The sequence below is a fragment of the Nicotiana tabacum genome, chromosome 24 (assembly GCF_000715075.1).
Source record: "Nicotiana tabacum cultivar K326 chromosome 24, ASM71507v2, whole genome shotgun sequence".
Classification (NCBI taxonomy): Eukaryota; Viridiplantae; Streptophyta; class Magnoliopsida; order Solanales; family Solanaceae; genus Nicotiana; species Nicotiana tabacum.
This window is the reverse complement of record NC_134103.1, coordinates 104,559,354-104,631,442: the sequence shown is the minus strand read 5'-3', so window position 1 is coordinate 104,631,442 and position 72,089 is coordinate 104,559,354. Positions and strand designations below refer to the sequence as shown.

Sequence of the window (72,089 nt, the reverse complement as noted above, 5' to 3'; positions counted from 1 at the left end):
GAACATGTGGGACACTGTCGAAAAAGGGCTTCGACCAATTCTTGATGCTTTTGCTGAACAAGACAAAACATTAGATTTACAAGACGTTTTGCAAAGGTTCACTTTTGATTCTATCACCAAGTTGTTACTTGATCATGATCCGAGAAGCTTGTCCATTGACTTACCTTATTTGCCATATGAAAAGGCATTTGGCGATGCTCTTGATGCTCTTTTACACCGACATATAACGCCAGAAAATTGTTGGAAATTGCAAAAATGGCTTCAAATTGGTAAAGAGAAGAAGCTCACTCAAGCATGGGAGTCTTTTGATCAGTTCATATATCCTTGCATTTCACAAAAGCTAGAGGAGTTGATGAAGAAAACCATCAAAGATGAGGAAAGTTTTACATTTTTAACTGCCTATATTAGAATGTACAATCTATGGAACAAAGGAGATTTGGGTACTTTACAAAAATTTCTCAGGGACACTTTCTTGAATTTAATGTTTGCTGGGAGAGACACAACAGGTGCAGCTCTCACTTGGTTTTTCTGGCTCTTGGCTAAAAATCCCTTAGTCGAGACAAAGATTAGAGAAGAGATTCAGCAACAACTGCATCTGAAAAAAGATGAAAACCTCAAGTTTTTCAACAAAGAAGAAACACGAAAATTGGTCTATCTACATGCTGCCTTTTGTGAAACTCTTAGGTTCTTTCCATCAGTTTCCTTAGAGCACAAAGTCCCACTTGAACATGACATCCTTCCTAGCGGTCACCGTGTTACTCCAAAAACGAGAATGATTATACCATTCTATTCAATGGGGAGAATGGAGACTATATGGGGGAAAGATTGCTTAGAATTCAAACCTGAGAGATGGATCTCAGAACGAGGAGGGATTAAACATGAGCCATCTTTCAAATTTCCAGCGTTTAATGCGGGTCCAAGAACTTGTATAGGAAAAGAAATGGCATTTGTTCAGATGAAAATAGTGGCAGCCATCATCCTATACAATTATGATATCCAATTAGTGGAAGCTCAAAATAGCTCTCCCACTACTTCTATTATCATGCAAATGAAACATGGTCTGATGGTTAGGGTCGTCAAGAGGGCATAGCACATATATGCATGTGTTGGAATACTTATGAAGATGTGTTTTGCTTGATGGAATCAATCAACCACTTCAGTTGAATCATATTTTAGCTCTTTTAGAAAATCCAAATAATGTTGTTTTCTTTCTTTAATGATCTTCTTTGAGGTTTTTTTTTTATCCAGCAATATGATTGAAGTTTGTTTAGCCTAAAATATGCCCACGTTTAAGCTACAAGAACGGCAGAGGAGTACCAATCTTTTGTTTTAGTCAAACGTCTCAAGGTATAAAATCTTGTCTTGATTTTATAGTCATCTAGTTTTGGAAAGATGACCAATTAACTTGCTAAATTTATATACAGATTGAATTCTTTGACGCAGAGAAAGCAATATCTTCTTCTTCTTTTTCTGTGGTCCATATGATATTTACAGTTCCTAAAATTAGACTTATCACGAGCTAAACTCTACAAACTAGGATGTCTCGTGAAAACATTTTTTAAACTGAATTTATATGCTTAAGGAATTATTATTCCTTCTTTTTTGGTATTCATTAGGCAGGTGGGATTTGGGAAAGCTAAATTGAAGAGGATATATATTTATGTTACACTTTAATACCTCTCTACTCTTAAAGGGCAAAAAACTTGAAGTAGACAAAGTTATGAAACTTGCTTTATCATGGACTTCTGCCTACATTGTATAATTTCTTAATTTTTTAAATGATTTATGTGAAGGCAGTCAGGTGATTTTGAAAGTAACCTCTAGTGATGTACTTCTTTTATATAATTTTAGATATGTATATTTTATTAAAGAGAAACTTCTCTTTTATTTTTTAGGACTCTTTTTGGGCTGTGAGGAGTACAAGTTCGTGACACTTTAATTTAGTCGATTTATTTTTAAAAAAATGGTAAAATTTGCCTGTCTACTATTTGAAAAGACATAGCTGTCCCTAACGTTATAAAAATGGTCCAAAATTGTCCCTCGTCCGTTAATCATCTTCAAGAAAAATATGGATTTGTGGGTGCTGAGATTAAAATTGCAGAGGGACAATAGAGTTTGACGCAAGGGAGTTATTGTTTTATGTGGAAATTACGTTTTTGTTTTTATTTTAGAGAAATCGAAGATGAATAAATGGGTTATGGTGAGTTGCTGAAAAATGGTGGAGGTGCTGATGATTCTGAATAGGGTAAGAAGACGAATAAAGGGGAAGAGAACTATTTGGGCACTACTAAAAAAAAGGGAAAAATCGACCGTCAAAACAGATCGATGTTGGTCGGTAATTGGCAAAAATCGACCGAAAATCGGCCGATTCGTGGCGGTCGGTAATCGTAAGGTCGGTAGAGCTAACCGACTAACTTTGGTCGGTATTTTCTGACCTATTTCGGTCGGTCAATTAAATTCCAAAAAAGAAAAAATTGCCAAAAAAAACCGACGGTATTTTAATTATGTAATTAAAATCTTCACCATCTGAAAATTGAGTCGGGGTCTGTACTATGGTAGGATACTATTCTACCACTAGATCATTGGTGCATTTATTTTAAGACAATCTTTTATTTTATTTATATTCTTTAATTGCATTTTTGTGCGAAAATAACTCACCGATGTTCGATTTTATTCAAAAATAAAATTACCGACCGAATTCGATTGGTTATCGTGATTTGATCATCATTAGGTGGTGAGAAAGCACGCCTTATGACGAAGGGGGGGTATTACGCCCGATCAAGACAACAATCTGCCCTCTAATAGAGGGTGCTATGGAAGAAATTAGGCACTGAACTAAGGTTTAGTAGTGCTTAAAATGACCATAAGAATTAAGCGACCGATTTCGGTCCGTTTTTCTAATATTAATTTTAATTTATTTTAAATAAAAAACTGACCAAAGTTGGTCGGTTTATTGAAAATTTTAGTTTCGCGGGACGCAAAAATAGTTTTCCGCATTTTTGCGCCAAAGAAAACTGACCAGAGTTGGTCGGTTTTGTAAAAAAAAGAATTTTTTTTAAAAAAAACCGACCGTCTTCAGTCGGTTTTTCGGCCAACCAAAATCGGCCGGTCAATCGTGGTCGGTTTTTCCGAATTTCTAGTAGTGGGGGAAAGGGTGGCAGCCACATGAGATGGTATTAGCCATGATGGAGGAGATTATGTTAGGGATATAATAGATATGCCTTAGATCCAGTCTCATATTTGATGATTTGAACATATTTTTATGAACGTTATTTGATATAAAAATATATGGCATCTGATATTCTTTTATCATTATTATTATTAATTGTTTGATTAACTTGATAAGGTCCTTGATTAAATTTTGAGACTTGACATTGTGAAGGAGATCATGATAATGAGAGTGGAGTTTCTTAAAATTTAATCTAAATTTGTTCTTGATCAAAGAATTATTAATTTGGATATTAGTAATCTGGTTAAATCAATATTTATGTGATCGTCTTTATTGGATAAAGATTAGTTGATCTCATTAACTAAATCACATAGATAGATGCATATAGAGATATGATCATTGAACCGACGTATTGGATAATTCCTAATGGTTAGAAATACCATAAATTGTCAATAGGATATTCTTTTGAAAAATGTGATGTAAGAGTTTCCTTTGACCTGAGACCGTTATAGTAATTAACAAGTCATTTATTGTGCTTTGATACTAGACACATATGGCCCTAGGGCGATAATAGAAAGGATATTGGGTACGATTAAATACTTGTAGAATTAGTGATTGATCAAGATGGAATCTGTCAACTCTTGCTAATGAGTTTAAGCTCCATGTTGTCATGAATTATAAACGACCAAATTAAGACATTGGCCAGGGCAATTAAATGAAAGAAGAAAAGAGTTTCTTATATTTGACATGAACACATAGTTGATCGCCTATTAGGATTTGACAGTTAAACCATATCCTAAGTGTCACGACCCAAAATCCATTAAAGGTCGTGATGGCGCCGGACACCGCTGTCAGGCAAGCCAAAAATAAATATTGATTTGGTTCTCATTTTAATATTTTTGAAATCATATTTCCTTCAATTAAATAGTAAAATATGAAATTTATAGAGTAATTAATAATATTTTTAACAATTCAATACAGAGCAACCCATAATCACCCCAAACCTCAGTGTTACAAGTGCATGAGCATCAACTAGGAACGTAAAAATAAAATATAACATCTGTCCGGAATACAAAATTGGACAGGAGAAATATAAATACTCTAAAGGAGACTCTACCGGATGTAGGTCGTAATATGGAATGCAGCTCACGTAAGTCCCCGCATGCATACATGCCTATGCTCTCACAAGACCGCTAGTCACATATGCACCTACATAAAAATATGCAGCAAGTGTAGTATGAGTACGTAATCAACGTGTACCTAGTAAGTATCTAGCCTAACCCCGGAGGAGTAGTGACGAGGGATCGACATCGACACTTACTAGTGGTCCAATAATATCATGTACAATGAAGATGTAAGTAAATATGAGGTAGAGTAAATAAATGAGATAAACAAGAATAAATCACGTGGTACAAATACCCCTTTTTACGAGGAACTCGGGATCTTCATTAGAAATTCTCTCCTTAACGGGAGAATATATATATATATATATATATATATATATATATATATATATATATATATATATATATATATATATATATATATATATATATATATGTGGATCTCATCAGATAAGTTGTCATAACTCAAATAGGGAAAACTCACAAATACATTGGCTTCTCGCTAAAGATTACGCATGATTCCATGAGGATATGATATAGGAAATGCCGAGGCGTACGACCCAATCCAACATAAAATTTAAACTGTGCATTGAAAAGGGTCGAACGGCGCGAACCATAGATGCATCTATTAAACTGCCGAGGCGAACGACCTGCTCCCATGAGAGTGTGGTACATAAATCCTGCCGAGGCGAATGGCCCAATTCCATTAGAATAAGAAGTACATAATCCTGCCGAGGCGAACAGCTCGATCCCATTAGAATAAGAAGCTTTGACGGGTCCTTGAACCCACTCACGAATAAACGTGTGAGTCATAATTTCTTTTACAAAAGAAAAACTTTCAACGAAACATGTATTTCACGGAAGCATTTCGTAAGAGGAGTAAAATTATTCGGTGACAAATTATGAACTCGTGGAGTCTCTACAATAGCAAGTCTAGTCTTGTAACGACCCGGTCGGTCGTTTTGAGAATTTAAGTCTCGTCCAGCGGCATAAGGCCCTGAGCAGCTTCATATTATGTGCTTTGACTTGCGTGCGTGGTTGAATTCAATTATCGCGTGATTCAAAGTGATTTGGGATACTTAGTCCCTAAATAAGAACTTAAGTCTTAGAATTTGGATCGTAGTCGGAACTGTATGAAGACGGGTCCGGAATAGAATTTTATCGACTCTGTTAGCTCCATTGAGTGATTTTAAGCTTAGGAGCGCGTCCAGAATGTGTTTTGGACGTCTGTAGTAGATTTAGGCTTGAATTGGCGAAAGTTAGATTTTCGGTGATTTTGGCCGATAGTGGAAATTTTGATATCGAGCTTGGAATGGATTTCCGAAAGTGGCTGTAGGTTCGTAGCGTCATTTGTGACATGTGTGAAATATTTGAGGTCATTCGGACGTGGTTTGATAGGTTTCGGCATCGGTTGTAGGAATTTAAAGTTTCAAGTTCTTTAAGTTTGAATTGGAAGGTGATTAGTGATTTTAGCATTAGTTGATGTGATTTTGAGGGCTCGACTAAGTTTGTATGGTGTTTTAGGAATGGTTAGTATGTTTGGTTGAGGTCCCGGGGGGGGGGGGGGGGGGGGGGGGAGGATGAGTTTCGAGTGCTTAACGGATCAAAAGTTGGATTTGTGTTGCTGCCGAAGTCTTCAGGCATCTGTCATTTTCGCACCTGCGGTGGAGAGACCGCAGGTACGTGATCGCACATGCGGGGAGGCAAGCGCAAAAGCGGAAAAATGGAAGAGTGCCAGGGTTCGCACGTGCGAGGTGAATTTCGCATCTGCGATGCCCGCAGATGCGTTAGGGTCACGCAGGCGCGGAGGATATCGCAGAAGCGGACAATAGTCCGCAGGCGCACACTCGCAGGTGCGGCCCTTTTTCCGCAGAAGCGGACCCAGCCCTCTTAAGTCATTTCTGCACCTGCGAAGGAAATTCCGCAGGTGTGGCATCGCAGGTGCGACCCAAGATCCGCAGATATGGAATAACTGGGCAGAAAAGGGGCAGATTCGAGGGTTTGAAGTTCACTTCACAAATTTGATTGAGAGCTCGGTAGAAGGTGGAATTTGGAGATATTTTCGGAGGAAGTTTTTGGGTAATGATTCTTAACTCCCTTATGGTTATATTCCACTAATCTATGCTAGAATTCATCGTTTAAATTCGTATTTGGGGTGAAAAATTGAGAAAAGTTCTTAGGCGAAATTTTGGGGTTTTGATCGAGATTTTGGTGTCGGATTTTAGTAAATTCGATATGGTTATACTCGTGAGTGAATGAGCTTTCATATTTTATGACTTTTACCTGATTTCAAGACGTGCGCCCGTGTCGACTTTATAGGCCGAATTTCGGATTTTTTGTTAAAGTATTGATTTAATTAATTAGATGAGTCTATTATTCGACTTAATCAAAGATTTTACCTCTTCTTCGTGGTGCTATATTTTTCATAACTGCTTATCTTTAATTGAAATCATTATTTTCTCATCCTATAATTGTTTAGTCTTAATTGGAGTTATGATTATCTTCCGCTGCTTATCCTTACTTGAATTGTTGAATTTTTCTCGTAATTGCTCAACCTCAAAAGGAGTTTAGATAACCTATATCTTAGTTGACTTGCCATTATTTGGAACTATTTGACTCGTGTTGGCTTCTTATTGTTGACTTGAATATTGTGGAGTTGTTGCTACATTTTTGTTTTGTTTTCCCTTTTTAAGTTGTTCTCCTTGTGCCTAGCATTCTTTACTGTGGTTATTCCTTGTGAATGAGTTCTATTGTTTTTGTGATTTAAATTCTTGAGTTGATTTGCTCGTCGTACCTTGCATTTCTGTCATTGTTGCTTTTGTACTCGTTGTAGTGATGTACGAGGTTTCTGTCGTATTATAGTTGTTATCTCTGTTGTTTGCGCTGCATATATGAATTGGGACTACAGACGTATTCCGGAAGATCCCCAGCACTACATATTTAAATTGGGACTACAGATGTATTCCAGGAGATCCCCCAGCACTGCATATTTATTTTGGGACCACAGACGTATTCCGGTAGATCCCTCAGTATTGCATATTTAAATTGGGACTACGGATGTATTCCGGGAGATCTCCCAGCACTGCATATTTAAATTGGGACTACGGACGTATTCCGGGAGATCTCTCTATCTTGCATAATTAATTCGGGACGACGGAACGGTTTCCCAGTAGATTTCCCCTGTGGTTATATCTGTATTCGAAGCTGCTAATCTTTTATGCTTAGGTGTCACAGGGTGACTTATACTCGAAGGATATTACTTGAAGAGTTTATATTTGAAAAGTATTTATCTTGAAGGAACTATGTTTGAAGATATTTATTTGAAAGGGTTATACTTGAAAAGTATTTATCATGAAAGAACTATGTTTGAAGGCTAATTATTTGAAAAGTTTATATTTGAAAGGTTTTATCTTGAAAGAACTATGTTTGAAAGATATTTATTTGAAGGAAGTATATTTCAAAAATAATTTCTTATTGGAAAGGATTATATTCTAAAGACCCCAATTTAAAAACTTACGGGTGAAAGTTTACACTTGAAGGATTTGACTAATTTATTGGGGTTGTTGGCTGAGACCTGATGTGAAAACTATTGCAGCTGCTGAGTTACTACTTGCCTTTACTGTATTGTGATTTATGGATTTGGGTTGTGTTTTCGTTCATTCTTCTATGTCTTATTCTGGTATTCCGCTGTTACTTCCTGTTTTTCCTTCCTTATTGAAGTTGCTATGTCGTTAGCCATATCGCGGGGTCCTTAGATAGATGTCATGTTCTGTCATCCCTATACTTATGCTTGTTGAATTTATTAGACCAGTGGGTGTCTTGACTAGTCCTCGTCACTACTTCACCGAGGTTAGTCTTGATATTTACTGGGAACCGCTGTGGTGTGCTCATGCTACTCTTCTGCATATTTTTTTGTGCAGATCCAGGTAATTGTTCGTTAGCTATCTGTGTGGACTGTTGTTGCGGAGACTCAAGGTAAACATGCCGCTGCGTTCGCAGGCTTCGGAGTCACCTTCAACTTTTCATTTTGCACTGTTTATTCTTATTTCTAGACAGTTGTATTTAGAAGTTTTCTAGTAAACACTCTTTAGAGCTTATGACTTGTACTACCAGTTTTGGGAACTATAAGAGATTCTATTTAAATAATGCTGTTGTTTTAATTATTGTTAGGCTTACCTAGTCCTTAAGACTAGGTGCCATCACGATACCCAAACGGAGGGGAAATTGGGTCGTGACAAGTCTCAAGTACCCAAAGGAATTTAATAGGCGAGAGACTGCTCCAATTGTACAGCTATAGCATGATGTGAATCTAAACCTACCCGGACAATAACATGAATGTAGCTACGTATGGGCTCTCATCACCTTGCGCGTACATAGCCCCCACAACAAGTAGCACGCATCAATATACAACACCTAGGGGTAATTTCCCCCTCACAGAGTTAGACATGAGACTTACCTCACTCCAAAGTTCCATAACCGGCTCCAAATCTTTTCCAACAACTCGAACCGATTCCCATCGCTCCAAAACTATTCAATAAATGTGCAAATCCATAAATATATTCTCTAATACTCATTATAATTCAATTTACAACAATTTAACACTATGCTCGAAAAGTCGATAAAATCATCCACGGGCCCACGGGCCCTGATGCCAAAAAGTTTCGAAGATAAACACTACCCATAGCATTACGAACCAAAATACCTAAGGTATTTCCAATTCCATGTCCAATTTCGTGGTCAAAATCCAAATATACTAATTCTAGATTTTTCTTCAAAATCCCAAATTTCTACTAATTTCCATGTTTAAATCCATATAAAAACTATGTACTTAACTTACAATGGATGGGAATAACTTACCTTGGAATAGATGATGAAACCCCCCACTTGAAGCTCTCCAAAATCGCCTAACCAAGTGATAAATGGGAGAAAAATGGGCCAAATCCCGTTTCTAAAGAAACCTCACTGCCCAGCTCGAATTCCGCTTTTGTGGTGAGGCAGCCTCTTCTGCGGCTCCAAGCCTCGCATCTGCGAGGAATCACGCTTATGTGGCCTATGTTGTGCATCTGCTGTAATGACCCAACCGGTCATTTTAACTTTTAGAAACTCGTTCTCTAAAATAAAACTCTCCGAACATGCTTTTATTAATTTATGACTAGCGGGGATGGTTGGTTCAGGATTTGGAAGTGTGTGGGTTGAAATCGGAACACTTGGTTCCTTAAATTAGCCTTAAAAGGCCAAGTTTGACTTCGGTCAATATTTTGCGAAAACGACCGCAGAATCGGGATTTGATGTTTCCAATAGGTTCTATGATAATTTTGGACTTGAGCGTATGTTCGAATTGGGTTTTGGATAACCCGGGAGCGTTTTGGCGCTTAATAGTGAAAATCAACTATTTGAAGGTTTAAAGTTCTTTAAATTTGGTTTGGAGTAGGTTTTTGAGAAATTGAAGTCCGTTAGGAATTCCGAGTTTGGGAATAGATCCGTATAATGATTTAAGACTTGCACGCAAAATTTTGTATCATTTCAGATAGTTTAAGTACGTTTCGGCGTATTGGAAGTAAACTGAAGAACTTGAAGTTCTTACGTTTGATTCAATTTGGTTTGGGGTGTGATTCTTAGATTTGATGTTGTTTTACAGGTTCCGAGAGTTCGAGCAAGTTTTTTTTATGATTTCAAACCTGTTGGTATGTTCGGGCGGGGTCCCGGGGACCCCGAGTGTCAACCGGACGAGGATCGGACCAAGTTGGAAGTTGGGAGCCAAAACTGAAGCTCCCAGCTACTGTCAGAATCGCACCTGCGCTTGGCCAGCCGTAGGTGCAACATTTGCAGATGCGACAGAAGCTCACAGGCGCGGCACTCGTATATGCGAGATTTTGAGCGCAGAAGCGAAAATGGGAAGGGGCAATCCACCGCAGATGCGGACGATTTGCGCACCTGCGAACGCGCAGGTGTGAAGCTTTGTGCGCAAATGGGAGAATTGGCCGGGCAAGTGAAACTCACACCTGCGAGGATTTTTCTGCAGGTCCGGAGCTGCAGGTGCGTTCCAATTTCCGCAGGTGCGAAAGACCTGTTTGGCAGAAAACTTAAAAGAACGGGAATTCACCATTTTTGCCCATTTTTCTTCCATGTTTGGGCGATTTCAGAGCTTTTTGAGAGGAGATTTCAACTAGCAATTTGGAGGTAAGTTAATTCTACACCCCTTGAGTTAAATACATAGATTATAAGTAGATTATAACTAGTAAATCTTAGAAATCAAAGGTTTAGATGAAAAACTTATATTTTTATAAAAATAAAATTTTAACCACGAAAATAGTTATGGAATTGGGTAGAAATTATATATTTGAGTTCTTGAGATTATGGGTAACGTTTTCATCTAAAAATTTCCAGAATCCGGGCATGTGGGCCTGGGGTGAATTTTAGGAATTTTATCATTTTGGATAGGGTAATTTATTTAATAGATGAATTTCAAATTATTGAACATATATTAATCATTTTATATAACTTTTGGATAGTTTCGGATTTTTCGGCATTGAAACGAGAATTTTACGCGACGCGATAATTGGAAAGTGGACTTTGAGGCGAGGTAAGTCTCTTGTCTAATCTTGTGAGGGGGAAATTACCCCATAGGGATTAAATTGAATAATTATTGATAATTGTGGGGGCTACGTATGCACGAGGTGATGAGAGTCCGTGCGTAGCTACTATTAATGCTAAAGTCCGGGTAGTTTATGACTCAAAGCATGAATTACTTGTGTAAATTGTATTCTTTGTTTAATATATATATATATATATATATATATATATATATATATATATATATATATATATATATATATATATATATATTGTGAATTGTTAGATCAAAATATTAAAGGATGGAAAATTTATATGTTTGATTTTCTGTTTAAATTAATTAATTGTTAAAAGAAATTATTCTTCCTCCTGAATTTATCTCATAATAAATATACTCTCCTTCCGGATGTACATAAAAAAATGTCCTCATTTCTTGTGGAGTGGGCCGAACGCCTCGGCAGGATAGATGCATCTATGGATTGCGCCGCACGTCCCTCGGCAGTGTACACGACACTCTGGATCGGGCCGTACGTCCTCGGCAGAAATCGTGCTTAATATTAATAATAATTACACGATACTTTAATAGCTTATTTCAGCTTGCGAAACTAATTGATAAATTGGAAAATCCTTGGAATTTAATGAGTCATTATTCTTGCTTGTTAAATAATTAATTGTTATTCCTGAAAATGATATTTAATTGATAAATTGAAATTTTTTCGAATTTAAGGAATTTAATTAATATACTGAGAATTGTTGCGTTTGAAGAATTTTGATTATTTCCGTTGATTAAATAAACTATTGTAAATTCTTTAAATCATGTTGATTTATATATCCTAGTTGTATTTCAATTATTATTATTGCCCCATAGTGAGTGTCAAAGTCGGTCATCTCATCTCTACCACTTCGAGATTAGGCTTGATACTTACTGGGTACACGTTGTTTATGTACTCATACTACACTTGCTGCACTTTTTGTGCAGGAACTGAGGCAAGTACTAGTGGGGGACCTATCTTCTTACACCGACGTTATCCAGAGACATAGTGGTGAGCTATTTCTCTGATCCGTTCTGCAGCTACTAGTGTCTCTCTTTGTATTTTAATTCTGTCTATTTTTATTTCGGACAGCATTTGAGGTTTTGTATAATCTACTAGATGCTCATACACTTGTGACAGCAGGTCTTGGCACACACATTGGTATAGTTTGGGTTTTATTATATTTTCTTGGTTTTAAATTTTATCAATGTATGCTTAATTTATTGGTTGGCTTGCCTAGCTGTAGTGTTGGGCGCCATCACGACTTATAGGTGAAATTGGGTCATGACAACATGGTATCAGAGCACTAGGTTCACTTAGGTCTCACAAGTTATGAGCAGGCCTAATAGAGTCTTACGGATCGGTACGGAGACGTCAGTACTTATCTTCAAGAGGCTATAGGGTGTTAGGAAATTACCTTTCTTCATATTCCATCATGCAATTAATGTAGTACTAAATATACTTCTCTTATTCTTTCACAGATGGTGAGAACGCACTCGAATGAATTTCAAGACCAGGGAAGAGCTAATCCCCCAGTTGCTAGAGGCCAAGGCAGAGGCCGAGGGAGGGCTCCAGCCCGTGGTAGAGGGTGAGGACGTCCCAGGACTGTTCCAGTTATGCCGCTAGTGGGTCCAGCAGAGAATCCTATTATTGAGGAGCAAGGTGAGGTGCCTGTGGCAGAGCCAGCTCCAGTGGATTTTATATCTGCACCGGGATTTCAGGATGTCATGGGTCGTATGCTGCGGTTCATGGAAAATATGACTCAGGCCGGTTTATTTCCGGCAGACCCAGCCACATCTCAGGCGGGCGGGGGAGCACAGACCCCTACCATGCAGGCTCATGGATAGGAAGCTGTTGTATATCAGACCCAGGGTGCACTACCCGTGGGTGGAGTCCAGCCAGTGGCAGCAGCTACACCTGAGCCCAGGCCAGCTGTAGTCGATGATCTTCAAAAACTATTGGATAGATGGACTAGACTACATCCTCCTGTCTTTGGGGGTGAGCAACATGAGGATCCCCAGGATTTCATTGATCGGTTCAAGGATAGACTGTACAGCATGAGGATATTGGAGTCTCATGGGGTAGACTTTGCTACTTTTCAGCTATAGGGCAGAGCCCGTAGATGGTGGCAGTCTTATGCTCTTGGCAGACCAGCAGATTCTCCTCCCATGACTTGGGAAAGGTTCACCCGTATCTTCCTGGAAAGGTATATTCCACCCTCCCAGAGGAAAGAGTTGTGGTTTCAGTTTGAGCAGCTCCAACAGGGTCAGATGTCAGTGACTGATTATGAGGCGAGGTTTTCTTAATTATCTTGCCATGCATTTATGATACTCCCTACTGAGGCGGAGAGAGTTCAGAGGTTTGTAGCCGGTTTACATAATGGTATTCAGGCTACTTTGGCTCGAGAGGTTGAGATGGGTACTTCTTATGAGCGAGTTGTGGTGATAGCCCGGAGGATTGAGGGTGTGAGTCAGCGGAGCCGAGAGCAGATTATGAGAGATAAGCGGTTTAGGTACTCTGGAGAGTTCAGAGGTGCTCCGTCTGGGGGCAGAGGTCAATTCGTGAGGGGGCAGTCCAACAGACCCCTGTTTCCAACACCACCACCTCTTCGAGGTGCTCCAGTGTGACCTTATCTCAGTACTATTCAGGGTCCTCTCAGTAGGTATTCAGTTCCCCAGGGCCAGACACTTAGTCAGCAGCCCATCGTACCAAAAAGTTATTACGAGTGCGGGGATCCCAGTCACATGCGGAGGTTTTGCCCTAGGCTTCGGGGTAGACCAATACAGCAGGGAGCAGCCTATGCTTATCGGACCAGTTGTTCCACCAGTAGTCCGACCACCAAGAGGTGGAGGACAGGTGGGTAGAGGTCGTCCTAGAGGTGGGGGTCAGCTAGACGGAGGCCAGCCAGTTGGCGCTCCAACTCGGTTCTATGATTTTCCGGCTAGACCAGATGTAGAGGCCTCAGATGCTGTGATTATAGGTATTATATCTATTTGCGGCAAAGATGCCTCAGTATTATTTGATCCAGGATCCACGTATTCATATGTGTCGTCTCTATTTGCTTCATTCATGGGTATTTCTTGTGAGTCCTTGAGTACTCATGTTTATGTGTCCACTCCTGTAGGCGATTCTGTTATTGTGAACCGGATCTACCGGTCCTGTATTATTACATTATATGATTATGAAACTAGATCAGATCTCTTATTGCTCGAGATGATCGATTTTGAAATTATTCTGGGTATGGACTGGTTATCTCCATATCATGCTATTCTAGATTGTCATGCCAAAACTGTTACCTTGGCTATTCCATCTTTGCCTAGGCTGGAGTGGAAGGGTTCGTTGGTTAGTTCATTTAATTGGGTTATTAACACATGGTTGAGAAGGGTTGTTTGGCTTATCTAGCCTATGTTCGGGATACTACTGCAGAGACTCCGGCTATTGATTCAGTGCCAGTAGTTCAGGAGTTCTCCGATGTATTTCCTTCAGATCTTCCAGGTATGCCACCTGATCGTGATATTGATTTTTGTATTGACTTGGCTCTAGATACCCAACCTATATCTATCCCACCTTATCGCATGGCTCCGAAAGAATTGAAAGAATTAAAAGAACAACTTGAAGAGTTACTAACCAAAGGGTTCATCAGACCGAGTGTATCGCCTTGGGGTGCACCGATATTATTTGTGAAAAATAAGGATGGAACAATGCGGATGTGTATTGATTATCGCCAATTGAACAAAGTCACTATTAAGAACAAGTATACGTTGTCACGTATTGATGACCTATTTGACCAGTTGCAGGGTGCTAGGGTGTTCTCTAAGATCGACCTGAGGTCGGGGTATCATCAGTTAAAGATTCAATATTCGGATGTTCCGAAAACTGCTTTCCGTACTAGATATGGTCATTATGAGTTTCTGGTAATGTCTTTCAGTTTAACTAATGCCTCGGAAGCGTTCATAGATCTGATGAACAGGGTATTCAGGCCATATATTGATTCGTTTGTCATTGTCTTCATTGATGACATTTTGATCTACTCGCGCAGCAAGGAGGAACATGAGCAGCATATGAGAGTAGTGCTCCAGACATTGCGGGAACAAAAGCTATATGCTAAGTTCTCTAAATGTGAGTTTTGGCTAGAGTCTGTAGCATTTTTGGGACATATTGTATCAGGTGAAGGTATTAAAGTTGATCCCAAAAATATTGATGCAGTTCAGAATTGGCATCGTCCCACTTCGGTGACTGAGATTAGGAGTTTTCTGGGTTTAACAGGTTATTATCGTCGGTTTGTGGAGGGCTTATTATCTATTGCAGCACCTTTGACCTAATTAACCCAGAAGGGTGCTCCGTTCCGATGGTCTGATGATTGTGAGGTGAGCTTTCAGAAGCTCAAAACAGCATTGACTACAATACCGGTGTTAGTGTTGCCTTCCGATTTGGGGATGTATACAGTGTACTGCGACGCTTCACACATTGGTTTGGGTTGTGTATTGATGCAGGAGGGGCAAGTTATTGCATATGCTTCACGTCATTTGAAACCCCATGAGCAGAATTATCCGTTACATGATTTGGAGTTAGCTGCGATTGTTCACGCCCTTAAGATTTGGAGGCATTATCTTTATGGGGTGTCCTGTGAAGTTTATACTGATCATCACAGTTTGCAGCATTTGTTAAATCAGAGGGACCTAAAGTTGTGGCAGCGCAGATGGCTGGAATTACTAAAAGATTATAATATTTCTATCCTATATCATCCAGGTAAAGGAAATGTAGTTGCATATGCCTTGAGTAGAAAGGCGTAGAGCATGGGTAGTTTGGCTTTCATTTCAGTAGAAGAAAGGCCATTAGCTTTGGATATCCAGTCCTTGGCCAACAAACTTGTGCGGTTAGATATTTCAGAGCCTAGCCGAGTTCTTGCATGTGTCGTAGCTCAGTCTTCACTATTTGAGCAGATTAAGGCTCGCCAGTATGATGATCCTCGAGTTGGTTCCAAGGAAGTTACTATTGGTGCAGATGGTGTTCTGCAACTCTAGGATCGTCTGTGTGTTCCTAATGTGGATGAATTGAGGAAAAGGATCCTGGAGGAGGAACACAGTTCTCGGTATTCTATTCATCCAGGTGCTACGAAGATGTATCGTGACTTGAGGCGGCATTATTGGTGGCGATGAATGAAAAAGGACATAGTTGAGTATGTAGCTAGGTGTCTAAATTGTCAGCAAGTTAAATATGAGCACTAGAGGTCAGGTGGCCTACTTCAGCAGATGACTATACCAGAGTGGAAATGGGAACGAATTACTATGGACTTTGTAGTTGGGTTGCCGCGGACCTTGAGGAAGTTTGATGCAGTTTGGGTGATTGTTGACAGGTTGACCAAGTTGGCACATTTTATTCATGTTGTGACTATGTATACTTCAGAGAGGTTGGCCCAGATTTATATTCAGGAGATAGTTCGGTTGCACGGTGTGCCAATTTCCATCATATCAGATAGAGGCCCTACGTTTACTTCACATTTCTGGAGAGCAGTGCAGAGTGAGTTAGGGACCCGTGTAGAGCTCAACATAGCCTTTCATCCGCAGACCGACGGGCAATCAGAGCGGACAGTTCAGATTTTGGAGGATATGCTCAGGGCATGTGTGATTGACTTTGGAGGTCAGTGGGATTGTTTCCTGCCTTTGGCCGAATTTGCATATAATAACAGTTACCAATCCAGCATCGAGATGGCTCCATTTGAGGCTTTATATGGTCGTCGATGCCGTTCACCTATCGAATGGTTTGAGCCCGGTGAGGCTAAGTTATATGGTATTGATTTGGTAAAGGATGCCTTGGAAAAGGTAAAGTTGATTCAGAAGCGACATCGTATAGCATAGTCCAGACAAAAGAGTTACACGGATCAGAAAGCACGTGATTTATCCTTTATGGTAGGTGAAAACGTTCTCTTGAAGGTTTCGCCGATGAAGGGGATTATGAGATTCGGAAAGAAGGGCAAGTTGAGCCCAAGGTTTATAGGCCCATTTGAGGTGTTGAGACGAGTTGGGGAGGTTGCTTATGAGCTTGCATTTCCTCCCAGTCTATCGTGAGTTCATCCGGTTTTCCATGCATCTATGCTCCGAAAGTATCATGTTGACCTATCACATGTGTTAGACTTTAGCACAGTTCAGCTAGATCAGAGTTTGGGTTATGAAGAAGAGTCATTTGCCATTGTTGATAAACAAGTTCTCCAGTTGAGGTCCAAGAGGATTTCTACAGTAAAGGTCCAGTGGAGGGGCCGACCAGTCGAGGAAGAGACTTGGGAGGCCGAGGAGGACATGCGAAGCAAATATCCACACTTATTTAACACTCCAGGTATTATACTAAACCCGTTTGAGGACGAACGTTTGTTTAAGAGGTGGACGATGTAATGACCGAACCGGTCATTTTAACTTTTAGAAACCCGTTCCCTAAAATAAAACTCCCCAAACATGATTTTATTAATTTATGACTTGCGGGGATGGTTAGTTCGGGATTTGGAACTGTGTGGTTAGAAATCGGAACACTTGGTTCCTTAAGTTAGCCTTAAAAGGCCAAGTTTGACTTCAGTCAACATTTTGGGAAAACGACCCCAGAATCGGGATTTGACGGTTCCAATAGGTTCGTATGATGATTTCGGACTTGGACGTATGTTCGAATCGGGTTTTGGAGAACCCGGGAGCGTTTTGGCGCTTAATAGTGAAAATCAACTATTTGAAGGTTTAAAGTTCTTTAAATTTGGTTTGGAGTAGGTTTTTGAGAAATTGAAGTCCGTTTGGAATTCCGAGTTTGGTAATAGTTCCGTATAATGATTTAAGACTTGCACACAAAATTTTGTATCATTCCGGGTAGTTTAAGTACGTTTCGGCGTATTGGAAGTAAATTGAAGAACTTGAAGTTCTTAAGTATGATTCAATTTGGTTTGGGGTGTGATTCTTAGATTTGATATTGTTTTACATGTTCCGAGAGTTCGAGCAAGTTCGTTTTATGATTTCAAACCTATTGGTATGTTCGGGCGGGGTCCCGGGGACCCCGAGTGTCAATCGGACTAGGCTCGGACCAAGTGGGAAGTTGGGAGCCAAAACTGAAGCTCCCAGCTACTGTCAGAATCGCACCTGCACTTGGCCAGTCGCAGTTGCGACATTCGCATATGCGATAGAAGCTCGATGGCGCGGCACTCGCATATGCGAGATTTTGAGCGCAGAAGCGGAAATGGGAAGGGGCAATCCACCGCAAATGCGGACGATTTGCGCACCTGCGAACGCGCAGGTGCGAAGCTTTGTGCGCAAATGCGAGAATTGGCCAAGCAAGTGAAACTCGCACCTGCGAGGATTTTTCCGCAGGTGCGGAGCCGCAGGTGCGTTCCAATTTCCGCAGGAGCAAAAGACCTGTTTGGCAGAAAGCTTAAAAGAACGAGAATTCACCATTTTTGCCCATTTTTCTTCCATGTTTGGGCTATTTTAGAGCTTTTTGAGAGGAGATTTCAACTAGCAATTTGGAGGTAAGTTAATTCTACACCCCTTGAGTTAAATACATATATTATAAGTAGATTATAACTAGTAAATCTTAGAAATCAAAGGTTTAGGTGAAAACCCTAGATTTTTATAAAAATGAGATTTAACCACGAAAATAGTTATGGAATTGGGTAGAAATTATATATTTGAGTTCTTGAGATTATGGGTAACGTTTCCATCCGAATATTTCCAGAATCCGGGCACGTGGCCCCGGGTGAATTTTAGGAATTTTACCATTTTAGATAGAGTAATTTATTTAATAGATGAATTTCGAATTATTGAACATATATTAATCATTTTATATAACTTTTGGATAGTTTCGGAGTTTTCGGCATTGAATCGAGAATTTTACACGACGCGAAAATCGGAAAGTGGACTTTGAGGCGAGGTAAGTCTCTTGTCTAATCATGTGAGGAGGAAATTACTCCATAGGGATTAAATTGAATAATTATTGATAATTGCGGGGGCTACGTACACACGAGGTGATGAGAGTCCGTGCGTAGCTACTATTAATGCTAAAGTTCGGGTAGTTTAGGACTCAAAGCATGAATTACTTGTGTAAATTTTATTCCTTGTTTAATTAATATTATTTGATATATTTATAAATATATATATTGTGAATTGTTAGATCAAAATATTAAAGGATGGAAAATTTATATGTTTGATTTTCTGTTTAAATTAATTAATTGTTAAAAGAAATTATTCTACCTCCCAAATTTATCTCATAATAAATATACTCTCCTTCCGGAGGTACATAAAAAAAAATATCCTCGTTTCTTGTGGAGCGAGCCGAATGCTTCGGCAGGATAGATGCATCCATGGATCGCGCCGCACGTCCCTCGGCAGTATACACGACACTCTGGATCGGGTCGTACGTCCTCGGCATAAATCGTGCTTAATAATAATTATAATTATAATTATACGATACTTTAATAGCTTATTTCAGCTTGCGAAGCTAATTGATAAATTGAAAATTCCTTGGAATTTAATGATTCATTATTCTTGCTTGTTAAATAATTAATTTTTATTCCTGAAAATGATATTTAATTGATAAATTGGAAATTTTTCGAATTTAAGGAATTTAATTAATATACTGAGAATTGTTGCATTTGAAGAATTTTGATTATTTCCGTTGATTAAATAAATTATTAAAAATTCTGTAAATCATGTTGATTTATATATCCTAGTTGTATTTCAATTATTATTATTGCCCCATAGTGAGTGTCAAAGTCGGTCATCTCGTCTCTACCACTTCGAGATTAGGCTTGATACTTACTGGGTACACGTTGTTTACGTACTCATACTACACTTGCTGCACTTTTTGTGCAGGAACTGAGGCAAGTACTAGTGGGGGACCTATCGTCTTACACCCACGTTATCTAGGGACATAGTGGTGAGTTGTTTCTCTTATCCGTTCTGCAGCTACTAGTGTCTCTCTTTGTATTTTAATACTGTCTATTTTTATTTCGGACAGCATTTGAGGTTTTGTATAATCTACTAGATGCTCATACACTTGTGACACTAGGTCTTGGCACACACATTGGTAGAGTTTGGGTTTTATTATCTTTTCTTGGTTTTAAATTTTATCAGTGTATGCTCAATTTATTGGTTGGCTTGCCTAGCTGTAGTATTGGGCGCCATCACGACTTATAGGTGAAATTGGGTCGTGACATCTGCGGCCACGCTTCTTCGGCCCTTCTTGCGTAGGTGCGGTTCCACTTCTGCCGTAACTTGGCCGCACCTTCGGTCCTAGCCTTCCCCCTCCAGTTCCGCTTATGCGCCCTTTTGGCCGCTTCTGCGGCTCCGCACCTGCGACAAAAACCTCGCAGGTGCGGTTACACAAGAAAATAGATGTTTCAACTCTCCTATCATGTCCAACTCGATCTGTTAACTATCCAGAATTCACCCGAGGCACTCGGGACCTCAACCAAATATACCAACATGTCCAAAAACACATTACGAACTTAGTCGAGGTCTCAAATCACGCCAAACAACATCTAGTAGTGGGGGAAAGGGTGGCAGCCACATGAGATGGTATTAACCACGGTGGAGGATATTATATTAGGGATATAGTAGATATGTCTTAGATCTAGTCTCATATTTGATGATTTGAACATATTTTTGTGAACGTTATTTGATATAAAAATATATGGCATCTGATATTCTTTTATCATAGTTATTATTAATTGTTTGATTAACTTGATAAGATCCTTGATTAAATTTTGAGACTTGACATTGTGAAGGAGATCATGATAATGAGAGTGGAGTTTCTTAAAATTTAATCTAAATTTGTTCTTGATCCAAGGATTATTAATTTGGACATTAGTAATCTGGTTAGATCAATATTTATGTGATCGTCTTTATTGGATAAAGATTAGTTGATCTCATTAACAAAATCACATAGATAGATGCATATAGATATATGATCATTGAACCGATACACCGGATAATTCATAATGGTTAGAAATACCATAAATTGACAATATGATATTCTTTTGAAAAATGTGATGTAAGAGTTTCCTTTGACCTGAGACCGTCATAATAATTAACAAGTTATTTATTGTGCTTTGATATTAGACACATATGGCCCTAGGGCGATAATAGAAAGGTTATTGGGTACGATTAAATACTTGTAGAATTAGTGATTGATCAAGATGGAATCTGTCAACTCTTGCTAATGAGTTTAAGCTCCATGTTGTCATGAATTATAAACGACCAAATTAAGACCTTTGCCAGGGCAATTAAATGAAAGAAGAAAAGAGTTTCTTATATTTGACTTGAACACATAGTTGATCGCCTATTAGGATTTAACAGTTAAACCATATCCTAGGTGTCACAACCCAAAATCCATTAAAGGTCGTGATGGCGCCGAACACCGCTGTCAGGCAAGCCAAAAATAAATATTGATTTGGTTCTCATTTTAATATTTTTGAAATCATATTTCCTTCAATTAAATAGTAAAATATGGAATTTACAGAGTAATTTATAATATTTTTAACAATTCAATACAGAGCAACCCATAATCATCCAAAACCCTAGTGTCACAAGTGCATGAGCATCAACTAGGAACATAAAAATAAAATACAGCATCTGCCTGGAATACAAAATTGGACAGGAGAAATATAACTACTCTAAAGGAGACTCTGCCAGCTGCGGGTCGTAATATGGAATGCAGCTCACGTAAGTCCCCGCATGCATACACGCCTCTGCTTTCACAAGACCGCTAGTCACATATGTACCTGCACAAAAATGTGCAGCAAGTGTAGTATGAGTACGTAATCAACGTGTACCCAGTAAGTATCTAGCCCAACACCGGAGGAGTAGTGAGGAGGGGTCGATATCGACACTTACTAGTGGTCCAATAATATCATGTACAGTGAAGAGGTAAGTAAATATGAGGCAGAGTAAATAAATGAGATAAACAAGAATAAATCACGTGGTACAAATACCCCTTTTTACGAGGAACTCAGGCTCTCCATTAGAAATTCCCTTTCAATGAAGTATATATATATATATATATATATATATATATATAGATAGATAGATAGATAGATAGATAGATAGATATGTCATAACTCAAATCGGGAAAACTCACAAATACACTGGCTTCTCGCCAAATATTACGCACGATTCCATGAGGATATGATATAGGAAATGCCGAGGAGTACGACCCAATCAAACATAAAATTTACACTATGCATTGAAGAGGGTCGAACGGCGCGAACCATATATGCATCTATTAAACTGCCGAGGCGAACGACCCGGTCCCATGAGAGTGTGGTACATAAATCTTGCCGAGGAGAACGGCTCGATTCCATTAGAATAAGAAGTACATAATCCTGCCAAGGCGAACTGCTCGATCTCATTAGAATAAGAATCTTTGACGGGTCCTTGAACCCACTCACGAATAAATGTGTGAGTCGTAATTTCTTTTACAAAAAACAAACTTTCAACGAAACATGTATTTCACAGAAGCATTTCGTAAGAGGAGTAAAATTATTCGGTGACAAATCATGAACTCGTGGAGTCTCTACAATATCAAGTCTATTCTCAAGTAGTAATGTAAAACAAAGGAATTTAATAGGCGAGAGACTGCTCAAATAGTACAGCTATAGTATGATGTGAATCTAAACCTACCCGGACAATAACATGAATGTAGCTACGTACGGGATCTCGTCACCTCACGCGTACGTAGCCCCCACAACAAGTAGCACATGTCAATATACAACACCCAGGGGTAATTTTCCTCTCACAGAGTTAGACAGTAGACTTACCTCACTCTGAAGTTACATAACCGGCTCCAAATCTTTTCCAACAACTCGAACCGATGCCCATCGCTCCAAAACTATTCAATAAATGTGTGAATCCATAAATATATTCTCTAATACTCATTATAATTCAATTTACAATAATTTTCAACTACGCTCGAAAAGTCGATAAAATCATCCTCGGGCCCACGTGCCCGGATGCCGAAACTTTTCGAAGATAAACACTACCCATAGCATTACGAACCAAAATACATAAGTTATTTTCAATTCCATGTCCAATTTTGTGGTCAAAATCCAAATATACTAATTCTAGGTTTTTCTTCAAAATCCCAAATTTCTACTAATTTCCATGTTTAAAGCCATATAAAAACCATGTACTTAACTTACAATGGATGGGAATAACTTACCTTGACATAGATGATGAAACCCCCCACTTGAAGCTCTCCAAAATCACCCAACCAAGTGACAAATGGGAGAAAAGTGGGCCAAATCCCGTTTCTAAAGAAACCTCACTGCCCAGCTCGAATTCCGCTTCTGCGGTAAGGCAACCTCTTCTGCGGCTCCAAGCCTCGCATCTGCGAAGAATCACGCTTCTGCGGCCCATGTTGCACATCTGCGGCCACGCTTCTTCGGCCCTACTTACGTAGGTGCGGTTCCGCTTCTGCCGAAACTTGGCCGCACCTTTGGTCCCAGCCTTCCCCCTCCAGTTCCGCTTATGCGCCCTTTTGGCTGCTTCTGCGGCTCCGCACCTGCGGCCAAAACCTCACAGGTGCGGTTACACCAGAAAACAGATGCTTCAGCTCTCCTTTCAAGTCCAACTCGATCCACTAACCATCCGGAATTCACCCGAGGCCCTCGGGACCTCAACCAAATATACCAACATGTCCCAAAATACATTACGAACTTAGTCCAGGTCTCAAATCACGCCAAACAACATCGAAACTATGGATCACTCTCCAATTCAAACTTAATGAACTTTGAAATTCCAAACTTCTACAATCGATGCCGAAACCTATCAAATCACGTCCGATTGACCTCAAATTTTGCACACAATTCTTAATTGACATTATGGACCTACACCAACTTCCGGAATCAGAATCCAACCCTGATATAAAAAATTCCACTCCCTGTCATCTTCGCAGAAAAAACCTTCAACTTCCGAAATTAGAATTTTCTTTCCAAATCAACTCTGAACTTCCGAAATTAAATTCCGACCACACGTACAAATGATAATACTTGAAGTGAAGCTGCTCAGGGCATCAAATCGTTGAACGACGCGCTAGATCTCAAAACGACCGGTCAGGTCATTACATTCTCTCCCACTTAAATACACGTTCGTCCTCGAACATGCTAAGAACTATTCTGGAGTTGTCCAAAATTACTGTTTAGCACCACGTACACCTAAACGTGTTACCACAACCCAGTTGATCACATTAGCTTGAGTCAGTATGAAGATCCTCCCTTTTATTTAGTCAAATAAGCCTTAAAGCCAAATTCCAACATCTGAAATTCTCTACCAAACCTGTTTCCAACATACAACCCATATCGATCACTACACGATGCACCAATACTGAATTGCATACCTCTACTGAATTCACACCATGCACCGAGTAAGTCACATGACCAAAGTAATATTATCCGATAACAATAGCAGAAATTCCACGAATGATGCCCACAACATAGATCAAGACACATATAAGTCATGTTCAAACTCTCGCAATGCTGCTACGATGGAAGAGATGTGTAAACATTCATGACCAACTGCCGAGTCAACAAATCAGTGAGCTTTTTCTCTTGACAAGAAGCATTACCTCATTATGAACCAAATAACGATATTTGCTCTTTAGTATGCTTCATGTAATTCTGATCGCATTAATCCCAGGTCCAATAATCTAGTCTCACCCAGTATATACTGCTTAGGCAATAAGCCACCTCAGATACTGCCAAAAATCTCATATGATGCCACAATGGGCCCACAAGCTATTAACTTAGAATGTGATACATAAGGACAACGAACTCTGGAAAATACTCAACCCACTTAACTAATTTAAACAACCGAAAAGATGTTATGAACCTTCCTCAAAAAATGAGAAGCAAAACACACAATAATAGATATGGGAAATTGTGCCCAACATCACACAGTTGTGGCGTGCAACCCGATCAACCATGATACCATTGCGGCATGCAACCCGATTCAAAAAATATACATGTAGAGGAATGCCACCCGATCCACACATAATATACCCGTGGCGGCGTGCCACCCGATCCATACATAATAATTTATAAGGAAGTACTTATCGAGATAAAATGTTCATACCTGCGAAATACCCGAATATCAACCACTAGCACGCGAAGTGCATAATACAAATCCTGGGGAGACGGATAGCGTCATAAGCTATGAAACCTAAGCACAACTGAGGTGCAATAAATGACTCATATCTTGAGAGCCTTCCTGCTCTCACAACACCACAAATTATACGGGATCTCAATATGAGTGCAAATAATCAAACCATGTCACAACCCACCTGGCATAATATAGATTACATGGAATAGCTGACGACAGAAGAAACATCCAAGGCCCGAAGACCCCTCCGAAAACAACGTTATGCTGAAATGAACACATCCGGCCTGATATAGAGCCCGCATTCACATTTAGATCCATCTATGGACATCAAGTCGATTCTAATCGTACCGCACTGGGATAATAACCTTACAAGGATCCACAATAACCCCTTTTCCCATGACGCACAAGGACATTCGTCAAATCCGGAACAAACTTCCACATTCCACAACCAAATGAACTGAGCGCCCTCCAGGCACAAATTCCCACTTACGCAATAGTACCACAATGTCCATACGTGGCTTACTCTAAACATCTGAATCCTTCCTTGCTCATCCAAGCTCGTGACTTTCCTGTCAACACCGAACTGCAATCTTGATCCTCAACTTTCTAATTTCATACCGCTCATTGCACCCATCTTACCAATACGCGAGAGCATTCATCATAACTCCTGGACTACTAATAGGATACAAAACTTCATCATGTAGAAACCTTTCACTTTACTCGTCTCAGGAGAACCATATCCATTTACATAACAAAGCCATTTGAATTAAATACCTCCCAAATCAACCAAGTGGTGGTGGCGCTCAAGCCCAAGTGTACAACCACAACTATAGGTATAACTTCAAGCTAAAGAAACTGATCACTGCCACAATCATGTTGATTCAACCATTACCAACATACCTTGTTTCTTCCAATTTATTCTCTACTTGCCTTAGAAATAATAATAATAATAATAATAATAATAATAGCTCCATTCAAACGTAACGAACCAAAATCCTCACCCGTCTTGAGTGACCCCATTTCACAAGACCACATTGTCTCAAAACCCACCAACCATATCATAGCCCCCTTGAGCGAACAATAGCATCGCCAACGGGTACATCTGTTCTGCAAGACCTTTCGCGAATCTGAAGCTACTTCTTACCTTCCCCCAATATTGTACTGCATACCCAATGATAACATAGAACATTCCAAGTCTCTTTCATACTCCACTACAACAACTCGATACTTAACTATACTATTGACTCGAAATCCTTAGACATCGTACTTTAACTTCGAATCCCCTAGGACCATTGTTGAGAGCCACCCACTCTGACTTCGTCCCGAATATAATCAACTCCAAGGCTCTGTTAGCACATGAACGCCTTCTCAAAGAAGCACCATGTTGAATCGCCTTTTCTTGTACATCACATCTACACGAAGTATAAATCTTGAGTCTTCCCAAATCTTGAACATATATTGATAAGGCCAATTATAGCACACATTCCTCAAATGCTTTTCTCAAATAATCATTGATGTTCTCTTTCCTTAGCCGTAATAACCCACCAATATGCCGATAACCAGAAACCTCCCAAGTAAACAGCCATGCAATCCAATCGTATGCGGTGAGGCTATCCTCCTTAGCTTGAAGCTACAATTACATAGCCCTGGAGCCCACCAAGATTCCTTCTTCCTCATTGACATAATTTAAAGGTGCGATAATACCTTCCAATCTAAAGTCATGTTGTATCCTTCTTCATACCAAGCAACTCCTTTTCCGTCGTATCCAACCTTCCTCTGTATAGTGGCTAATATTTCCAAATTAATCCCGTAGACTTAGTCATTGTTCACCATGAACCCTAAATCACCCTAAACGTTTCTTAAGGCATGTAGTTATCCTACCACATAACCCATATGATACTCTGCCACTCTCCCACTTTGGTCAAATCCTTCTCCTTTAAGCAATACTCGACTTCTGTTTTCTTACACTTGGCCTTCTAGAAGTTTAACCACCGCAAGACACCTCCCACATGTCCTTCCTCATCCTTCGCTGCCCAGTTGTTGCGCTAAATAAAAATCCATCTCTGTAGCACCTGAACCAACATATCGCCGCCAATTCTATACCTCTCCGAAGATAATCTTACTTGATCCATCAACATTAGGATCACCGATTTGATCCTAAACCACAACACACTGCGAACTATGACAGCCGCTTTCCTGGCACCATTCACAATACCCTACCCCAAAGGCAATTTGAAGAAGGCTATAACACCGGCGAACTTAACACATTCAATCAAGGAAGACGACACCACTTCATGGATGGAGATTCCACCACATTCGCAAATACCAAGTCTCGTTACTCCATCAACCCAAACCTGAACATTCTTAGTTCGATTGCCTTTCCTCCGTTGGACATAAAATACTGAATCTCTGAATCATACACTGAGTAAAACCTCCTTTCAAGTTATTCACTACCTTGACGCAAAGGCAAGCACCCTACCATTACACAAATACTGTGAGATAGCAACACACGAATCATCATAGCAATCAATGCCAAATATCAAAACCTTAGATAATACTGATACTGAGCTGAAACGACAGAACGACCTTCCGCAAGGCGACGGTAATAGCCCAATCAATTACGCCGGCAGAAATATCTTGCACCACCTCTGTAGTGCCATGACAATTCTTTGTTTCACAATCTATAACAAGTGCTTCACGTTGCACAAGATTGAATAGGAAAGAAATAAAGGTACAAGCCTCAAAAGAATCAATTCGCACGATGAGGAATCAAGAAGGGAAGTGCTCCTAACAACCTTGTAGTCGTCTCCGTACCGATCCGCAAGACTCTACTAGACTCGCTAATGACTTGTGAGACCTAAGTGAACCTAGCGCTATGATACCATGTTGTCACGACCCAAAATCCATTAAAGGTCGTGATGGCGCCGGACACCGTTGTCAGGCAAGCCAAAACTAAATATTGATTTGGTTCTCATGTAAATATTTTTTAAATCATATTTCCTTCAATTAAATAGTAAAAGATGGAATTTACAAAGTATTTAATAATATTTTTAACAATTAGAATACAGAGCAACCCATAATCACCCCAAAACCTGGTGTCACAAGTGCATGAGCATCAACTAGGAATGTAAAAATAAAATACAACATCTGTCCAGAACACAAAATTGGACAGAAAAAATATAAATACTCTGAAAGAGACTCTGCCAGATGCGGGTCATAATATGGAATGCAGCTCACGTAAGTCCCTGCATGCATACACGCCTTTGCTCTCACAAGACTGCTAGTCACATATGTACCTGCACAAAAATGTGCAGCAAGTGTAGTATGAGTACGTAATCAACGTGTACCCAGTAAGTATCTAGCCTAAACCCGGAGGAGTAGTGAAAAGGGGTCGTGACGAGGGGTCGATATCGACACTTACTAGTGGTCCAATAATATCATGTACAGTAAAGAGGTAAGTAAATATAAGGCCTAGTAAATAAATGAGATAAACAAGAATAAATCACGTGGTACAAATACCCCTCTTTACTAGGAACTCAGGCTCTCCATTAGAAATTCCCTTCTTACTGGAGCATATATATATAGATATAGTGGATCTCATCATATAGGTTGTCATAACTCAAATCGGAAAAACTAACAGATACACTGGCTTCTCACCAAAGATTACGCACGATTCGATAAGGATATGATATAGGAAATTTCGAGGCGTACGACCCGATCCAACATAAAATTTAAATTGTGCACTGCTGAGGGTCGAACGATGCGAACCATAGATGCATCTATTAAACTGCCGAGGCGAACGACCCGCTCCCATGAGAGTGTGGTACATAAATCCTGCCGAGGCAAACGGGCCGATCCCATTAGAATAAGAAGCTTTGACGGGTCCTTGACCCCACTCATGAATAAACGTGTGAGTCATAATTTCTTTTACAAAAACAACACTTTCAACGAAACATATATATCACAGAAGCATTTCGTAAGAGGAGTATAATTATTCGGTGACAAATCATGAACTCATGAAGTCTCTACAATAGCAAGTCTAGTATCAAGTAGTAATGTAAAATAGAGCAATTTAATAGGCGAGAGACTGCTCAATAGTGCAGCTATAGCATGATGTGAACCTAAGCCTACCCGGACAACAGCATGAATGTAGCTACATACAAGATCTCTTCACCTCGCGCGTACGTAGCCTCCACAACAAGTAGCACACGTCAATATGCAGCACCTAGGGGTAATTTCCCCCTCACAGAGTTAGACAGGAGACTTACCTCACTCTAAAGTTCCATAACCGGCGCCTATGCAACTCTTCTCTCATTCTCCCCAGCTAGTCTTTCTTTGTAGTACTTAAGGAGACCTTCTGGCTCTTGCAAAGTTGCGAGTTTATTACATTATATACCCGAAGGAATTGTCGATGTTCTTACTCGCCTACAAATATCCTTAGTTACATACCTCCGTGCCCTTGTGCTTGTAAGGTCACTTCTGAACTCAAATTTTGATTATTTCCTTAGTGGCACTCTCTCTTATTTCCGTAACACTTATACGGTACCTTTAATTACCCTAACTCCTATCTAAAAAAATTTCAACGATTGCGATCTCGTATAAAAGAGACCAAATTCCCTATGATGCGGTTCACTACGTTTATCTTGCATGATCTGCTGATTTGTCTATAACCTCTTGTCTAGCCATAACTAGGCTCTTCCTGAATCAACTACAAACTACTCGTTGGTCCAATCTCATATCTATATTCTGTGTAACCCCTCTTGGGTTATCTCTTTTGTCTTAACTTACCTTCTTATGTATCAAGTGTTCATTCCCACTTATTTATCAAAATCATCGGGTGCGGAACCCTTACTGCTTCTCCCTGGCGTCATGCTTGCATAATGTTCTGGAGTCATATCATATATGTAGGATCTGAATAAATGCAATCTCATTCCTTTCACCTTTTTACCGCATTCTTTATTTACTATTCCAAAGTTACCTTTTCATCTTTGGCGTCTTTTCACATCTTTACTGCCATCTTACCCGCCTTGCGGTAACCCTTCTATACCAAGGATAACTAAAGTTCTTACGCACAAGGGTGACACCTAGTATAACTGGCACACTTAGTCCTTTAAGCTTAACTTTGCTCACGGTGCTCGCTTTAGGGAAGCATCTTCCTGAATGACCTTTAAAGGTTATTATTCTGTTGTCCATTCTATTATCGCCAGAACGTGATATATAAAATTCTCATGATGTAGGCTATTGTCAAATCATATATTTTGGTTTACTCTCATTCATAGGCTGAGCATGCAGATCATTTACATACTCTACTCAGAGTTCTACAAGCAAAGGAAGTTGTATGCAAAATTCTCTAAATGTGAATTCTGCTTGAATTTTGTAGCCTTCCTTGGTCATATTATTTCAGGTGAGGGTATCCGAGTTGATACACATAAGATTGAGGCAGCGAAGACTTGGCCTAGACCCACGACACCGACGGAGGTTCGTAGCTTCCTAGGTTTGGCAGGTTATTACGGGAGATTTGTAGAGGGTTTTTCTTCTCTTTCAGTAGTTTAGGGGCAAATGTCATGCATGACCTACACTTATTTCATATTTATTTCTTAGACGTATGCTTAGGGGTGTTCGATAGGTAGAACTCGGGCACTCGTCACAGTCCATCAGTTTGGGTCGTGACAAAAGTGGTATCAGAGCACCTTTATCACGACCCAAACCGTAGGACCGCGATGGGCACCCGCTGCCTAACTCAACCGAGTACCAACGTAACGTAACCTTCTTATCCTACTATCATGGATAAATGGACCAGGAAGACCGTCACGAGATAACTAGAATTAAACATAAGAGAATACTCAACATGGGATGAACCAACATGATATAGAAGCTTATGAATGCGACATACGGGCCTATAAGGCCGACACAATCATTTGTATACTCAAAACATAGGCCGACCAGGCCATGCAAGTATCCATATACATGACATCTATCTACAAGTCTCTCCGAGTACATAAATGTCATAAAGTTTGAGATATGGCCCCGCCATACCAATCAATACATGTCCAAATCATACTGACTAGATAGACAACTCCGGAGCAAGTGGAGTGCACCAACACCTTCCGCTAAGTTGATAGCCTACTAGGAGGACTCTCAACCTGTCTATTGGGAGGGCATGAAATGCAGTGTCCCCAGGTAAAAGGGACGTCAGTACAAATAAAGTACCGAGTATGTAAGGCATGACAATAGTATATAAAAGACATGAAAGAAATATGGAGTAAAGAACTCAACCTGTAATTCTGAATAGCTTTGTGAATCATGAAAAATTAATAATGTCATGCATTTGCGTATAAATTCCATACCATGCATAAATATATGCGTACATAACGTTATCAAGCTTCTGAGGGCATCCTATCATATCATCTCAGCCTCTGTGGGCAAAATCATCAACGTATAACAGTTGATCAGGTGGTGGTGCGTATATAACGCCATAACCTTTTACCATATCCCATATACATATAATATACGTGTATATAACGCCATCTGGTCATGGGTCAATGTACATATATAAATGAATGCAATGCGTAATGGAGTAAGTCAGTAAGATTTCTCGGAATGTCATAAGATCAATATGTCTTCGGATAAACTTTAGCAACTTACGTATTTTCTTAATACCCATGAACAGAAGATATAATAATAGGACACGTGGGGAATCAAGAACATAGGCACCCCTAGTACTTCTATGAATAGAATAATTTATGAAAGTTCTGCGTTTGCGCATTTCGTTTGTATTATATGGATCATGTCAAAAGGAAAGAATGGATAGCTTTAACATACATGTATGATCTATTCCTTATTACTCAACCAAGCTCAACACAACTTCTTGCATCTACAACAAGTGAAATGATATTGATGTTAACATATAATGTCGTACCATCGTATTTGGCTAGTCGTATGGCTTAAGGAAAATCGGGAAGAAACTCCCCTATTTTTAATACATCCCAAAGACCACTAAGGGTCATCAACACCCCAACAACAACAACTATAACCTATATTAGAAACAACAACAATATAATCCAATATAAGTTTTTCCGATTATCTTAACAATCATATTGAGCGAAAAACTCATTTTTACTCATAACAAGATATAAATTGAATCCAAATCTTATTACATAAATTAGTTTACAACCTTCAGAACATCATACTTATATATACTATATTATTTCTAGTTCAAAACATCCACAAAATTCCTTCCAAAACAGGCCCATACGTCTAGCACCTTAATTGTTATCTTCAATCACTTGTTTTTCATCTTTTCTTCTTCAATAAACTTAATTAACACCAAGAAAAACTTAACAAAAGCAGCCACAACATTATCAAATTATTTCTCACAATTTCCAGCCACCACAAACCATATATTTATCCACAAAATAGTCCAACCAAAAATACAACCATATCCCATGTTATTTCAAGTGATATCTTATGGTTTTTCACTCAAACAACACAACCAACACATGATAATTTCCATAAGGTCGGTGTTCGTCTCAAGTGGGTCCCAACCGAGCTACTTGCGCAATCTCGCAAAAACGTAGATATGTCTCTACTCTAATATAGTATCGAAGAACGTTTTAATGCGTTAGAAACTAGACTCAAAGACCTTCAAGTTTGTATATAATATGTCCCAAAAAGACATTATAAAGCTTACGAAATGTATTTCTCAAAAGCTTCATTACAAGGCAAATCCTTAGTCGGTTTTTTCGCAACTTAAATCCGATTTTTTCTAAACTTTATATATCATATCCAAACATCATATATAGTCGTATCATGAATTGAAACTCATTTAAATCATAATTAACAAGTCTCATATTCATCTTAACTTACTTATGACTTCGGTAAACCTTTCTTATCCTTGTACAAGGATTCCGTCCTTTTTGAGCTTACATTAGATAATCTTATAATGACAGTGACGTCTGAAGTACGGGGTGTAATAACATGTCCCCTTAGAAACATTTGTCCCCCAATGATAACTCTTAAAGGCTTGCAAAAATGGGACGTAACATCATTAAATCACTTTATATACTTTCAAAGAGGATCTCATTTTCAAGCTTACATCAATTGACTTACGATGTACGTTCACGTACAAAACCATAGGGTGTAACAAGAAGGATCCCGAGATCCTGACGTCTCCTTATCCTGGAGTGATCTATTGTTTCTACCACAATAGGTCCCTCTGTTAGCGATGAACTTGTTTGCTGCCCGAAAGTTTCTGCCACGGCCTTAGGTCCGCTCATAGGGCAAAAACCGGCCCCTCAAAGTCCGTATATCCGCGTCGTAGTCATCCTTCAATTTTTCTCTGGTCTTCTCCCATCCTTTGGCTGATAATGTAGAAACTACTTGATCATCTTCGATCCTTATCTTTGACTCATATCGATTGTGTACATTTGCCTAAGTTGTTGCTTGAAACTCAAGCAGGCTCTCCTTCAGCTTCCGGGAAGCATCTGAACTTCTTGGATTTAATCCTTTGGTGAATGCTTCAGCTGCCCATTCATCCGGGACAGCCGGGAGCAACATTCTTTCTTTCTGGAAACGAGTAACAAGCTTTCGTAATAATTTAGATTCTTCCTGCGCGATCCTGAATATGTCAGCCTTCCAAGCTTGTACTTTTCTGGCCCCATCATGAGTCTTAATGAAGGAATCCGCAAGCATCTTGAAGGAATCTATGGAATGCTTGGGTAATAATGAATACCACGTTTGAGCTTCCCTCGTGAGAGTTTCTTCATATTTCTTTAGCAACACAGATTCAATTTCGTGGCGAGCTAAATCATTTCTTTTCACCGTCATTGCATATGTAGTAATATGCTCTTATGGGTCTGAAGTTCCATCATACTTTGGAATTTCAGGCATTTTGAACCATTTTGGGATTAGTTTTGGAGCCGCACTCGGCTTGTACGGTAATTGACTATACTTCTTCGAGTCTGGGCCTTTCAATACTGGTGGCGCACACGGGATTTGATCCATGTTGGCTTTTACTTCCCTTATGAACCAAAAAAGTTCATCCTTGAATAGATCGTTCTTATTGTTGAGACCGGATCTACTCCCCACAGCCCTATCGGAGCCAACTTCACCCCTGGGAGTGTTATTATCGACTCTCTGCGTTATCTGGTCTACGGGAACAATGGGAGAAATTGGATCTCTTCTGTTTACATTATTCGAAGGACCTGATAGTGCATGCTTCAGTTCCGTCATAACCTGATCATGCCGCGTGAGATGGCCTAGAATGATTGCATGTTGCTCTTGTAGGTCCCTTACCACATACGCTACATGCTCCTCATCATCATCATCGGTAGTTGTCTCCCAAACCTATCGAGGGTACTGTCTGTCATGCACCGACATGTCGTCATTCCCCTCACTACGGGTTTCATTGATTGAATCCTCGAAATGAGGCTGATCCCCTCAAATTTCAGGGTTGCGTGTGTCGTTAACAGTGTTATCTCTCATTTTTGTGATTTTTTTCTAAGACAAAGTAATCAAAACACGTTAGTAAAAATGGCAAAGATCAATTTAATTGCATGACTGTCTAGGCCCCACGGTGGAGGCCAAACTGTATACCCATAAAACGGTACAGTTGATAATTTCGGGATATTTTTTCCGGGCACAATGATGATGAGATCAAAAAGCAAGAAGGTACAATTGTATAAAGCTTTGTATAGAATAGAGTATAAATTGAGCCAGAAAGTTTGTGTCCTTTACAATGATGACTGAGCTCACTATTGTAACGACCCGACTGGTCGTTTTGAGTATTAAAACCCCGTTCCCCCATTTACTGTTCAATTTATACTTTATAGCTGTTATGTAACATGTCGAGGTAGTCAGTTCGGGCCCGGTGAGGTTTCAGAATGAATTGAGACACTTAGTCTCAAGGATGAAAACTTAAGTTGAAAATTGTTGACTTATGTGTAAGTGACCCCCGGAATATATTTTGATGGTTCCAATAGCTCTGTATGGTGATTTTGGACTTAGGAGCGTGTCCGGAAAAGATTTTGGAAGTCCGTAGTTAAATTAGGCTTGAAATGGCTAAAATAGATATTTAAGCTTGGTAGTTTGACCAAGGAGTTGACTTTTTGATATCGAGATCGGAATCTGATTCTAAAAATTTGAATAGGTCAGTTATATCATTTATGACTTATGTGCAAAATTTGAGGTCAATGAGACTTGATTTGATAGGTTTCGGTATCAAATGTAGAAGTTGAAAATTCTTAAGTTTCATTAACCTTGAATTGGGGTATGATTCGTAGTTTTAGCGTTGTTTGATATGATTCAAGGCTTCACCTAAGTTCGTATGATGTTTTAAGACTTGTTGGTATATTTGGTCGAAGTCTCGGGGGCCTCGGGTGAGTTTCGGGTGGTTAACGGACTAGAATTGGACTTGTGAGAATTGCTGAAGCATTCCAGCTTCTGGTGTCATCGCACCTGTGGAGGGGTTGTCTGCAGGTGCGGACTCGCAGAAGCGAGCATGTGGTCACGGGTGCGAGGCTAGCTTGGCCCGGCCGGGAGCGCAGCTGCGAGAAGAGAGCCGCAGATGTAGAGACGTGACCGTAAAAGCAGAAAGGTCCGGCCTAGGGCAGGGTCGCAGAAGCGAAATGCCCTCCACAGAAGCGGGCTCGTAGGTGCAAGCCTTGGTCCGCATGAGCGAGATTTTTGGCTTTAAGTCGAATCCGTACCTGCGATGGAATTTCTGCAGATGCGGCGTCGCAGGTGCGACTGGAAGCCCGCAGAAGCGAAAATCCCTGGACAGAACATATAATTCGGGGGTTGGCCATTTTTACCCATTGTTGGATTTTAAGAGCTCAGGTAAGGCGATTTTCATGAGTTTTTTCAAGGAAAAAATTGGGGTAAGTGTTCTCAACTCAATTTTGGTCAAATTACCCGAATCCATGATTGTTTTTAACATTTAATTGGTGATTTGAGTTGGAAGATTTTTGAAAACTCTCTTGGTTTAAATTGATGGTTTGAGGGTCGAGTTGATGTCGGAATTTAGTAAAATTTATATTTTTGGACTCGTGGTTGAATTGGCGTTCATATTTTGTAACTTTTATCGGGTTTTGAGATGTGGGCCCCACGGACAATTTTTGAGATAAATTTTGGATTTTTATTGAAAAATCTGTACTTTCATATGGAATTAATTCTTATAATTTGTATTGACTGAATCGAAGTAGACTAGACTTGAGCCGATCGGAGTCAGAAAATCGAGGGAAAGGCATGCTTATTGACTGATTGAGCTTGGCTTGAGATAAGTGACTTGTCTAACCTTGTATGGGGGAAATCCCCTTGGATTTTGGAACTGTTGTAACCATTCGTGATATGTGAGCGTCGTGTAAGCGAGGTCACGAGTGTGTACACAAGCTGAATATGGAAAATTTGGTTCTTGGTGATTTGTCATCTTTTGAATTTCCTTAACTGAGTTGTCTTCTTTTAAATTCTTTAACTGAGTTGCCTTAGAATATGTAGTGATCATGTTTATCCTAGTATCACATATCTATGTGCCTTAACTCTTACGTGCAATATGTGCAACATGCTTAGCTAAATTACTTGCTTTACTTGATTTGATTTAAATCTTTAACTGTAAGATTTCTTGCTGAAAATTTGTTGTTCCTCCGACTACCTGTTGCATATTTACTTTTGGAACTATGAGGCGATCCTCAGGAGATCCCCTTGTACTGCATATTTACTTTTGGGACTACCAGGCGATTTCTTGGGAGATCCCCTTGTACAGTATATTTACTTTTAGGACTATGAGGTGGTTCCTCGGGAGATCTCCATGTACTGTATATTTATTTTTGGGACTACGAGGCGGTTCCTCGGGAGATCCTCCTATACTGCATATTTACTTTTGGGACTACGAGGCGGTTCCTCGGGAGATCCTCTTATACTGCATATTTACTTTTGGGACTACGAGGCGGTTCCTCGGGAGATCCCTATGTACTGTATATTTACTTTTGAGACTACGAGGCGGTACCTCGGGAGTGCCCCTGTTGTTTACCTCTAATTATTGTGTTGTTATCTTTCTGTAAATTTTGTTTATTTCTCAGTCACTTCATTACCCTATTATAAATTTCTGCCTTATTTATTATTATTTTCAGTAGGGCCTGACCTGACCTCGTCACTACTCTACCGAGGTTAGGCTTGGCACTTACTGGGTACTACTGTGGTGTACTCATACTACACTTCTGCACATCCTTTTGGCAAATCCAGGTACTTCCTATCAGACCAGGTATCTATGAACTAGTTGAACACAGAGACTTCAAGGTACATCTGCCAGCGTCTGCAGACCTCGGAGTCCCCATCTATATTTATTATGTCGTCTTCCTAATTTCTCTTTAGACTCTAATGTATTAAGACGCTTAGAATAAATTCGTAGAAGCTTGTGACGTATATCTACCGGGTTTGGGGATATTGAATTGCAGTTTTATATTAATTGCATAGGCTGAGAATTTGGCTTCAGTTTTATTTTATGTATTTTCGCAAAATATTTTAGGCTTACCAAGTCTTAGAGACTAGGTGCCATCACGACATCCTATGGAGGGTGAATTTTGGGTCGTGACAACTATTTATAGCTATCTCTAGGGAAGGAAGTCCTAGGATCATGCCCTCCTTTAATGTCAATTATGAGGGTCATTGATGAAGATGTAACATTGAACATAAATGCCAAATTCTCTATAACAGACCGTCGCTCTTAATATTGTAGAATATTCCCTAGTAAATGCTACCGGGCTCAGAGCATTTACTACACCTTTATGATTGTTATCCTTTCTGATGACAAGCGGAACTGCTACATCTGGACTTCCGCCATTCTCATCTTGGGTTTCATGTGTCCTCATTTTAGATAACCACGTGTCATATCATATTTTACTTTATACATAGCCATTATTCCAATGTACAGATTTTTCTCCTCTTGACCACCCTAAGTACCGATTTTTCTCTACCCATGGTATATTTCTTTCCCGGTGTAACTTTTATTCTCTTTCTACGTCTCCCTCAGAACTTTTCCTTTTCCCCCTACCTTTTACTTTTCTCTCTCTCTTCCATTTGCATTTATATTTTATTTACTTATTCGGTTACTTAGTAGTTAGCAAGTGGCTTTTACAAAGACACTTATATAAACCTAAACATGCATTTGTCCACTAGCACAATTCATTTAACATCATCTCCTTTCCATATATTCATTTCTTTTTATTGATTCATTTTGTAATTTGAGCTGCTACTTAAAAAAATAGTGAAATGCAATAATTTTGCTTCTTATTATGTACAAATGTCTGCTTCTTCTTCTTATTTTTTGTTTATGTGAATGCTTATTGTTTTTCTTCTTCTTTTTCGGGTCCTAATAATATTTTATAAGTACAGATTTTTTGAAGTGGGTATTGGTAGTGAGTTAAAATTTTAATGGTGTTTGAAAGATACAATGTAATTTCATATAAAAATTTTATATACGCAATGTATAAAAGTTTATTTGTTCATAGTTTCCAAGAAATAATTTGATGAAATATTTTCAATAATTAGAGGGGAAATTTGTTAGAATGACACAAAAATTTTAAAAAATGTCTATACATGATTCTTTTATCTATGCTTTTATATGAGTGATACCTTAAGGAGAAAAATATGAAGGTATACTCAAACTTTTCGAAATTCTTAAGGGGTAGTTTGGTACGCGAACTAAATTATCCCGGGATTGTAATCCCAGGATTAATTTATACCATATAGGAGGTGGGATAAAATAATTTCAAGTTTGATTGGATAATGTGGGATAAGATGGGATATCCTGGATTAAGTCTGGATTAAATTTATACCGTGTTTGGTTGGAGGTATAAATTTATCCCACGATTAATTTATACCTCCAACCAAATACGGTATAAATTTAATCGCACGTCTTATCCCACCTTATCCTTCATACCAAATGACTCCTAAGGAGAAAGAGAGATTTGAAATTGTAATTTTTATAATATTCTAGCATTGATTTTTCTTTTCTTTTTTAAATCCAAAATAACAAATACTTTTGGTAGAGGTGTCTTGTCCAAATCAGAATTTATAAATTACATTCTAGCATTGAGTATTGTTTAGTTTATGCGGAGTCTTGTTTTCCCAGAAGGTTCTTCAAGTGAATGTAGGGTTGAAGCAGTTTTTTGGGACGGCTTAAGACCAGCTTCAAGTAACAGAAATGGAGAAAACCAAGAGCAGAAAAAACCATCCCAACATCCATAGTTAGGGGCTGAGAATGATCATCTACGGGACCATAACCCGATGGCCGTCTGGTCTAATGACCATGTCTCATCAACCAGACTTCATTTCTCGTCTCCTTAGAACTCAAGGATACAGTGGAGACGAGCCTATAGAACAGATCTTGTTCAAGTAAGGTCGTGAACTTCATCTTCGCCATTTGTGCTTATAAATGCCTTCTCTGTGCTGTAAATTTTTAACAGGATTTCATTTTCTACTATTTCAAAATGAAAGCAGACCGCTTGGTGTTAACAATTTCTATAGGGTTATGGAATATTGGAAGTTTTGAGAAATTCAACAAGACGAGAAAGGGACAAAAGTAGGTTTTGAGAAGATTGAGAAATTTTGCCGGTTCTTATTGTACGTCTTCTCTCTCCAAATCAACCAGAACTATAACACATTTGTAATTTTTTCTACACATGGAAAAAGAAGAAAAGTTATACATGTAGACTCTGCTAATAAGGAAATTAGATTTGCAGTAACAGTTTAAAGCAAAAAGAAATCTCTTCAAGTTTAAGGTACATCTTTCCCATTTTTCTAATGTCTTATATGGCATTACTAACATTTTCTGATATATAGAGATAGAGAAATTTGCTCTGAGATTCAAAAGCTAAAACATTTAAATGGAACGATTTACATATATATATATATATATATATATATATATATATATATATATATATGAATTCGATATGTTATCGGAATGTTGTAATTTTTAATATAAAATCCGATTTAAAGCTTGCCAGATTAGAGATACATACAACTTTTAACACTTGGCATTCTTTTGAGGAATTACATGTGCTACTTTATTTGAGTTTGTTAAAGGTAAAAAATGCCTGCAGTTATTGTTGTTGTTATTTTTGAAATTCCACCATATACACAATCTGCATTAATTTATCCTTTGTTTTCTACCTTTCACTCATATGCTTATTTGTTTGGAATACACATGTATTGAGGATATAGATACAATGGTAGTTAAGTAGTTATAGTGTAGAGGGTAATTATGTAATTTGTGGATTAGTTTGTTTAGAATAATGTATTAATACGGTAGCTTCCTTCTTCAATACACATATACAAGAGTTCTCATTTTCCTCAGCCTCTATTCTCTCTTCTAACTATGTCCAAGCTTTAGCTCAAGCACTTTCATGGCAGTCTCCGACATGGTATCAGAGCTATCAGAGAAGATCTAAACACGCCTCTTCATCACTCGATTGCAGAAGCTAGAGCTCAGTTAGAAGATAGACGATTTCTCAAAACTCTAACATTTTCTTCGATTCAGAAATGGGGGAAAACAAAATTGACCATACGCATCCGTTGTTCATGCATCCATTAGACACTCCGAGCTCAGTGCTAATTCCGATTCAGCTCAAAGGATCCGAGAACTATGGCTTGTGGTGGAGATCGATGAAGATTGCACTTCAAGCTAAGCGAAAATTAGGGTTTGTTGATGGTAAACACACCAAGGCTTCATTTCCGGCAGCATTGCATGAGGATTGGGAAACATGTAACGCTATAGTCCTTTCATGGATCATGAATACTGTATCACCAGATCTGCTCAGTAGGATAGTGTATGCATCGAATGCCCGAGCTGTGTGGGAGGATCTTCGTGAAAGATTTGACAAGCTTAATCGAATGAGGATCTATCAGCTACATAGGGAAATTGCAACAATCTCTCAAGGTACCGACTCTATTTCTACATATTTTACAAAATTGAAGGAATTGTGGGGCAAATTTGACGCAATTGTGCCGCCTCCTAGCTCTGTGAAGGACTATGTTGAGCTCTTGAATCAACAGAGGCTACTTCAATTTTTAGGAGGTCTAAATGACTCATATAATCAGGCAAGACGTCAAATCCTTATGAAATCCACTGAATCTAGTCTAAATCAAGCATATGCCATGGTTATCGAGGATGAGACTCAGAAAGGATCATCGAGGCGTGACTCTACAGGTCTCAACTCACTAATGGAGGGCAATGACATTATTGCACTTTGGAGTGCTAAAGGGCCTCAGATGCAGAAATCTAGAAAGAATTTTAATATACAGTGTGAATTCTGTAGAATGAAAGGACACATCAAAGAGAATTGTTATCAATTGATTGGATATCCTACAGATTTCAAGGGCAGAAGAAAGCCATTGGCTAATTCAGCACATTTTGGTAACTCTGCACAACTAGGGAATCATGGACAACATCAAGGAATGAGAAATAATTTAGGAAATGGAAACACAGGTTATGGAGCTACATGACCATTAGGTCCAAATGTTGATTATACCAACGCAGGTTATAGAGGATCAACATGTAGTTTTGCAGGTGCAGAGAAAGATGAAGGATTGAGCATGCAGATGCCAATGCAATTCACTCCAGAACAATATGAACAGATTCTGAAGATGCTACAAAAGGATAATACACTTGAGCCAACAGCTAATGCAGTAGGTATAACTGGCCCTCTAATGCTTACAAATGCAGTTAGTGTAACTCATTCTACTGATAGTAAAGCAAAGGATGATAAGTAGATAGTAAATACAGGGGAAACAGATCACATGGTGTCAAACAGTGAAATGATCTCTAAGCCTAAAGAGCAGTCTAAAAGTATAGGTGGAAAAGTTCATTTGCCAAATGGAGATAGCTTGGCCATTTCTTGTGTAGGAAATTCTGAATTAGATCAAGGGATTATATCTAATGTGCTTTGCATCCCAGGTTTTAAATATAATTTACTGTCAGTATCAAAACTGACTAGGGAACTAAACTGTTATATGTTGTTCTTTCCTGATTTTTGCCTAATGCAGGACCTTCACACTGGGAAGGTGAAGGGGACTGGTAGGCTGAAAGGAGATCTATATTATTGGCCTCACAGTGATAGAGACAGGGTTCAAGCCTCGCAGCACTGTGTGTCACCAAAGAAGAAGAGCCATGGCACAGAAGACTTGGGTACATTCCACATAAGGTTCCACATCAGATGCACATAATAAAACAGAGTAGATTGCATAGTAATAATGTCTGTCCTATTTGTCCTTTGGCAAAACAGACAAGATTTCCTTTTCCACAAAGTACTAGTAGGGCTTCTAAAGCGTTTGATTTGATACATGGTGATATATGGGGTCCCTATAAAATCCCTACCTATGATGGGAATAGATTTTTCCTCACTTTAGTAGATGACTATAGTAGAATGGTTTGGATATTTCTGCTCAAACTTAAAAGTGATGTACCTACTGTAATAAAAGACTTCATAGATCTTGTAAAGACTCAGTTTAACAGTGCAATAAAGGTGTTCAGGACAGACAATGAAACAGAGTTCTTTGACTCACATTGTACAGACATGTTTAGGAATGCAGGTGTAGTTCATCAAAGTTTCTGTGTCTACACACCTCGGCAGAATGGAGTGGTAGAAAGGAAACACAGACAGATTCTTGAAGTTGTTAGGGCCATCAAGTTTCAGGGAAGAATTCCACTGAGGTTCTGGGGATTTTGTCTGCAGAATGTAGTGTATCTGATCAATAGAATCCCATCCACAGCATTAGCAGGAAAGTCTCCTTTTGAAATGTTCTATGGTCGACCACCTAGATTGCAGCATCTCAGGGTTCTGGGAAGCCTATGCTATGTTATTGTCACTGATAGAAGTGACAAATTTGGAGCTAGAGCAGAACCAGCAGTGCATATGGGATATTCATCCACTCAAAAGGGTTATAGGCTATACAGTCTCACTAACAAGCTTTTTTTTGTAAGCAGGGATGTATCTTTCAAGGAATACACTTTTCCTTTCAAGACCACAACTTCCACAGGCAGGAGGCCTAATGCTCAACAGTTTATTGATGCATATGATGCTTTCATCATTGATTCTAGCTCCGAGGTCTCAGAGATAGCTCTTGATTCAGTAATAGCACCTTCACCTTCTCCTGAGGATTTCTCAGCTCCTAACCTTGAGGCTTCCTCAGCTCCTAATCCTGAGGCCTCCTCAGCTCCTAATCCTGCTGATCCAGCTTCTGAGACTCTGCAGCAGCCTCACTTCACATCACCTCCTACAGCAGTGATGCCACACCCAACTGTGTCTCCCTTACATGATTTTCCAGAAGAGGGACTAAGGAAGTCTATTAGGACTTCCAAACCACCTAGCTGGCTCAATGGCTTTGTTCATGGAATGCCAAAAGCTAGTCCTTCTACTGCTTTGGGTTCTAGTTATCCCATGTTTGCATACATGTCATATGTTTCATTGTCTCCACCTTACTTCAAAGCATTTTTCTCTTTCTCGGTTGTTACAGAACCAACTTTCTATGCTGCTGCTCTTCGAGATCCCAAGTGGATTGCAGCCATGGATACAGAGTTACAGGCCCTATAGGACAACCACACCTGGAGGTTAGTTCCTTTGCCAACTGAAAAGAGATCTATAGGGTGTAAATGGGTGTTTAAAGTGAAATACAATGCCAAAGGTGAGGTGGAAAGGTACAAAGCTCGCTTAATGGCCAAAGGTTACACACAATAAGAGGGTATTGATTATCAAGAGATTTTCTCACCTGTGGTAAAAATGATCACAGTAAGAACTGTTTTATCCTTAGTTGCTATGAAAGGATGGAAGTTGCACCAAATGGATGTCTTCGATGTTTTTCTTCAAGGTGATTTGCTGGAAGAAGTGTATATGACTCCACCCCCTGGTCTTCTAGGTGAGGGGGAGCCTCCTAGAGTTTGCAAGCTTCATAAGTCCTTGTATGGGTTCAAGCAGGCCTCTAGGAAATGGAAGTTGAAGCTCAGTGAGGCCCTCTCATCCTCAGGTTTTGTATAGAGACATCATGACTATTCCCTCTTCAGTAAGAGGTCTGGTTCTGACTTGGTCATTATCCTCATATTTGTGAATGACCTCTTAATCACTGGATCATCTCCTCAGTTAATTCAGGATGCCAAAGTTGTGCTTCAACATCACTTCAAGATCAAGGACCTGGGGGAGATGAGATACTTCCTTGGTCTTGAAGTTGCAAGAAGCAGACATGGCATTTTGGTTTGTCAAAGGAAGTTCACTCTTGATCTCATTGCCACACTTGGGCTTGCAAGTTCTAAACCAGCCTGCACACCTCTAGACATAAGCCATAAGCTCACCAGTGCAGAATATGATCATGCCAATGCACATGGAACTCTAGATACTGATGAATTGCTTAGTGATCCAAGCAGCTATCAGAAATTAGTTGGGAAGCTGTTGTACCTTACCAAGACAAGGCCAGACATCAGTTATGCAGTACAGAACTTAAGCCAGTTCATGCACAAGCCAAAGAAGTCACATATGGAAGGAGCATTGAGGGTGGTAAGGTACCTAAAGAATGCACCTGGGTTGGGGATTCTGCTATCATCTCAATCTTCTGACCAACTCACAGTATATTGTGATGCAGACTAGGCCACTTGTCCAATGACTAGAAGGTCAGTGAGTGGGTTTGTAATAAAGCTGGGTGACTCTCTTATCTCTTGGAATTCCAAGAAACAAAATACAGTGTCAAGGAGCTCTGCAGAAGCAGAGTACAGAAGTATGGCCAATGCAATAGCAGAAATGGTCTGGTTAACAGGGTTGTTCAAAGAGTTGAATGTGGGCTTGAAACTTCGAGTGAAGTTGTATTGTGATAGTAAAGCGGCTATTCAGATTGCTGCAAATCCCATCTATCATGAAAGGACCAAACATATCGAGATTGACTGTCATTTTATTCGAGAGAGAATTCAACAAGGCCTAATCCCCAGACTGCACATGTCTCTACAAACCTGCAGATAGAAGATGTACTAACCAAAGGACTGGGGAAGGCATAACATGATTTTCTATTGTCCAAGCTGGGAGTGTACAACTTATTCACATTACACAGCTTGAGGGGGAGTATTGAGGATATAGAAACAAGGGTAGTTAAGTCGTTACAGTGTAGAGGGTAATTATGTAATTTGTGGATTAGTTTGTTTAGAACAATGTATTAATACAGTAGCTTCCTTCTTCAATACACATATACAAGAGTTCTCATTTTCCTCAGCCTCTCTTCTCTCTTCTAACTATGTCCAAGCTTTAGCTCAATCACTTTCATGGCAGTCTCCAACAACATGTTTTGGAAAAGAAAGATTGCTGCAATCAAAAGGTAGGACACAACACTTCTGCCGAGGGACCTATGAATGATCATGCACTTCCCAACAAGATGAAGATTTTGAATAACCCTATATTACAACGGACCAATTTAAAATCAATCATATCATTATTATGTCAATATGAGCTGTATACATCAGAGCTAGCATCAGGCTGATTGTGAGAGCCTTAAACCTTAAATAGATTGGCTCAGGTCTCGTGCCTTTACAACGGTCAAATTTTGTAGGCTTGTAATTTCTTAGAGAGCTTATACATCTTCTAATTCTATCTAGAACATATATAAGAGTGAAGTTGAGCTTATATTATTAGAAGGACATGTCCTTGATCAAGGAATGGTTTTCATTAGAAAAAGCAAAGGTAGATCTGCTAATGTTTAATATTGGTGTGATGAAATTAGCTTATTTCTGTAGAAATGGATCGGACGGAGCTCCTAAGTCATGAAATGCAATGTCCAGTTTGCACCGTGGAAAGAGCATTATTTCATCTTAGTGAAAGACTTAATACTACTCCGTACAAGAGGTTTTCATTGGCAAACATATGGAGTAACTCTTAGTGAAAGACTTAATACGGTTCCTTCTTTGCTAGTAGGTCCGTCACCCTATTGTGCTAATAGTTTTGAAAGGAAGTAGCTTACCGATAATAATTTGTTTTGATTTTTAAGTTCAAGTTGAATCATTTTGAAAATTAACAACATGTAGATTATTAGTCTCTTGCCTTGTCGATAAAGTGTGTATAGGTAATCATGAAGGCTTATGACTTATAGCCCGTTTGTGCTTTTCTCAAAAGTATTTTTGCTAAAAAGCAATTTATGGTTGATTAATTAATTTGAAAAGCACTTCTGAGCAGCAATTAGTATTTGGCCGAGCTTTTAAAAATTGTTTCTAAGTATAGTTTTTCTCAAAAGTGCTTTTGGAGAAACTACTTTTTTCTACTTCTCTAAAACTGCTTCTACTTCTCCTCAAAAATACTTTTTTTTCTTCCAAAAGTTTGGCCAAACACTTCAACTTTGAAAAAAAATATTTTTTTTGAGGAAAAAAAAAGTGTTTCTAAGATTGGAGAAGGGTGTTAGACTAGTGGCCTCCATCGCATTTTAGAGGGCTGTCCGATTAAGAAGCCCCAAGCAGTAGAGCGTCATAATTTATGATAGCAAAGGCTTGCGTCTGTGCGGCACCTACCCAATTCTAACTCCATGATTTATCGGCCCAATGAGTAACATTATTGTTAAAAGAAATTGCAGAAAATATGATACTTTTGGGGGTGATCTGTAACTTTTGAATTCCACTAAAATTCATCACCTATAAATGATTTTTGGGACACTTTAGAATATAGATGACAAAATACTAAGAAACTATAATTTAGTTGAAAAATGTCTAGTTTGCTAAAAGCTTAACCAAAATTACTCATGTAAAAGAGTAATAGAATACTAGAAGAGAACTATTCTAAGCTTCTGTTTGGATAAGTTCTTCTTCTTTTTTTAATACTTCTTTTCAAAATATTTTAAAAATATTGTTTAGTTGTACAATATTACTAGTTCTGGGCAATTTTTGAAGATAATTTTTTCAAGTTTGAAAAAGTGGTTTATACTAGTTTTTCAATTTTTTGTATTTTTCTACTCATAAAACTTCAATTTCTTTTCAAGTAAAATGCATGTTCAAACATAATTTTAACTCATGTTCAAACATAATTTTAACTTCCAAAAACTATTTCTCATCTCATCTTTAAAAACATTTTTTTCAAGTTTCAACCAAATTTATATTCAGATGCTAGTTAAAACTTTGATGTAGTAAAATCTAAGCAAAGTCCAAACCCATTATTTTATATTAACCTCAACTATAATTTGAGAAAATAAATGTGGATTTGTATATATCATAAAGATATGTTCAAGTTCATTGAAAGTTTTAAGGGAAAAATCTGGTAAAACACTTTGAAAATGAAAAGAGAACATCAAAGTATCACGTGAAATGAATGGGATTCCAGGTTTGAGCCCCGAGAATAGAAGAATTCCAAATATTACAATAATAACAACAACAACAACCCAGTAATATCATATAGGTAAGGGGTCTGGGGAGGGTAGTGTATACGTAAACCTTATCCGTGCCCTGATGAAGTAGAGAAGCTCGACTCAATAAAACGACAAAGACAAAAAGGACAATATATCAGTTCCATCAATAGAAAAAAGACCATAGAAATAATAACATAATTATAAGAACCATAAAATAGTTGAAACATAATAACAATAACCAGTAAATAAGGCCTGGTGCTATGAAAAATAGGAGAATAATGTGAACACAACATTAACCACTAGCGATCTAAGACAAATCATATCAGACTAGCCTCACACCCGGAATGAAGTAGAAAAATGCCTGACTACCTCCTAACATACAACTCTAATGCTCGATCTCCACACCATCCTATCAAGGACCATGTTCTCGAAAATCTGAAGCCACACTATGTCCTGCCTTATCACCTCTCCTCAATACTTCTGAAGTTGCCATCTACCTCTTCTCGTACCCGCCAAAGCCAACCACCCACGCCTTCTTACCGGGGTATCATGGCTTCTTCTCTGCACATGTCCAAACCATCTGAGCCTCGATTCCCGCATCTTGTCATTTATAGGAGCCACACCCACCTTCCAAATATTAGATGGTTAAAAAGATTGAAAAGAGATTTAAAATTCCAAATTTTATATGTTCGTATTGAGTAATTTTCACCTTTTTAAAGAAAAAAAAAATACTTTTTGTGAGAATCGGTTTGTGTTTGGCTAATTAATTTGAAAAGCACTTTTGAGCAGTAATTAGTGTTTGTCTAAACTTTTGAAAACTGCTTATAAGTGTATTTTTCTCAAAAGTACTTTTCAGAAAAGTGCTTTGGGGGAGAAGCTACATTCTGCTTCTCAAAATCAACTTCTTATCACGCCCAATTATGTCTTATAAAAAGGACTAAGCGGTCGCTACAAAAATAATTCGGTTCACGAGTCCGGAGTCGAATCCCACAGGGAACTAACCTATTTGCTACAACCTTTAGTATCGCTAATGATAAGCTCATACAATTTTCAGAGTTTGAGATTTTATTTGATAATTAACAGAAATTATTTAACTAAGGAAAAAATGACAATAAAACTATCAATAAGCAAGAATGAAGTTAAATTCAATAGTAAAAAAATCTAGGGTTATTGATTTTTACAATTGTCGGATTAATTCCTGATACGTTAGCTATAATCTCGATGTAACACTCTATAAATATGATGAGTTCTTGCTTACCGTACTTATCTCTTGATCAATTACGATAATTTACTAGAATCATTCTCTCGAGCTACTCTAGTTGACAAATTGTACAACTCATAAATATCACACCAAAGCTTCGTTATCTCTAATTCTGCTTTTAAATTCAAGTAATTAATCTCTTAACTTACTCGAAAGTGGCGTTGTTTAATAATAATCTAATCAAGTGTTCTTTCTCAAGCAACACTAGACAACTAGACACGATTAATCAAGGGCCCTTTCAATTAATCACAAGGAACACATAGTTGAACAATTATAAAGTAAAAACAGCTCAATTATATCAAAACGTAATCAAGACTTCATCTAATAATTAGTTCCATCAACCCTAGATGACGGGTTTAGCTACTCATACTACTATGCAAGATTAATTAAGAAGAAGATGATGAAAAACGCGTAGGAGAATTCTCCGTCTTGCTCCTTTTGTGTTCTTGCCTCCAAAGTTCTTCTAAAAACAGAGCTACCCTCTTTTTGGGCGAGCTGGGCTTCATATAAGTCAAGGTTATTCGTCTCTCAAATTACAAAACTGACCTTGGACGATTTTTCTCGGAAGCACATGCGCGGCCGCGCATCGACCGCGCACTTTGGCCAGTTTCTGCCTGACATGTGCTGCCCAGTGCGCGGCCGCGCATCGACCGCGCACCTAGAGGATTTTCTGCAGCATTTTTTATTTTCTTCTTTTAAGCGCACTAACTTCCAATTGGCCTTCAATGCTCCATATTAGTTCCGAAACACTCTTTAACGTCCCCATAGCCCGGAATTGCTCCTGCAAAGCATAAAGTTCTTAATTAGAGCAATTTGTTATAATTTAACATTCAAATATCAATAAAGTGTAGTTAAGTTAGAGTGCAAATAGTAGCTAAACTACATAATTAAAGCCTACTATCAATACCCCACACTTAAACTATTGCTCGTCCCCGATCTATCAAACCACACCTTACAGAGGCCTAAACTCACAAAGCGACTTCCCTAACTCATCACACCAAGAATATTTAACATAGATTGAGCACAGTAGTGTAGCATCTTCACCTCAAGAGTTGACTCCCACGAACCACGCAATATTCCTAACTTACTCACTTACTCTAAGGCAGAGGTCAAGAATTACCTTTCCTTCATAAATCAAGTGCCTGTTCACAACAAAAGAGACTCATTCCACAATCAATAAAATTCATGCACAATGAGGGACTTCAAAATAGACAGAATTCACTCACCCTCAGAAACGATATTCTTGTCCCACAAAAGATGCTCCATAGGCTTGCCCGTAGTGTACTACTCTACTAATCGAGCTCATTTAGTCTAGGATCAAGTAGGACTTTATTTTGTTGTAATGTAGGTTGCGGGTCGGGTAGGATATATTTGGATATAAGAGCGACTACACCTCCCTAAGCACTTTAATACATATACTTTAACATTCAAGTCCATACTTATGTCAAAACCAACACTCCACTTTCATATCAACGTATATTACCCCATACTTCTTTAAGCACAATTATATCAAAAAGCCACCAAAGGAATATTATTCACCACAATACAACTATTGTTTTTTAACACAGTGCACCGTTCTCCTTATTTCATTAGTTTCACTCAAAAGCCCCACCAACCACCCCACACTTTAACATTTACAAGTTCATATCAATTCAAGTGCTCATGAGAGGTGAACAAGTTTAAATAGATGGTTATTTCAAACAAAGGAGTAAGGCTTGTAATGTGGTTGCCAAAGAAACAGGATTAGAGGATCAAAGGGGTTAACTACGATACATAACAATTAGGCGAGTGGAATATATATATATGGCTCAACAAATAAACGCCTATATCACTTCCAAGACTGAACAAGACTACTATTTCGCTTTGCAAATACACGGGGCAAGTTCTAGGCATAAAATGCAGTACACAGAATACAACAAGCCTCACACACACATGGCACAAGAGTCACTCCATATTGGATCATCAAAACACTCTAGTCAGGGTACTTAAGCCAAGTTAAGAACATACAATTTAAGGCACTCTTACAAGAATCAACAATTGAGCATAAGTGTCACACTAAAGTACCCGCTATATTCAAGGCATAACGAAGTTAAGAGATCCTATTTCCAATTCATCCCATAGCCCAAGGGTTCCTAACATAAAAAAAAACAAAAAAAAACTAACTACACCCGGTTCAAACGAAACCCTTGGAAAAAAACCGTGGCCCAAAGAAAAACCAAGAGGGAATTGATACACTCCTAACAATAGAAAATCTTTTTCTTCGGCTTGAATCCCTCAAGAAACCCATTGAATGATATCCATCGTCGGGACAAATCAAAACTTTTGAAGATTTTGTTTTATATATTCAGTTAACTAACGAAACTACACTACTCTACATAACTCTATACATACAACATACATATAAAATATTCCCCACCCCATACTTAAAATGGTGGCATGTCCCCATGCCACACATAAAAAATAAAAACAAAATTGCGAGGTAAAGGAAACTTCCCTGGTACATCAATCCTGATTGGAAATAGTGTCGGGGTCGAGATGGCAAGCCCTCCCCAGCGCACGCAGCCAAGCCATGATCTTCTTCTTAGATTTTACATTTTGAATGGCCAGTGCATCAACTCGAGTCCCCAAATTAGTGACAAAAGTGCGTAACCCTGCCATATCATGTTCTAGGGCTGTCATCCGTGTATCCCATCTGACCACAAATGTTCCGTCAGCCTCAGCAACTTGGTCGTGTGGGGGTGACTCAGCCACAGCCTCAGCCTGCCCTTCATCTCCCTCCTCTGGCACATCAGACTCATCACTATTAGCTCTGCCAGGTATCACAGGAACCTTTCCAATGGTCACTTTATCTGCCCAGAACTTTGGTTCTTTTTTCACTCTTCTATCCACGTTCTTGTTCTCCGGCACCCGTGCTGCCCAGCATAATCTAGTGACTAGTGAAGGGAAGAAGAACCCATACCTCTGCACTGGACAGCGGATGAACATCTCGTCGTGAAAAACCTTAGCCACATCAAAATCGTGGCCATTCATGAAGCACCAGATCAATGCAGCTCTGGGACCGTTCACCTCAGTGGTGTTGGAGGAAGGCAGCAAGCGGCTATTGATGATATAAAGCCAACACTTCCCTTCAAAGGTGAGTAAGGCCGAGTGCAACTTCCGCCCCGGCGTAACCCACACCATGTCTTTGTTTGGCATACAGATTGTTCTGAAAAATAGGTTCCATGAGGTTGGTTCTCGGCTATACATATCATAATAGTCCTCCTCCCCACCAAATACTGGCAGCCGATACGCCATCCTAATGGCGTCTATCGATGCGCCAACATTTTTTTGTCGCACAGTGCAAATATGGTCCTCATGTTCAGAGCAGTTCACATAGAACTCTCGTACAATCATCAAGTTGGCCTCTTCAAGTTCTTCAAAGAAAATATCCAGCCTGCGTCGAACCAACTCCTGATACATATTGGGGCAATCAATCTGCAGGGACCCCCTATCGTCACCCCATTCCGGTATGGGATTCTTAGGAGCTTTCTGCCTAAAACGTTCCTGGGCTGAACTTGATATAAATCTTGTGCTATCAAACTGAGGCGCATTGGTTAAGGACCGTGCCCGGGACGAGCCCGTATGACCACTAGAAGAGGCGCCTGTGGTTCGTCTTTTCTTTGAGGGTGTCATAATACCTACAAAACAAATACCACTATCAGTACAAGGCGGGATGTGTGAACCAATAGCAGTTATTCAGACTTCACCCGCACAATTGGTCACAAATTACATTCACGAACTCACTGTGGCATTTAAACAAACACTTGATGTGCAAATTCACCCTAAATTCCCCAAACACCCAATTATACCTCAATTCCACCACAATCTTAACAATGTCTAATCCAACCCAACAAGATGAAATTCTACTATCCTCACATACCAACAAGTATACTTAGTAATACAAAGCAAAGAAAAGAATAACAATGACTTCTACTACCATACAATTAAAAGAGAAGAAAAAAAATCGAAAAAACTAAAAAAAAATAAAAACTGAAGGAAAAGGAAAAAAGAAGCCATGACACTTACCTGAAGAAGCTTGTGAGGAATAGAGATTGGGGGGTGATTGAGTAGGGAAGAGGAGGAAAGGGAGGTAGGTTTTTGCTTTTGAAATTGGGGAGAAGAGAGGGTTTTAGGCGTGTGTTTGTTGTGAGAGAGGGGAGGGTTTGTTTTGTTGTTATTCAGATTTTAGGGGAGGAGTAGGGGGGTCGGTTATTAGTAAGGGAGAAAAACAAAATTAAAATTAACTAATGAAATAACCTAAAAACGGTGCCCAGTGCGCGGTTAGTGCGCGGCCGCGCACGTGGGGCAGTGGAGGTCGAAATATGCGTGGTCCATGTGCGGTCAGTACGCGGCCACGCATGTGCAATAGAAGGGGTCCGAAAGTGCGCGGCCTGTGCACGGCCGCGCACGTTTGTCCTTCGAACTTCCTCCCTTTTTGCCACTTTTTACCTATCTCCAGATGGATTTCTTCACCCCGAGTCCTTCCATCGCGTACAATTGCATCCTTGCATACTAATAGACCTGTCAATACTTTCACCGTTAAAAATTAAATACGAAAAAAGTTATAACAAAGAAAAAATATTGGGTTGCCTCCCAAGAAGCGCTTGATTTAACGTCACGGCACAACGAATTACAACAAAATCATGGGTTGCCTCCCAGGAAGCGCCTGATTTAACGTCGAGGCACGACGCATGCTTTCATGATTGCACTTCGCTCAATTATTGGGGCTTTTCCAAAGACATCACAAATTTCTCCCATTTTTCTTCCACCATTCCAAGGTAGTGTTTCAGCCTTTGCCCATTCACTTTAAACCTATTCGTTCCATCTTTGGACTTAATTTCTACTGCTCCAGTTGAGAACACTTGCACAACTCTAAATGGTCCTAACCATCTAGATTTCATCTTACCCGTAAACAATCTTAATCTCGAGTTGTATAACAACACTAGATCTCCGGTTTTGAAGTTCCGATCTAGAATATGCTTATCATGCATCATCTTCATCCTTTCTTTGTACAATCTTGCATTCTCGAATGTATGGAATCGGAATTCCTTGAGTTCATATAGCTTTGTGACTCTACTTGTGCCTGCAGTTTCCATATCCAAGTTCAACTAGCGCAGTGCCCATAAGGCTTTATGCTCAAGCTCCACCGAAAGTTGGTATACTTTTCCAAACACCAACTTGTATGGAGACATACCAATTGGAGTTTTAAATATTGTGCGGTACGCCCATAATGCATCATCCAACTTCTTTGCCCAATCAGTCCTCGTCGCATTCACTGTTTTGGTCATGACACTTTTGATTTTCCTGTTGGACACTTCCACTTGCCCGCTCTTTTGTGGGTGGTAAGGTGTGGCAACCTTATGGAGAACTCCATACTTTTCTAACAGCCTTGCGAATGCTCTATTGCAAAAATGGGTTCCACCATCACTGATTATAGCTCTCGGAGTGCCAAAACGTGTGAAAATGTTTTTCTTTAGAAAGCATGTCACTCCTTTGGCATCATTTGTTAGAAGAGACACAACTTCAACCCATTTGGAGACATAGTCAACTGCTACCATTATGTACTTGTTACCATACGAGCTGACAAATGGTCCCATAAAATCAATCCCCCACATGTCAAATACTTCCACCTCTTGAATTGTAGTCATCGGCATCTCGTGACGGCGAGATATGTTGCCTGTCCTTTGGCACTCATCACAAATTTTCACCCAAGCATGGGCATCCTTGAATAAAGTCGGCCAATACAAACCCGACTCCAACACCTTTGCCGTTGTCCGAATTCCTCCAAAGTGCCCACCGTATGGTGAAGCATGGCAAGCCTGCAAAACTGAAGATTGATCTTTCTTGGGGATTCACCTCCGGATCATGTTATCTATACATATTTTAAAAAGTAAAGGTTCATCCCAGTAATAAGACCGACAATCGCAAAAGAACTTTTTCTTTTGAATCGAAGAGAGTTCATAAGGTACAATACCACTTGCCAAATTATTAGCAATATCAGCATACCATGGCATCTCCTCCATTACCGCTGCTAGTAATTGTTCATCCGGGAATGTCTCAGTTATATCTTCAACCTCTACTTTCTTTTTAGCTCCCTCCAACCTTGAAAGGTGGTCTTCCACTTGGTTATATGTCCCTTTCCTATCGTGGATCTCCAAATCGAATTCTTATAGCAACAGAACCCAACATATCAAGTGTGGCTTTGACTCCTTATTTTCTATCAAGTACCTTAAGTGATGCATGGTCAGTATAAACAATCACTTTTGAACCAATCAAATAAGACCTGAATTTGTCGAATGCAAACACCACAACCAACATCTCTTTCTCAGTCATGATATAATTGAGTTGTGCACCGCTTAGTGTTCTGCTTGTATAGTAAATTGGTGCACCAGTTTGTCCTTTCACTGCCCTAGGGCTGCTCCTATAGCATAATCACTTGCGTCACACATGAGCTCGAACGGCTGCTCCCAGTTGGGTGCAACGATAATTGGTGCAGTCACCAGTCTCTTCTTCAGCTCCTCAAATGCCAACCTGAAATCATCAGATAATACAAAGGGATGATCCTTTTCAAGGAGTTTACATAAGGGGTTAGCAATTTTAGATAAATATTTTATAAATCGCCTGTAGAATCCGGCGTGCCCAAGCAAACTTCTCACTGCTTTGACCGAAGTGAATGGTGGCAACTTCTCAATCACGTCAACCTTAGCATGGTCAACCTCAATGCCTTTACTGGACACTCGATGCCCCAACACTATACCTTCTTGTACCATAAAATGGCACTTCTCCCAGTTCAGCATTAAATTTGTCTCCACACACTTTTTTAACACTCTTCTTAAATTGTGAAGACAGTCTTCGAATGAATCCCCCACCACTAAGAAATTATCCATAAAGACTTCCATAATATCCTCCACCATATCAGTGAAAATGTCTAACATACACCTCTAAAATGTAGTCGGTGCATTGCACAGGCCAAACGACATTCTCCGAAAGAAATAAATGCCATACGTACAAGTAAAGGATGTTTTCTCTCTATATTCAAGGGCTATTGAGATCTGATTGTACCCCGAATATCCATCCAAAAAGTAGAAATGAGACTGCCCAGCCAACCTATCCAACATTTGATCAATGAATGGCAAGGGGAAATGATCTTTCCGGGTGGCTGAGTTCAGTTTTCTATAATCCATGCAAATTCTCCAACCCGTGATTGTACGAGTCGAGATCAACTCGTTATTCTCATTTTTCACGACCGTCATTCCGCCCTTCTTTGGCACACACAGAACTGGGCTAACCCAGTTACTGTCAGAGATGGGGGGGAAATGATACCCGCATCTAACCACTTGATCACTTCTTTCTTCACCACTTCTTTCATGTTCGGGTTCAGCCTTCTTTGATGTTTTCTTGAAGGTTTGTGCCCTTATTCCAAGAGAATCTTGTGCATGCAAAAGGCCGGGTTGATACCTTTTATATCTGCCATGGTCCAACCAATAGCAGTCTTACATTCCTGTAACACCTGTAGGAATAATTCTACCTGCACAGCTAACAAACCGGATGAGATAATAACAGGTAAAGTAGAGTTAGGCCCTAAGAAAGTGTACCTGAGGTGACCAGGAAGCGGTTTCGGGTCCAACTGTGGTGGCTCCTCTATTGATGGCTTTGCATGTGGTGTTGCCCTTTTATTCTAAGTGTAGTGGCTCGAACTGGGGTTCTCTTTGCCAGAACCCTTGACCTTCGAGAGCCATGACCCACTCTGCCAACTCTTCACCATCCACATCTTCCAAATTCATCAAGCACGCTTTTAATGGATCTCTGACATTAAGGGTCTCATCCTCCTCTTGTAGTATTACATCCACTGCCTCCACTAATGAACAATTTGCAAATTTTCTGGGCCTCCTCATAGATTGTTGAACATTGAATATTATTTCCTCATTATTCAACCTCATTTTTAACTCTCCAGTCTCACAGTGGATCAATACTCTCCCAGTGGCTAAGAACGGCCTCCCTAAAATTATTGGTATTTCTTCGTCAACTTGACAGTCAAGAATAACGAAGTCGGCAGGAAATACAAACTTCCCCACCTAGACAAGCACATCATCCAAATTTATGTCGTCCTTTTGACTGTGCGATCAGCCAGTTGCAACAACATTGAGGTCGGTCTAGCTCTGCCAATACCTAATTTTGTGTAGATTGCCAAAGGCATCAAGTTGATACTGGCTCCTAAGTCACACAATGCTTTAGCAAAAGCATAACTTCCAATTGTGCATGGGATAGTGAAACTACCAGGATCAGACAATTTTTGAGTCATGGGTCTTGTCACTACAGCGCTGCAAGTTTGAGTTAGAGTTACAGTAGACAGGTCTTGGAAGTCAAATTTTCGAGACATCAGATCCTTCATCATTTTTGCATAGCCTGGCATTTCCCTCAAAGCATTTATCAGCGGAATATTCAATTGAATTTGTCTAAGCATTTCCATGAATTTCCTGTATTGATCATCTCTCTTTTGCTTTGCCAACCTTTGAGGGAATGGTGCAGGAGTTAACTTCTGCCCACTGCTTGGTGTCTTTTCTTTATTAGGAGCCTTTTCCACCACCTATTCTGGAGTTGTTCAAATTCCTTCTCCTTGCCTTTGTCTACTTGTGCCTGTTCAATTACAACTTTTGTGAGCTCATTTGACTCGTCGGTATCTAATGTCACTGGAGTAATTGGCACTGCATCTCTCCTAGATTGAGAAACTTCTTGCTCTCTATCTAAATCCCTTCCATTCCTGAGACTCACTGCCATTAGCTGATTTGGGTTCTGCTCCTTTGGATTGATGTTTGTGTCTGCATGCAACGTTCCTTGTGGGCGATTGTTCAAGGCCATAGATAACTGGCCTAATTGAGTTTCGATGCCTTAAATAGCCGAATTATGTGATGCTAACTTTTCTTGCATCTTTCCATTTGTCCTAATGAGTTGTTGCAGCATGCCCTTTATTTCTATCATATTACTGTTCTGCTGTTGATGAGGCGGTTGGTAAGCCAACTGTTGTTGGTATTGCTGATTGTAGCCATGCTGCCTTTGATAAGGCACAACTTGGCCTTGTGGTCGTGTTCCCCCTGGAATGGTATTGTATTGTTGCTGGGTTGTTCTGTACTGCTGATTTTGAGGTCCTCATTATTGTCCACCTTGCCTCTGACCCCCAAAATTATTGACGTAATTCATGTTTTTTCTGAAGCCCTAGTTATCATTCTTTCCACTCTACGAGCAAACATATGACTCATTTATGTAGGGAGACCTATGGTTATCATTCTTTCCACTCTACGAGCAAACATATGACTCATTTATGTAGGGAGTGCATAGGCCTCCATTTGTCGTATCAACAATGTGCACCTGTTTCATCAATATCACACCAAAGCTTCGTTATCTCTAATCCTGCTTTTAAATTCAAGTAATTAATCTCTTAACTTACTCGAAAGTAGCATTGTTCAACAACAATCTAATCAAGTATTCTTTCTCAAGCAACACTAGACAACTAGACACGATTAATCAATGGCCCTTTCAATTAATCACAAGAAACACATAGTTGAATAATTATAGAGTAAAAACGGCTCAATTATATCAAAACGTAATCAAGACTTCATCCAACAATTAGTTCCATCAACCCTAGATGACGAGTTTAGCTACTCATACTACTATGCAAGATTACAATATAAAAAGTCATAACCAACAATGAGATTAAGAAGAAGAAGATGAAAAACTCGTAGGAGAATTCTCCGTCTTGCTCCTTTTGTGTTCTAATGGTAAAGGTGATTCTTCTGTAAATGCTTGTTCGGAAGTTTGGTTAAAGATTGCAAAGCTGCAAGGTGACAATAATACTCTAGATTAAAGAAGATGCACTTCTGGAGGCACAAGGGTTGCCTTGGTAGATGATCTGCAAAACAAAAACCAAGGTCTAATGAAACATATATATATAGATAGGTCAGGTTTGCTTATAGTCCATCCGTTTTGTGATATGAATAGGAGCATACTCTCTTCTTAGCCGCCTCTATCAAGATTTTCATGTAAGCATATATCTTGACTCTTTCTGCAGCAAGAGGACAATACAATGCACAGACAAGCGGTTGCAAAATTGAAAAACTAACAAAACCTGACGATGAGCTTGAGAAAGCTTTATTGGCTGGTGGAGCTGCAGCAAATGCTGTACAGGAATACCTAAGAAAAGTTCAAGAATAAATATACGTGGCTATCAACTCTCTAACTCTACTTTATTGATAGCGTCTTATTTGTTTTCTTTTTGTTATCCGTGTATGTAAATTTCAAATCTATTGCAAATGTGAGGTCCAACCAGAACAGACAAAATAAGTAAAACGAGTAAACTTCTTAAAGAAGAATGTCCTTTCTGAACTTTTTAAGCTTTCTCTATATCTGCACCCCTGGTAATTGAAAAGTCGGAAGAAACTATGAATTCCATAATATCATGTGAACATATATTATGTATGGAGCAATTAGAATATGTACATCCAGGAACTAATATCCTTCTCTATGTTCTTGTAGGGAGAGATGTAGTACCTTAAAAGATAAAGTGGTGATTGCAGAGCATGCTGCAAAGGCAACTCGAGACGTCTACCAATCTTATTTCTTTCACTGTGTCTGAAGGTCGAAGATTTCAATCTGGATTATCCTGGTCCAGTGGCACTAGAAAAAGGTTATTGTTTAAAGCAAAGTTTGCCATGAGAAGGATCAAGCTTTGAGGGAAAAGCTGAAGCTATTAAGGTTTCATGCTCTCTTTTCTCAGACATTTTGACCAGGTGAAATTCCACAAGACACACTACATCCCTCTTTCATTTTCTACCTTTCACCCCTCTAATTATTTTTGTATGAAATACATTGGTGCTTGAAAATAAAGTTGAAACATTTAACGAGGCAATTGAAATCAAGGCCGAAAAAGGCGCTAGAGAAGTTGCAGCAATTGAAAGGAGATCTCTGCAATCCCCAATGGAATCAAAGGGTAGTGCGAAACTGTGCTAGGAAGGAGCTGTAAATGGTCATGCACTTTCAATGAGGTGAAGCTTTTGCATGACCCTGTTCTATTAAATTGTTCTTCATAAAATGGACCAAATTTAAGCTTGTGAGCTGTATACATCAGTGTGAAAGTGAGAGCCTCAAACCTTATGGATTGGTTGAGCTTAGGCTTTGGCCTGGTGCCTTTTTAGTGGTCAAATTTTGAAGGCTCATAATCTTGGTGAGCTTATATCATCTAGTACTATCTAGAACATTTATAAGGGTGAAGTTGATAACATCTTTCGACACTTCTACAAGTCTTATTGGGCTTGTAGTTCCCCTGTACATGCATTGTTAACGCTTTGCTGAAGGGGAGAATGCATCTAAAAACAGTTCTGCAATATCTTGTTTGGTAATGAGGGAAAGGATGGTTTAGGAAAGGAGGAAAATGATCGGAAAACTGTGACATTTTCCCTAGCCTCATGTTCATTAATTAAGTGTGCCCCCAGAGAAAAGTGTTTTCATACTACAGTCAGACTTCTCTATAACAATATTCCTATATAATAACACTTCACTATAAAAGCCAAGCTTTTCCGGAATCAATTTTTATGTTATGTTATAATATATGTTGTCTATAACAGCATTTGACTATAACATCTAAAAATATTCGGAACAAACAAGACTGTTATAGAGATGTTTGACTGTATTTAAACCAAGCAAAGGAGTGAGAACACTTTGAACTCTCTTTGTTCTCTTCTTAGTTTCAAGAGAAGGTTAGAATACTTTTATTACCACAGTTGTACTTCTGCTTATGAGAAAGAAAAAAAACTCATAGTGTCATAATTCATTAGATGCGCATGTATTGATCAAGGAATGGTTTTCACAAGAAAAAGCAAAGGCAGACTTGTTTTTGCACAAAAGACAAGCTTCTAAGTCAAGAAATACAATGTCCAACTGCAAAAGGGCACTATTTCTTCTTAGTGAAATGGTACCTGTCCTGGAATGTGCTTCTTCAATATGCCACTCCAGTTTTTCTTGGCCAACTCTACAAATTTTCAAGAAACTTAGGTGATATTAGTTTCATTTCTCTGTATGTTTGTACAAATTTATTCTGATATTTTGATTGAGGAAAACTGTTCTTAAACATGCTGCAGTCATTTGAGTCTGCGACCGTGTCTTAGGCTTAACTTTTGTTGGGAGAGGTGAAGTTTGGAAATGAGTCTTCCTACTTAGTGAATCACCAAAGGCAATGAACAAAATGGCAGGACAAAAGCTTTAACAAACTAAAATGATTATCAGTCTACTCTTTGATAATCATGTGACGAGGATGTATAGGCTGCTGGTTGAAACCATTTTGCAACTCGTGCTACTATTTATATATTGGCTTCTCTTTTCCATAATCAAATGCATTATCTGCTCAACTAGGTGATTTTAGTGTCATATAGATCAAATCTAATTTTGGTTATCAATTTGGGTGTCTGTTAAGTAATTTTAGTTTATTGTTAGATATTGTCTGCAATGCCATGTCAATTCTCATCGTTCAAAAATCGTAAAAACTTGAGGATCATATATTAGCTCTTTATTTCTATGTCTATATTTCATATATTATGGTTTTATTCAGTTTAAGCATAAAATTGCATAATTAAACATTTACTCTTCAAAATAAAGCACTTTTATTATAATAATAATAATAATTATTATTATTTATTATTGTTTTTGTATTAAATAAAAATATAGTCTAATTTTTAATTTCAAAAGAAAGCCAAAAGAATGGCAGCTTCATTGTGAGTGATTGCTCCCACATCGGCAGTTTGAAGGCAAAGGGGAGCGAAAGGCTTAGTATAAGAAATGGGCTGAGATCAACAAGACCCATGGCCTAGGTTGGTGACCTCCATTGCACTTTAGAAGGGGTGTCCGCCTAAGGTCGGCCCAAGTGGTAGTGGGGGCCTGCGTTTGCGCGGTCCCTATCCAATTCTAGCCCAATATTTTTCGGCCCATTATTTAGAACTTGTTACTTCATAAATATTACTATAATTTTTCGGCCCATTATGTTTCTGTAAATTGAGATAAGAATGCTTCATCTGCCGAGAGATTATGACAACTAACGATTTATATCAGCTATCAATCCATCACTTAGTGCTGATAATACAAATTTTAAGAGAATTGAGGTATCATTCCGTTATATAGACCGCATACTTTTATAGTAGAAAAATGAATGAAAATTATTTTAGATATTGAATAGTAAGTAGTTTCACTTTGTCTGGGAGTAAGGAGTATTTAATTTAACCTTACCACACTTGAGATGTGTAGGGATTATGAGTAAATACAACTCAGCAATTTGATAAAATTCTTAAATTGCAAGAAGCATGTTGAGACAGTAAAATACTTAATTATTTTTCACTTCTCTTGAGAAAATATAATAATTAAGAGGTTTATTTGACTATTTTACCCTTATTTATATCTTATTGGTATTTAAATCATCATAATATTACAGCACAATTTAAGTATTAGTAGTCTTCAAGAACAATTAGTACTAAGGGTAAAATAGGAAATGACATTTAAGTTTGTCTAGAACTTCTAAAATGACAAATAATTTGAGATAATTATTTTTTAGAAATTATGAACAGAGAGAGCATATAATTAACAATAACTGAGTAGTTAGCACTTTCCTTAATTTTTTTAAGACTTTGACATAAATTTAATGCGGAAGAAAGTTGAACATACGAGCGGTGGTGGAACCAGAACTTATATAAGGGGAATAAAAAAATATTACATCAATTTAAACTTGTGATCTAAACCAAAATTTGAATCATCATTGTCATTTTATTAAAATCTTTCCTAATGTTAAAGAATTTTAATAATCTATATATAACCAAAAATCAATTTTGTTATATTTGTATATTATACAACAATATACCCAGTATTATCCCACACCACGGGGTCTAGAAAGAGGAATATGTATGCAGACCTTACTCCTATTTTGTGAGGATAGAAAAACTGTTTCTAATATACCCTCGACTCCCTGTTTGTATATTATAATTTTCTGAAATGAGATTCAATTGAATCCTTGGCTCTACATAGCTATGCGCCTACATATAACGAGTTGCATTTGTTACGTTGATAGTTGTGCGACCATAAAAATGGAATGATGAAAATATTACAGAATAAACAAGTATCTTGATTTGAAATCTAACTTAAGAAATAGAAATTACATTACAATTTATCACATGTTTTTGTAGCTTGATTTTCACACTCAATCAAATCTCTGTATAATATCATTATTTTATTATAATTTTTTAAACTTTTATAGTGAATGACTGTTATACACCTATAACAACATTTGACATTTAAATATTTTCTCGCTGTTATGGACAAAATTATCAAATTTTTTAAAATGTTACATATAAAAGATATATGTAACATTCCAATAAATGATAATTTCCTATAATTTTTAATATAGTATTATATATTTTTGTAATTCAATATTAGTTACTTAAAATTTTTATTGTTATTTATTAACATTTTTCTATGAGGAGTTCTACCTCATCACTCACAAATTTCTAAAATACCAAAAGATTCAAATTCTTTAATTTATTTTGTTATCTTTGAATAATTGTGGTAAAAATATTTTCTTGTGTTACTTTCTTATAGTGTTTAGTAACAAAGATAACAATAAATTTTATAAGATATTTCACGCCTCATAAATCATAATAAGGACATATAAAAACTTATGTGGAATAGGATTTCTTTATTTTATTGAGCTAGCTTAGTGAGATTAAAATTAGTTATTTTAGGAACTTACATTTCTTTCTTTAGTATTTGTTCAATAACGAAAAATATATTATTTATGTAATTTTTAAAAATTTATATATTCATTGATACGTGCATTACACGCGCTCAAAGCGCCTGACTAGTCTAAAAACAATATACAATTTAGGTGAAGTAGATTGCTTTAGCTTATAGGGAAGGCTTGTTGTCTCGAAAAGTTATTCTAGTGAATATGAATGGTGAATTTTAGCAGTCATCTATGGTGAAATTTGCAGGAGGGATTCAGCTCAACTTCAAGTAACAGAAATGGAGAATATCAAGAGCAAAAAAAAGGAATTGTAGTCTGTCAGACAGCCATTAGACCATCCCAACACCCATGGTTAGGGGGCTGAGAACGATCATCTACGGCACCATATAACCCGAGGGCCGTGGGAGCTGTTAATCACGCTCTGGTCCAATGGCCATGTCTCATCAACCAGACTTGGTTTCCTGTCTCCTTAGAACTCAAGGATACAGTGGTACGAGCCTATAGAACAGATCCTGTTCAAGTAAGGTCGTGAACTTCATCTTCGTCATCTGTGCTTGTTAATGCCTTTTCTGTGCTTTATATTGCCGATGAGGGACAGAGAGAGTGTCGTTCTGCAGTGCACGAAGTGGAATTGAGTCAGCTTTCATATGCGAAGATTTCAGATATCTATCTAAATGAAAGCAGGCCGTTTGATGTTAACAATTTGTATAGGGTTATGGAACATTGGAAGATTTCAGAAATTCCACAAGACGGGAAATTGACGAAAGTAGGTGTTAAATGGGTTTGTTTGATGATTTTGCTTTTTTATTTTATTTTATTTTAAGCTGGAAGTTTGCTATGACGAAGATCAGAAACCTAGCCAGTTGTTGTCCTTTTGATCTCTCCAATCAACTAGAACTATAAAACATTTGTAATTTTTTCTATGCGAGGACTTTTTGAGGCCAAATAAGAAGAAAAAAATAAGTAAAAGGAGAAAAATTATAAATGTAGAATCTGCTAATAAAGAATTTGTATGTCCAGTTACTGTTTAAATAAATCAGTATCTCTCCATGAAAGAAAGGTACATGTCTACCTACTTTTAATATTTGTACTCATTGTAGTATCTTTAACAGTGACAAGAGAAATTCATTGTGATATTTAGAAGCTAACATTTTCAAACGGATTGTTTTATATATATTGCAAGTTCTGTGTGTTTCGGGAATCTTGATTAATAAAATAAATGATGAGAAAAAAGAAGCTCTGGCTACAAAATCCACAGCAGAAAAAAGAAGCTACTACTTGAGAGTTCATGCTGCATAAAATATGATGAAATGCCTCCTATTAGGGCAGTTATCATACCCCTGGAGGCAAGAGTTAGAGGCTTAAAGTGTGCCCAATTAGAGGTACATACAACTTTAGCGCTTTGCATTTGTTTGAGGAATTGCATGTGCTACCTTGTTTAAGTTTAGTAAAGGTGATTCTTCTTATCTTCTATCCATGCCTGTTTGGAGGATGGGTTACAAATGCAGGACGACAATAAAGCTCTAGATCAACTTACATCTAAAGAAGCTGTTGTACTGGAGGCAGAACGACTCAACGAACTATTAATTATATGGCATTGGCAAACCTGCAAAGGCAAACCAAGATCTGATGAAACAGAGAGCGGTATGCCAGGTTGCTTATGGTCCTTCAGTTTTGTGATACCAATAGGAGCATATTCTCCTGTTAGCTGCCACTATCAAGATTTTCATGTAAGCATCTTGACTCTTTCTGAAGCAAGAGGAAAACATAATGCACAGACAAGACAAGAGGTTGCAAAGTTGAAAAACTAACATTACCTGTCGATGTGCTTGAGGAAGCTATATTGGCTGGTGGAGCTGCAGCAAATGCTGCTGTACAAGAATACCAGAGAACAGTTCAAGAAAATAATTTAAATGGCTATCAACTTTTTAACTCTTCTTTATTGATAGCTTTTTTTTAATTGGTTATCTGTTCTTTGGTTGTTTGTTTTTTTTAAGTTTATACATATAAATTATGAGCTGGCCCGTGCAAAGATATCTGCAAATAGAGTAGAAATTGTTGTTGCAAATGACTGGAAAGATGCCAATGACAGTAATGCCCATAACTGGGCATGTCTGCTGTTGTGTCATTATATTGCTTTTCTTGTAACTGTCATAGCAGCGTTATTATAGAACCTTCCCTACAAGTTTGGTGTCCTGCGAGGGAAAATATTGTGACAGCAAAGCAAGTCAACATCCTTAATCTTCCCTTTTAGTTGTTGTAGTTCCATCAAGTCCTTTCCAGAATGTTATCCCCTTTTAAATGGAAACTCTTTCGCTTCACTATTTATTACTCTTTGCACTACTCCAATATTTTTGTGGACCCTCTTCTGTTCATGTAGTTTAGAATTTATTGCAAATGAGAGGTCCAACCAAAAAGGCGAGATAAGAAAAGAGAGTTCACTATAAAGAATGACATCAAATTTCATATATGGATATACACACGTATGGAGAAGTTAAGAGTATCAATGCTTAGGGACTAATATTTCTTCTCTATAATCTTGTAGGGTGCTGTACAATACCTTAAAAGATAAGCTAGTGAGTGCAGCATGCTACACAAAGGCAGAAGCACAGTTGAAGGTGAGAAACTTGATGTCTCAGAAAATTATACTGCTCTGCACTTGTTGTAGACTCCTACTAATGGCATCTTTTTTTTTCCTCCTTCCCCTTTGATCCCACTTTGTTGGAGCTATTGCTCCTTTGGTGACTCGAACCCACGACCCTGGGGTTGTAGGTGGGGGTACTGACCATCTGAGCAACCCCCTCTTGTCCTAATGGCATCTTGATGTCTTGATTTCTCAGCAGTTTTGCTTTAAAATTTTGGAAAGAAAGACTTGAGACGTTTACCAGTGTTACTTCTCTCAATGTGTCTGAAGGCCGAAGCATACCATCTAGGTGCTAATGATGTTTGTCTCTTAGAGGAATTGAAATTAGTCTAGACCCTATCTCGGATGGAATTTCATATGTTTCTGGAGCACTAGATGATTTGCTTCATAAAGAGGTTATTGTTTTATGCAAATCTTGCTGTGAGAAGGATAAGAGCCTAAGGAAAAAGCTGATGCTACTGAGGTCCATGCTCTATTTTCTCTGACATTTTGACCAGATGATTTTCCACCATATACACTGTATCCCTCTTGTTTTCTACCTTTAAATCCTATCCTTATTTTTGTATGGAATACATTGATGTTGGAAAAAGAAAGTTAAAACATTGAACAAGGCAATGAACTTCAGGCCAAAAAGTGCAGAAAGAAGTACTTGTAGCCATTGAAAATGAGATTGCTGCAATCCGTGATGGCAATGAGCATGATCAAAGCTTAGGGCGCACCAGTGCGGCCAAGGGACCTGTTAATGATCATGCAATTTCAACAAGGTGATGCTTTTGAATAACCCTGTACTATCAAATTTTTCTGCTGACGATGGACTAAATTTGGATCATTTGTATCAAATCAATAAGAGCTGTATACATCAGAGGGAAAGTGAGCCTCTAACCGTAAATGTCTGAAGATAGGTCATGAACTAGCTTTGGCTTAATAGATTGGCTCATTTATTTATGTTTCATATTAGGAAGAAAAAACATAATGTCTTACTTTCATTAGATGCACATGTTCTTGGTCAAGGAATGGTTTTCATTGGAAGAAGAAATTGCAGGTCTTGTATGTTTATTTGTAAAGGTGATGAAATTAGCTTGTGTTTGCAGAAATGGATGGAGCTCGTAAGCTTCCAATGTCCAATTAATTGCAGTCCGGAAAGGGCAATATTTCACTTTAGTAAAAGGTACCCTTTCAATGCGCCAGTCCAGTTTCTCTAGTAGTTAATTTGTAAAGAACTTAGGTGATAGTACTATTTGTTTCCTTTCTGTGTATGTTTGTAGAAGTACATTATCATAAATTGATTAAGGAAATTGTTCTCAAGCATGGTGCATGAGTCTATTCTCAGGCTTAACTTTACAAATCAATTTGCGTCCTATTCTCTTTGACTCCATTGTATACTTCAAATCGAATATCTTGAGGGGTTGTACTACAAATGGGAGACGATGGGAGATTAAGAGTCTGTTTGACCAAGCTGCAGGATGACAAGAAAGCTCTAGATTAAGGAAGTTGTTCTTCTAGATATAGACGAGATCTGCTTATGGTCCATCAGTTTGTGATATCAATAGGCGCATATATCGCCACTATCAAGATTTTCATGTAAAGCATCTTGATTCTTTCTGCAGGAAGAGGACAACAAGATACACATACAAGAGGTTGCAAAGTTGAAAAACTAACATCACCTATTGATGAGCTTGAGGAAGCTATATTGGCTGCTAGATAAAAACAACGCTTAATGTGACAGTATTCAATCACTACGAACTTCTTGGGCGACTAGACTCTGGCTATATTCTTGTAGGGAGAAATGCAATACCTTAAAAGATAAACTAGCGATGAAGAGCATGCTGCAGAGGCAGAAGCACAGTTGAAGATGTGAAATTAGATTCTTCAGAAAATTATACCGCTCTGATCTTCTTGTGGACTCCTACTAATGGCATCTTGATAACAACAACAAGAACAACCCAGTGAAATCCCACAAGTGGGTCTTGGGAGAGTAGTGTGTACGCAGACCTTATCCCTACCCGAGGGAGTAGAGAGGTTGTTTCCACTAATGGCATCTTGATGTTTCAGGAAAAGTAACAGCTATGCTTTAAGTTTTGTAAGAAAGACTTGAGACATATATCAATATAACTTCTCTCACTGTGTCTGAAGGCCGATGCATAAGCACTGGCCACTGGGTGCTAACGACATGTCTCTAGGAAGAATTGAAAATTTGTCTAGACTCATCCTCTAGTGGCGTTTCATCAAGGAAAACAAGTTTCCAATCTGGATCATCCTGGTCCAATGGCAGTAGCTCATCGTTAAATCAAGCATAGCTGGCTAGCTCATCTGATGGCATAGCTGATAAGAGGATAAAGAAAAGCACGTCCATTATAGGAGTGGCAAGCGTGCGGGTCGGGTCGGATAAGGTTCGGGTCGAAAACGGGTAATGAAAAAACATGATAAATTATTCGACCCGACTCATATTTAATACGGATAAAAAAACGGGTTAACTGGTGGATAATATGATCAATTTTGGGAGAATTCTTAGTCTCTCTAACTTGAGGAACCCTCAATTTGAGGTTTTACAAATGTATAAGTTAGACTCATTGGTTATCCATTTTCTAAATGGATAATATGGTTCTTATCCATATTTGACCCGTTTTTAAAAAGTTTATTATCCAACCCATTTTTTAGTGAATAATATGGATGATTAAATGTTTTTTTTTAATCATTTTGTCACCCTTAGTCCAGTAGTACATGGAACAGAAATAAAAGTGGTCTAGTGAAGCCAGTAGTTCAACCAGAATAATTTCTGGATAAGATATAGAGATACGAATGCTAATGAGAGAACAAAGATGAAAAACCAAGATTATGTTTTCGAAATTTTATTGATATGATCAGAAAAAGGTTGTTTTAGGCAAAGCTCGCCATAAGAAGGATCAGAGCCTCAAGGAAAAAGCTGATGCTATTGAGGTTTTGTGCTCTATTTTCTCTGCCATTTTGACCAGATAAAATTCCACCGTATCCCCGATTTAAGTTTGGAATTGAACCTAGTTGTTGTTGTTGTTGAAATTCCACCATTTCTACCTTTTACTCATATGCTTATTTGTATGGAATACACATGTTTTGGAAAAGAAAGTTGAAACACTGAACAAGGCAACGAAAATTAAGGGTGAAAAAGTGCAGAGAAAAAATGCAACAATTGAAAATAGATTGGCTCGGGTCTTGTGCCTTTATAGCGGTCAAATTTCGTAGGCTTGTAATTCTTGGAGAGCTAATACAAATCGAGCACTATTTTATTTTAGTGAAAGTCCTAATACTTCCCAAATTACTATTGTAGTATACGTACAACAACAACAATTCAGTATAATTCCACTAGTGGAGTCTGGGGATGATAGTTTGTACGCAGACCTTACCCCTACCCTAGGGTAGGGAGACTATTTCCGATAGACCCTCGGCTTCCTCCCTCCAAGAACTCCCCACCTTACTCTTGGGGTGACTCGAACTCACAACCTTTTTGTTGGAAGTGGAGGGTGCTCACCACTAGAACAATTCTAGTATACGTAGTAGTTCTTAATTTCTCCGTACAAAAAGTTTTCAATGGCAAACATATAGGAGTAACTATCAAAAATTAAATGCTATCAGACGGTTTCTTCTTTGCTATTGTGCTGATATGTTCTTCGAGGAAGTAGCTTACTGATAATATTTTGTTTTGATTTTCAAGGTCAAGTTGAATCACTTTGAAGATCAATAACATGTAGATTATTAGTCTCTTGCTTTGTTGAATGTTGATAAAGAGTGTAAAGGTAGCTCTTTGAGAAACATGAGTTGGCACCTCTCATAAATCAAGAAATGTATTTATCTATTATCTCTTTTGTTTTTACATTTATTACTCACATTTTAAGACAAAATCAATTATTACTTAAAAAAGGCACCGTTTCACAATACTAATTACTTCTACCTCCGTTAAGACCAATGAAAGAGGAATAAAGCTGCCGATTCACAAACGACAAGCTAAAAATCAGGCTTTTCAATTTCAGGAGGGTATGCGAAGCCACATCTCTTTGCCACCATTATAGTTTCATATGTTCAAGGAACTCTCACAGCCATTCTGATGGATCTTCCGCAAATTCGTCACCACCGGTAAACCTTCAACTTTGGTATCTACAAGAAGATGCTATAACAACTTATTTTATTTTGCTGTTTAATTTTGGATTATATTTTAATGGTCATTTAGGGTTCATTACCGTATGTCTGACTTGGGTATGACTGATTGTTATTTCCTTCAGAAACACTGGTGATGTGAATTAAAACTAAAAGGGTGGATATTTAAAGCATGTACCTTGCTATTGTGATACATTTGTTATTCAATTTTTCTTCCCTGTAATTTGTAGATTACTACAAATAAAGCTAAAACATTTTCAGGAAAGAAGCAGTGTAGTCTTTCACCAAAATGAGCACAACTGTTCTCCAAAAACAATTTTACCATAAGGTTGACTCATGGAATTATCAGGAACAGTTAAGGATGGCCTTTAATTTTTATATGATCATTGTAACTGGATTTTATCTTACATGATATATCAAATGTAATTCATTTACATTTGCTTTCCTAGTGTCTTTCCGATCTATTTATGAGTCATGACATGTACCTTGCTATTATGATACATTTATAATTCAGTTTTTATATGCTGTAATTTGTTGATTACTATGAATCAAACTAAACTGTTTTTTGGAAAAGAATCAAAGTAGATTTTTGCCACAATTAAAAAAGATGTTCTCTAAAAAAAAAGTTCACCATAAGATTGACTCTGGGATCAGGATTTATCTTTCATGATATATGTAGATCATTTACATTTGCTTTCATTATATTTTTCCGGTCTTACCTTACTATTCATGTGATATATTTGTAGTTCAGTTATTGTTCCCTGTTGTTTTTATATATTGGTACCGGCATTAAAGTTATTTTGAAAAACATACATGGACTCATGCATTTTGACATATATAATTGAGTGAAGAGAAAAGAAAATTGAATGGTACATGTGAAATAAGTGATCATGAATCTTTATATGTATTGACAATTAGGGGAGTGTTATTTCTAACTAGGTTTTTAAATAGAAGATTAACTTTTAATTCTTGCCTGCATTGTTTTTAGGCTCTAACCTTTGTAGAAAAGAATTGGTTTAGCTACACTGCCACTTTTTAACTTACCTTCGTTATGCAATAGGCATTACAGTTTTTTTCCAAGTGGAGAACTCCATTCAAGAAAAAACAAATGCAACATACTCTTTAAATAGCATGATTACAAGTTTATTTTTGTTTACCTATTCTTCTAATTTCCACACCTTATGCACCAACATCTTTCACAGTTTTTTTTTTCATATAGTGCATAACCATTAATTGGCTTACTGATCTATAATCACCTTTTATTTCCACAGCTTTTGAAACTCACGGGGAAAGAAGATGGAATCATCCCTCCCCTAAAAATGGAATTATCCTCTATCATCGACATGATCATATCAGAGGCATTTTGAAAAACAGGATGAGAAGGAGTGATGGCTGGGTCAACTCTAGAATTCAGGAAAAGAGTGTCATTTCATCCATGTTAGAATTCTATACCTCAGATGGCGGTATTATTAGGTCTTCTGATGCATTTGCATTAATCAGTGAGAACGAGTTCTTCTATAAACAATACCGAGAATACATGACCAAAACATCTTTCTTCTCTGTGGGATTGGCAACGTAGATTTATTTGAGCAGTTATTGGTATGAGTTGTTCATACGACATCATATTGTGGCTGGTCGATGATCCTAACAAGGAAAGATTATACCACTTTTATTACCTCGCATTGTTGCACTACAGATTCTGAATTTTGGATATTTTTGTATTTGTAAAATTGTATAAGTACAGAGGAGGGGCAAGTGAACGAATGTCAGAAGTTGAAACACTGAACAAGGCAACGAAAATTAAGGGTGAAAAAGTGCAGAGAAAAAATGTAACAATTGAAAATAGATTGGCTCGGGTCTCGTGCCTTTA

General features: G+C 38.5%; 3 protein-coding genes, 1 long non-coding RNA gene, 1 other non-coding gene and 1 pseudogene across 8 annotated transcripts in view; 4 read left to right on the top strand and 2 right to left on the bottom strand.

Moving 5' to 3' along the window:
* Positions 1-1,278, top strand: part of LOC142178586 (alkane hydroxylase MAH1-like) — a 1,832-nt gene extending 554 nt beyond the window's left edge. The window contains exon 1 of the mRNA XM_075248430.1: positions 1-1,278. This exon is cut by the window's left edge and continues 554 nt beyond it. Within this exon, the coding sequence (XP_075104531.1) occupies positions 1-1,090 (1,090 nt within the window). The 3' untranslated portion in view covers positions 1,091-1,278.
* Positions 1,279-39,233: 37,955 nt separating this feature from the next.
* Positions 39,234-39,419, bottom strand: LOC142178742 (small nucleolar RNA U3; annotated as a pseudogene).
* A 1,139-nt stretch (positions 39,420-40,558) lies between these two features.
* On the top strand, positions 40,559-41,788 carry LOC142178366 (uncharacterized). Its single transcript, XM_075247705.1, has 2 exons — positions 40,559-41,504; positions 41,556-41,788. The coding sequence occupies exons 1-2, from the start codon at positions 40,559-40,561 to the stop codon at positions 41,786-41,788; spliced, it is 1,179 nt and encodes a 392-aa protein (XP_075103806.1).
* A 27-nt stretch (positions 41,789-41,815) lies between these two features.
* Positions 41,816-43,608, top strand: LOC142178365 (uncharacterized). The gene is made up of 3 exons (XM_075247703.1): positions 41,816-41,956; positions 42,062-42,142; positions 42,301-43,608. Exons 1-3 carry the CDS (start codon positions 41,816-41,818, stop codon positions 43,606-43,608), a joined length of 1,530 nt encoding a protein of 509 aa, XP_075103804.1.
* Positions 43,609-63,586: 19,978 nt separating this feature from the next.
* LOC107772312 (uncharacterized) lies at positions 63,587-68,212 on the top strand. 4 transcript variants are annotated; one of them, XR_012706798.1, is made up of 5 exons: positions 63,587-64,829; positions 64,956-66,065; positions 66,717-66,855; positions 67,183-67,259; positions 67,699-68,212. It is a non-coding gene; the product is annotated as an uncharacterized LOC107772312 (long non-coding RNA). The 4 variants fall into 4 exon arrangements; XR_012706800.1 differs by having other exon boundaries at positions 63,595-64,829; positions 66,731-66,855; XR_012706799.1 differs by having other exon boundaries at positions 63,636-64,213; positions 64,938-66,065.
* Positions 63,760-63,977, bottom strand: LOC142178724 (small nucleolar RNA U3). Its single transcript, XR_012706987.1, has one exon. It is a non-coding gene; the product is annotated as a small nucleolar RNA U3 (small nucleolar RNA).
* Positions 68,213-72,089: the final 3,877 nt, after the last annotated feature.

Coding starts and splice junctions, on each gene's coding strand:
- LOC142178366 (XM_075247705.1), top strand. CDS start 40,559: ATGGGGGAAAACAAAATTGACCATACGCATCCGTTGTTCATGCATCCA. Junction 41,505..41,555: donor TTTAGGAAATGGAAACACAG/GTTATGGAGCTA, acceptor ATACCAACGCAG/GTTATAGAGGATCAACATGT.
- LOC142178365 (XM_075247703.1), top strand. CDS start 41,816: ATGGTGTCAAACAGTGAAATGATCTCTAAGCCTAAAGAGCAGTCTAAA. Junction 41,957..42,061: donor ATCAAGGGATTATATCTAAT/GTGCTTTGCATC, acceptor TGCCTAATGCAG/GACCTTCACACTGGGAAGGT. Junction 42,143..42,300: donor CTCACAGTGATAGAGACAGG/GTTCAAGCCTCG, acceptor TTGGCAAAACAG/ACAAGATTTCCTTTTCCACA.